The sequence below is a fragment of the Manis pentadactyla genome, chromosome 3 (genome assembly GCF_030020395.1).
Source record: "Manis pentadactyla isolate mManPen7 chromosome 3, mManPen7.hap1, whole genome shotgun sequence".
In the NCBI taxonomy this organism is placed as follows: domain Eukaryota; kingdom Metazoa; phylum Chordata; class Mammalia; order Pholidota; family Manidae; genus Manis; species Manis pentadactyla.
This window is the reverse complement of record NC_080021.1, coordinates 8,596,013-8,668,101: the sequence shown is the minus strand read 5'-3', so window position 1 is coordinate 8,668,101 and position 72,089 is coordinate 8,596,013.

Genomic DNA, 72,089 nt, shown 5'->3' with positions numbered 1-72,089 from the left:
CCTCATAATAAGGTATATCGTTTATGCAGAGTGGACAGGTGCATAAACAGATAGGCAGAACAAGGGGTGGAGTATAAAGTTCAGGATTAAACCAAGACATATGGCAGAAGTTGGTATTCAGTTAAAACAAAATTAAACATGAGGAGATAAAAAGTGATTATTCAATTAATGGTGTTAGGTAAAATTGTAGTGATCTGGAGTAGAAAAAAATACCTTAAACCTTATACCTAAGTAAATTTCAGATAGTTCAAAGATACTTTTTTAAATCATTCAATTACTAGAAAAAATATATATATAAGATATCAACATACAGAAAATATCAGTATGGCAAAAATCTGTCCTCCCTGAAAATTTGACAATACAAAAACAAGTCTGTAGAGGAAAGAAAAAAACAGAAACAATGCAAAAAGAAAAATAAACTGAAAAATTGTAAAATTAAGCACAGAAATGAAAAGTCAGTTCCCTCAATATATAAAGAGCACTGTGAATCAATAAGAAAAAAAAAGTCCCTTCAATGGAACATATGGGCAAAAGATATGAAATTACTAATGTTCAAATAATGAAAATAAAAATAGATCTGAAAACACTGAAAAATGTATCACTAACTCACATATAAAAAGAGAAAAGCTGTTAAAAGTATACTGTTACATTTTTCAGCTATTAGATAGGAAAAGATTCAATACTTCGTTAACATACTCTATTGAGGAGGAAATGGATTATATAAACATATTTATATATTGCTGTTGGAACCCAAATTGATACAACCTCTAATAAAGGCAGGTTGGTCCTTCTCCACTTTTCTATCCACTCTCCCCTTATACTTTCTCTGCCCTTATTTCATGTACTGTTCTGTGTCCTAAGAGCTTTATCTCTGCAGACTGCATCACCTAGATTTACTTGCCATTTCGCTTCTGGTCAGATTCAGCAAATGGAAGGTCAGGATATCTCATTCCCCTTCTTAAAGGGTGCCCTTGATGGGCAGCAATTCATCACTGATACACACTGGCAAAGTTTAACTTTCACTTGGAGGAACAATCTTGGGAGGGTGGATTTGGAGGCTTCCAGAAGCTGTTCCCAGATGCTCCCGACTTGAGCAATTCAGTTGTTACTCCAAATCTGCAAACTCCAGTCAACCAGAAAAAGGTACTCAGTGAAGAAACACACTCAACCCCTTTTGTAGACAACTTACTGGCCATCTATCGCTCTTCCAAAAGATACTTTTAATTCAGTGGCTTTCCAAAATGTTCTCCAAACTCAGCAAGAATTTTCACTGACAGATGTTTTTTGTTTGAGTTTTGCACCAAAGTTTCAATACCCCAGGAATGTTCTATTACTGTGGTAATATTTAATGCCCATCTAGATTGTCACACATGTGTCCATGTTAATCTGTTACTGAAGGTGCTCTCAGCATCCCAGGAAATCATCATAACTCTGCCTGAGGAGGCTCCCTTGGAAAGGTTACCACAAAATGGGTTCTAAAAGATGTCAGAATTTTCCAGGAGCAGAAGTGGGAGAAATGGCTTTCGATGAAAGAAAAGCTGTGTGTTCTTTCATGAGGGGAAGGGGGAGCATGAGGGGGAGAAGCAGAATATAATCAGGGATGATCATAAATTCTGTGCAGCTGTTACTCAGAATGGGACACGGCAGAGGGGAGGTGAGTTTAGATGAGAGAGCAAGGGTCTCTGTGGAAAGTCCTTTCAAACCTCCGTGAAAGTGATGAACCTCTCCCCAGCTATAGCCACGTGATTACTCAGGATGCTCTGTAGAAACTGTTCCTTGTCAAGAGTTTAGAAAGTGATGCATTGTATCACCCTCTTAGAGATTTATGAAGCACAGTTGCAAATTAAAGGCTCTTAGAAGTCCTGCAACAATAAATCTCCCTAGCTCTCTTTCAACCAGAATTTCACATTTTCATTTTCAGGCACTAAGCCACAAAGTCAGAAATTTGCAGAGTATACTGGCAAAGGCAGAACCTCTTCAGAAACAGGGTGCTAGAGGCTTAAATCCTTAAAGATGATGTTCAATGTCAACATGAGCAAAGATTAATAACTTTATCTAAACAGTAACAAGGGTAGCAAGGGCCCCAACATAAAAAAGCAACCTTTTGGTACCTTTCGTGTAGAATTAGAGGCATCTCAAAGATATTCCACAGAACCTGGAAAAAATAAACGAAAATTAGATTATGATAGAATATATTCTTTATCTGTTCCTCAGTGAGGAGGGTTTGATATTTATTACATGTAATTACAGTTTGTTACACAAAATTGAATTTAAGAAAACTACGTAGTAAACTGTGCATTGATTTCCATTTGAGACGTCTATCCCATTTGCTGTTTATTTGCTCCCACTGTGGGTCAGGCTAGGCTGGGAGGTGGAGGGCAGCCCAGAGAGTGTCACTTGAAGACCCAGAGATTGGAGGAGGGGTCTTCTTTCCTGTTTCCTCTTCTGTCTCCCTCCTACAAGTTGCTCTAACACAGGCCATCTGTCACTTCTTTCCTAGAGTTAAAGGCAACCTACATCAGGTTGAAATGGTTGAAAAGATAAATCACCACCCCTCTGCTGAACACAGAAAGGTAAAAGGAACAAAGAAATTGCATTTGCCTTTGCACTCAATATATCAAAGTAATTCATGTCATAACCACTCTGCCTGCTTTCATACATACTCAGTTTTAAGTAAAATCAATCTCTCCAAACCTGTAATAGCTTTCTTTGTAAGGATCTTAAAAAAAAAGTCTCTGGAATCTGGTCCTGTCAGAGGCAAGATGGGTTACTGCCTCACAAAAACTTTCTAATGAGGTGCAAGGTTAAGAGACATTCCTCGAACACATTAAACAGTTAATGACCAGCAAGGAGCTGAGAATGAAGGGGTTCTAGGCTTGCATCCAAGCCAGGCAGGGTAGGGTTAACTGTGTAGCCTTTTAGACTGTGAGAGGGGATGACAGCCAACCCTGAGAGGTGGGACCCGCTGAGGAGACCAGGGGGATTCCAGTGTGCCCCCAGGAGCATCCTGACAACCAACAGCCACACCATCTCTGGAGGTTTCCTAACTGGAGAAAGGGAGGGAGCCACCATGTGTGAGCACATGCTATAATAATAAAGCTTTTATAACAATTAGTCTGTGCCTGGCATTAGTCTGTGCTCAAAATGCCACTGTGAAGTCCCTATAATTTCCCCCAATGGACAGAACAGCTCACAGAGACATAAAGAGGGTAAGGAGTTGCCTAAGGCCATCACGCAGCTAGGAAATGGCAGATCTGGAACTCGGACCTGAGCTGTCCCGTTCTGGTTGCCAGTGCTTGGCCGTTCTACGCTCCTGCCTCCTTTCTGATTTAGTAGAAGCTGCATCTAGGACTCCGTTTTTGAGCCCACAGAGACACTGCGAGAGACATAATTATTCTTTTTAAGGTCAGAAAACCAAGGCACAGAAGGGTTAAGTGTCTTCCTTGGATCCATCCCTCCGATTCCAAAGCCCAGGAGCTTTCTCCAGCAGAGGCTTTCCAGGTGGGAACAACAGAGCGCGATCAGGGAACACCACCTCACCCCCTAACTTACCTACCACGGACTCTGAAACACAGACACTGTTCCGTTTTGTTTGTTTTTCTCTCCAGCTTGAAGCATGTACAAGTTCTACAGAGAGTTGACAATTAGGCAGCATTATACTGAGAATGCAAAGGAAATGGGCTTGGAAGTCAAATAGAGGCGAGCAGGGAGCATTCCCAGCTTCCCCGCTGAGCAGCTGCAGCCGGTGAGCTGGGGACTCGTTACACTTCCTCGGCCTCAGTGTTACCATTGCAAAATGGGGACAATAATCCCCACTCAGGAAGCCTGGGGTTAAGGGGGTGATGAATGGGAACCCCTAGCGCAATGTGGGTATCGCAGAAAGCCCTTGAAAAATGGAAGATGTCGTTGTTGCTGATCACCCTTCTCTCCCCTCCCAACCTCCCCTCGGGCAGGGGCGGTCATGACACGCTTGCCTGGGGTGGGGAGGCAGGATGTGAGGAACGCAGATGGTTCTACGGGGCTGAGGGTTCTGGCCATTTTATAGCTTGGGGTGGAAATGTAAAGATGCCTAGAGGAACTCTAAATTCATTCTTTTTAGACATTTGTTACTACCCTCTTAGTACCTTTTGATAAATAAAGCACCTCTTTATTTTTCACAGACTACATAGTATAGGTGCTAAAGAGAGGTGATCATATTCGAAGACTCATCCGTGGACAAGTTAGGCAGGCAGATGCCAGGCGGACACATCAGGGTCCTGCAGAGCAAACTGAGGTGTAAGAAAAGGCACATCACATGCTGGCTATGTAGACACAGAGGCACCAGGTGTGAGGCCCCAATATTTACATCCAAACGGAACATATCTGTACTGGACTCAACAGTTGAAGATTACCCATAAAGGCTATAAACATCAAGAACGGCTGGGAAGATGATTTCCAATTAAAATCAGCAAAGCCGTATTACAAGTCTTCTATGCATGAGTCTGTGCTAAACCCTTGAATTGAAGGGGAATAAAAACTATGAAGAGGGTGAAGCATACAGTGATTGTTAATGGAAGCATATAATGAAGTGGTTGAGAGCAAACACCGGAGACAGATCTGGCTGCAAATCCACCCCAGTCATTTAGAAGCTACTTAACCCTAGGTCTCATGCTCAACATCTCTGTGCCTGTAAACGAGTGAAAAAACAGGCTTAAATAAGGTAATAAAGGTAAAGTTCTCAGAAGAATTCCTAACATATAGAAAGCAGTACGTGAATGCTAGATATTTTATCACTAAAGCTGGAAACAATCTTAAAGATTAACCCAATGCAGTATTTCCTCAGAGAAAGATGCTGAGGCCCAGAGAAGCAATATGAAAAATAAATTCCAATTGGATCAATGACTAAAATATAAGACTTTTGAAATAATAGAACACAGAAAAATATCTTTGTATATTGAAATAGGAAATGAGTTCTTAAACAAGATCCCAAAGAACATTCACAAAGAAGAAACTGATTCATTTTACTACAATAAAATTTGTGATTAAGAAGATTGGTGCTCTGAACTTTAGGACATCCAGCCCGACATCTGAAGAGGGGGAGGGGTTGGAGCTTGAGTTCAACCTTATGGCCAATGATTAAGTGACAAAGTCCCAATACAGAGCTGGACACTGAAGCATGGACAAGCTTCCCTGATCAGCGTAACTCAGGGCACATTGTTACCCACTGACAAGCCAAGAAACTGCTTATCTGCCACTCTCTCAGACCTCTCTCTTTGCGTCTCTTAGCTGCTCCTCATTTGCATCCTTTTTTGCAATGATAAAACTGTCATCGTTCCTATATCACTTTCCCGAGTTCTGTGAGTCATTCTAGTGAGTTACTGAACCTGAAGGGGTAAGGGAAAGCCCCAGATGCACAGCCACTTGGTCAGAAGTGTGAGTGGCCTGGGAGCCCTGGGCATGCCCTCCACCCGTCAAGTCCAGCCAGACTCCAGGTAATTAGGGCCCGAATTGCATTTCAGGAGTGATCAGGGAAATGGAAATGGAAGCCGAATGAAATGCAGTTTTACACCCAGTAGCTTGTCAAAACTCCAGAAGTTTGGCAATATCAACAATCAGCAAAGACAAAGGCGATAGGAGCCCCAGCACTGGGTGGCGGTGATGAGACCAGGCAGACGGAAGGGGAGGCTGAGTCATGCGGCTGAGGAAGAACAAATGCGGATCCCACCCAGGCCACTGAATTCCGATTCCAGTGCTCTTTCTGCCACTGCTGACAATTCCCACGGTGGAAGCAATAGACATCGTAATAAAACCTTCAATCTACGGTGCTTTTTACATTGCAAAATCTTTCTCATCCATGATCTCTTTGAATTATCATAAAACTCAGGGAAGATTAAATATGATAATATGCAAAGGCCTATGTCAGTAAGGGTGAATCTGAATGAGCTGGTTTTCAAGGATCCAAACAGGAGCAGAAACTGCAGGAAGGCGGACCTCGTCCAGAACACACCTTACAGGATGGTGAGATCAAGTCGTGGACTTGCTACCGGCCTCAGCTTTCTTACCTGCCAAACAGGAATAAGAATGTGGCCACCTCATCCAGAAGGTGTTGACATGACTACCACCTAAATACCGACTTGAAGACTCACCTCAAAAGTAAAAAGTGACCATATCCCATAAGTGCTGTGTTCTTGTTCATGGTGTGTTCATTCCATCACTTCAAACTCCTGCAATAAGGCACTGAACACCCAGGTGCTGGCTATAAAGACTGCCGATTCAGCCTGCGAGGTCCACAGTGGCTCCTGGCCTATCAGGAAGATGGGCTCTAAACCCCCATGCAAGGTGATAACGCTGCAAAAGAGGGCAAGGGGATGCGCAGGAACGAGGACTCTCCTTCAACTGATGGAGAAGTTTCAAAGCGCATGACATGGATAAAGGACAAGGTCACCAGGAAGGGGGAAAGGGAGGGGGCATCTGAAGGCCCAAGGAGTAGAAGAGAAGGCTTTGAAATGACCTAGACTGATCAGGGCTTTGCTTTCTTGAAGGACCAGTGTCAACAAGTCCATTCCCCTTAATGGTTTTTTTCATTAAAAACTTGTGAAGATTCAGTGTCTCTTAATTATAACCAAGGCCTATGTTCATTATTACTTTAAGTGTATAATTTGTATTTCCATGGTATACAAATATATATTTAATTTTCTGTTATATACATTTATATCTGAATAGAAATGGTCCTATGCGTGGACACCATCCAGTAAAACCTCTTTTTCCCAATTGGCCAGTATCAGGGGCCTCTCTCCCCACCAATGCTCATCAACTGTTCTTCCATTCCAGCTGCCATCAAGTGTGCTACTGCTGAATACACAGTCATTTATTTTTCCATAATCCTACTAAATTTTGAAATTACAGCCAAATGAAAATCCTTATAAATAGACATTTTTACACTTATGCAAGTGTTCATACCAACAAAATGTTTCCCCAGCCCATGCTGTTCCTCAAACATGCCAAGTGCATTCCTATCTTAGGACCTTTATAGTTTCTCCTCTCCGCTTGGAAAGTTCTTTTCCCGGAAAATTGCATGACTCACCCTCACTGAGACTTCGAAGATGCTTTTCCTGACTTCACCGTCTACATCATATACATCCACCTCCCTCTCTTCCTTCTCCTGTTTTGTTTTAACTAAAGCAGATATTACTACCTAACATTATATTATAAATGTTTTTGCTCACTGAGTGACTCCTTGACTAGAATTGAAAGCTAAGCAGAGGCAAGAACTTGGTTTTGTTCATATATGTGTCTCCAATGTCTGGTATGATCATGGCACAGAGCTTTTCAAAATAAATTTTAATTTAGTGAGAGAATGAATTCATGAGTTAGGTAAAATTGCAGGGCCAGTGGGAATGGGCATTTCATGTTCGTAGATACAGCCAAGCCGCTCCTTCGGAAGGCTTACAGTCCCACGAACGGTGCCTATTTTGCTTCTCCATGCCAGAACTGGGTTATATCGATATGTTTACTTTTGTGTGGGTCTGATTATTAATGAATTAGGGAGGCCGAACATTTTCTTTTCTAGTTTCCCAGGCATCTGTGTCCATTGTTCAGTGTGTGACTTCCGTATTATCCATGCCCATTTTCCTATTGAACTTTTTCTCATTTTCTTATTGATCTGTAGGAGCTCTTTCTATCACATGATATTAAATTTTAATATAACAAACACTTTTCTTAGTCAACTTTTTGGACTTATCCATAGAAATTTTCCTATTTTTTTTTTTTATGAGGATCTGGCTTTCTCTGGGCATGTTTAGCTTCAGATGGCCCATGGTGGCGGCCATTGTGCAGAACGGGAAAGACTGTGAACAGATTTCACTCTATAAGCACAGAAACGCTAAGATTCTGACTGAGCTGTGGCCCTAAGGATGGCGTGCCATTGTCGTGGTCTCGATTCTACCATTAGCTGATTGTGCATCTTTGCGGCAACTGTTTTAGGCCTGTCTGTGTCCCAGTTTCTTCCTCTGTTAAGTGAAAATCAAATACTTGCCACACTAACCTCACAGAGGCTTTGTGGAGGTCTACTGAAATGGTGAACCTAAAAGTATAGACGGTTCTGCATTCCAGCCTCACCAGATGGAGGAGGGAACACAGGAATAGACACCTGGTATCAGGGAAGGAACTCAGCCCCCAGATTGTCTTACAGGTCACTAAGAAATCTGGAAGAAAGAAATTCTCCTAAAGAAAAAATAGTGTAGTAATTACCTCCAAATAATCACTCAAGATAACCAATAAACTTACTATAATCCTCTTGTATAGAAAAGAACATCAGATTTAGAGTCAGCTGACCTCACTTCTAATCCTAATCTGTCCCTTACACCTTACGTTCATTTCACTGTCTTGGGTAAATTTCTTCACCTCTTTGAACTGCAGTTTAGTATTTAAAGAAGAGTTATACAAGTTCTATCTCACAGAGTTGCAATGAAGATAAAATGAGATTTTTGTGAAAGCATCACATAAGCCATAAAGCTTTATAAGAATGTAAGTTACCTTGTTATAATAGCAATTATTAGAATCATAATACTAGATGATGGTTACTCCAATGATCATATACGTCCTGTATGACAGAGTATGTGTGTTGTATATGTTTATTAGTCCTGGGATTAAATCTCAAAAGTGATTTTGTCCTATGAATTCTTATTTGTTTTGAGACTTTTGTGTTCCTATATTTGCAGAAGAACTGGATCAGCTATTTTAACTGTGGTAAATCACAGTGATTGGCACTTACCCATTCCAACAACCTGCATCCAGCAATGCGAACTCAGGAAGCTCAGTGTGCCCTCCTCCCTAGCTTAGGGCCATGAATAACATTTCTGTAAGAATTGCGGAGGGAAAAAAACATAACATTCTTTAAGGAAATCAATTCTCACATTTAAGTACCCATTTATTTCATGTAATTAAAATACTTAATTATAAGACCTGAATTATGTGTCTGTAAAAGGAATTGATAAGTTGATGACTCGTTAATATTCTCCAAGTAAGGTTCTGAATCATAATGGGCTTTAAAAATGTCATGTATCTTTTTTGAACTTATTTTTCAAAAAGTGCTAGGCCCAAAAGGGATTCAAGTCACTTCTTTCACATACTTTTAGATTTTAGAACTTATTCTCAGGCGGAAATTTTCTTGGGACCCTTAACATGTATGATAGGGACAGGATGTCTAAACCTGTGAGAATTTGGTTTTTCTCCCTCCCTGGACTCACCGAAGAAATGTTTCTTTGGTCCTTTGACTGCCCTCGCTGCCCCCCACTGACTCCGGCAGAGATCCCTGCTTCCCCTTCTTGGCCCCCAGATCTCTTGTGATAACGGTTTAGAGGAACAAATTCAGGAGAAAGGGACTGAGTGGAAGGGTGCCAAGGTCGGGAAACCAAGTCTTCGCCCAGGAAGAGTGAGAGGAAGTGGAGAAGGAGTGATATGGGCGACAAGACCAGGGGCCTGACGCCGAGGCTGGTGAGAGGCCTGCGGGCTCGACGTGTGGGTGGCTGCAGAGGGCAAAGGGCCGAGGGCTGAAGAGAAGGCTTTGGGGAAGTTTTGTCGTGAGTATAAGAGGGTCGCCCTTGGGTGACCGCTGAGAGAGATGAACGGACGTTGGGATTTCCTCTGCAAGGGCAGGCTTCTCGGTCAGGCTCCTTCCAAAGTGACACAGGTTACAGACATAGAATCATAGGGTTTCTCCAAAGTTTCATTTCCTTCCCTCCAAATTAGGTCCTATGTGAATTCCATTGCCAAAAATAGACTCAATCAGGATTGTGGTCCCTGAGATGTCCCCACTAGGGCTCCTTGGAACCCAGTTTCAAAACCACTGCTGTGGAAAAGATGGCAAATGGAGGTGACAGGGCAAAGGAAGGGTCTCAGTGAAGGGTGGGAGAAGGAGTAGGGCCTGGGCCAGGCTGGGATAAAAGGACGGGAAGACGCTTTTTGAAGGCTTCAAGGGACTTAGTGTGTACTTGACATTTAAAGGCAAGAGGGAGAGAAGCAGAGGAAAGTAAACAATGCTGAGTTTGGGGAGAGGAGTGGTGACAGTTTCCAGACTGGCATCGCCACTGTGCTGCCATCATTGTGGCGACGATTACCTGAAAACAGTAGATTTTTACGGACTTTGTTAACATTATCTCAGTTAATTCTCACAGAAATGAGGTAAGCCTTTTTACTTACATTTATTCAGACAAGGAAACTGAGTCCAGGAGCATGACAGGAGAGCTGCCCATGTACACATCGAGTACTTGGACAGTCAGCAGAATGCCTGACACAGACAGGAATTCAGGAAATGCACGCCCCAGAAAAGGTATGATCCACTCCCTGTTCAGATTGCTTCTGATTGTCTGCTTCCTATTTTCTTCCCTTCTCTCTTCTTCTCTTCCAAAAAAAGACTATAGTGGCCATGTTTGGAAAGAAGCACTGAAAGGAAGGACAAGAGCTGTTTGGATCTACCTGGAAGGTAAATGCAAGTTTGGCAACTTCTGTTGGCTGCTGGGATATCCAGAGCAGAGGACACGCTCTGGGAATGGAAGAGTGGAGAGCCATCTACTCCTCCGGGCAGCCCTGGGAATAAAGCACCTACTGCATGGGCTCATGCAGGCTGTGCAGAAACAACACAGTTGCTGGGCCTGAGAGGATTATCCATATGATCATCTCCTTTTTATTTTCCCCTGCACAGAGTGTGAGGTCGCTGGAGAGACCTGCTCAGGGAGCGCCTTTATTCCACTGTCACTTAGATCCCCATCTGCAGGTTTGTGCTCCTCACTGTCTGGCTGTCTGCAAGGATGCCTCCCTGTTGCCTAAGCCAAATCACCCTCATTTCTCCAATGTGATGACACTGCATCTCAAGGGTGGTGTTAATAGCATTTTTAATACATGGGTTTGCATGGCTTCGGGGCAGGCAGGTGGCTGTGCTTGGAGATTACCCCCTGAGACCTCACTGTCCAGGGCTCTGTCCAGGGTGTTAGATTAAGGGGTATATATTATCATTTGGGGCTCACAGATGGGAGAGGGTGTTCTCTACTGGATGACTCTGAGAAGGAAGGAGCCATGGAAAAGCTGGATTTGTGCTGAAGTAAATTAGCTAGTAAATAAGCAAACAGGCAAATGAACAACCAGGTATCACTTGGATGCCAGGAGGAAGGTGCTCCAGGCGCTGAGAACATCGCAGGCACGAGCAGAGGAGGAGCCTGACCTGAAAGGCAGAAGTCTGAAGGCACCACAGTCGCCCTCTGTGTCTTCTCTCACTTTTCCCTGGAAAAGCCCAGATCCGTGGAGTGTGAAAGCACAGCAGCTGGGCCAGTCCCAGCTTCAGGGGCTGTGCTGCCCCGTGGAGCTGTTGCTGACAGAGTTGCTTTTAAAATAACAGCTGAGCAGATCTGTCAGGCCCCTCGCTCTGTGATGTGGAGATCCTCCTGCCTTGGGGACAGACACTGAGCTGTTTGAAGCTTTGGGATGTTTGTGGAGGGGTAAGCCATGCAGTCACTGTGAAGTCTGAGTTCCATAGCTATGTTTTGCCATCATGCAGTTTGAAACAAACAGCCTATTTTCCAGAGGGAAAAAGTAAGATATTTTCAGGGCCTGCCTGATTCCTGGTTCCAGCTTGCTTCTTTCCTCTCGGCCGGTGACCTGATGCCCCATGTCATCTCAGTCCCCATGCTGGTCCCCAGGCCAGCCCCGGTGCTGACACTGAATTCCAGCATCCGTACTCATGCACCATTGTGGCTGCCAAGCATGGTTCTGGAACCAGAACTTCAGTTGTGTCATCTTGGTCTCAGTTCCTTTTTAGGGAACCTTGTAGACCAGCTCCCACCGTTGGGTATCTGGAATCCTCCCCTGGAATCTGGAGTCCCATCCCTGCACTTGATCTCAGCTCATGGATTCCCTACTGGTCGGTAGGTCACCTTGATGCAAGTCTAACTTGCTTCCAGAAGGCAGAGCTATCACAATGGTTCACTGGGCACGTTCTCAAGAGGCACACAGCAGAACATGTCACGAGTCGGCTGGATTTTCATTCTCATTACTGCACCTATGAGCTAGGTCTGATTATCCCCATGTCACAAATCCAGTTCAGAGACAAAGCAAAATATGAAATTAAGAGGAGACTAATTCTGGCCTTTTAGTTTCATTAGACTTTAAGTGGGAGGAAATTTAATTTAGGGATTTTAATCCTCCATTAAAAAAGTGATAATGGGGAGAAATTTGCATAGCTTAAATTGGTTATATTTTATGTTTTAGTGGTTATAATTTATATATATGTTTATATATAATTTATATGTATATTTATATATTGGTTATTTATTATATTTTAATGCTGGCCTTCCATTATTTGGAATATTTTGCCATCACTGGGGCCATTTCCACATCTTCTGATCATCCCTGTTGTTCAATGTGTTTGGCATATTTTGAGATGGAAAGTAGAACCGTGATTGGATTCTCTGTGCAGGATGCATCGTAACCTTGGGACTAACGTGGGCGATGTCCTGTTCTGAGTCATGTTAGCACTTTTTGATGGCAAGAGCTGGTTAGAGCTGATGAGTCCCCGAGGACAGGCCTGCTGCAGTTCTAACCCCCGAGCCTACTGTGAATGGGAGTGTTATTAGTATCTATGCCATAAGTTTTTTGTGAAGATCAAAAGACATATGTGTATAGTACTTGGTACATTTCCAGTATAAGGTAAGCACTCTATCGGAATTTATTACACTGCATTGCAATTAGTTGTGTAAGTGATGGTCTGCTACACTTGATAATGAACTCCTGGGGTGCCAGAATGATGCTATATTATTCATCTTTTCAATCCAGTGTGCAGCAGAGAGCACCATCACATATTACACACTTCATATGTTTGCTGTGGATCATATGATGGACAATTATATGTACCAACCTGAGTAGGCTATATATATATATATATATATATATATGAGACCAAGTATTTGGTCAAACATTATTCTGGGTGTTTCTGTGAGACTGTTTTTTGGATGAGATGAACATTTAAATCAATAGACTGAGTAAAGGACATTGGCCACCCTAACATGGGTGGGCCTCATCCAATCAGTTGAAGGCCTGAACAGAACAAAAGGCTGACCCTCCCCCAAATAAGAGGAAATTCTCTTGCCTAATGGTCTTTAAACTGGGACATCAGCTCTTCCTGGTTCTACAGCAGCTTCTGGCCTTTGGACTGGAACTAGGACATGAGCTCTGCAGATTTTGGACTTCTCAGCCTCAACAATGTGAGCCAATTCCTCCAATAAATCTCTTTCCATATTTGCATGGAAATATATATATATATATATATATAATATTATACACAATAATTACATATATAATTGGCTCTATTTCTATTGAGAATCCTAATACAATGTTGAGTGAAAGCCTTTAATGACGTGCACTTGATCGTCCATTTGCCCCCACGTGTGTGACCTCACTCCTGTCATGCTGCAGGCGTCCTGCCCATGCCGTGGTGAGGTGTGGGAGGAGGGAAGCTTGCCCTAGTTCTGCATTTAGGTCGCAGTCTTTCAGTAACCCTGGGCCCTCGGGCTGTGAGCTTCACCAGTGTTTCCCAGTTTGTTTGGTTTTGTTTTCCCTCTTAGGAGGGACAGAAGCTCAGAGGTGCTGCAGTTGGTATTTCCCTTCCTCCAGGGTCTAGTAAACACCAGCGGGTCAGGCTCTGGTTAACTAGTTTCTCTTGAGGCCAGGCCTTTTTAAGAAGAACAGATGCTCTGGGGTACCTCAAAGTGGTTACCTTTCCCCTTTCCCTGTCTGAAACCCAGGAGATTTTTCTCCCATATTCACCGTGAGAACCTGGTGGGACTCTGGAGAGTAAAACACACAGAAGGCCTCTGAGACTAGGTCCCTGGAGTTTTTAAGTCTCAAACTTGCTCACAGTGAGCCTCAAATATTTCATCAACTACAGATGAGGTTTGCGGAAGCAGGTCCTGGGTTCCATGAAGTTTTCTGCCGCAGGACCTCTGCGCATGTGAGCTGTAATTCTCTGAAGCCACCCTGTCGATCTCTTCAATTTAGGGGACAGTCGTCTGCCTTATGGCCTCAGTTCTCTGATGGATCTGAGTTGTTGATTTTCGATTTATTCAGCTCTTCTTATTGTGTGAACATGAGAGTTGACTTCCAAACGCCTTTCATACAGGACTGGAAATTGGAAGTCTGCACTTTTTTATAATTTACATCTCTCCTTTTGGATGGACGTGCATCTCCTTTTGGACGATCAAGTGCATGTCATTAAAGGAAGGCCACACTATATCCTAGTTATAGATTTGAAAACTGAAAACTGAGGCAAGAGAGAATACCTTGCTGGCCAATAATAATATGTGTAATTGTTGGCCAAGCCAGAATGGGAGTTCAAGTTTTCTAATAAGAAATTCAGGACTTTGTGCTGAAATAAATTGCCTGCTACCTGCTTCCTGACAGACACTGTACAAGTCACCCAAGTTCTCCAGATTCCAGATTTTGCATCTGCAAAGTATTTAAAACTTTTAACAGACTTGGTGATTTTATATCATGTCTAAATAGTATTTATATCCCTTTCAGACCTCATGGTGAAAGGGATGACTTGCCATATGCAGGTCAGTGGTGTTTTCCCCAAATCTGCAGCTTTAATAATGTGATTAGGCTCCTTGCAAATAGCAGTCACTGTGTCATGGGCATGGAGGGGAAGGAGTTTGGGGCAGGGAGGGGGAGATGGTGCAGCGTCCATTAGCCCAGCACAGTCCACATCTTAAAGGACCATGATTTGGGCACTGCCTGGCAGCCCTGGCTTTCTTGCTCTCTTTTTAATCATTGACCTTGTGAGCAGAAGCCTTCTTACTTTAATCTTCAAGGTTGCAGTAAGTCTCCCCATCTGTACCTCCTTGGCTCCCAGATGGAAGCCAACAGAAGCTCTCTCTGCTGTCAGCTCAGCCACATGATGCCTTTGACAGATCTTTTTCTAAAAACAGAACTTGCTGTTTCCAAGGAGCAGGGAAGGGACACTTGAAGCAGAATGCCACTTCCAGAGGGTGGGAAGATCACACTCAGATAATCTCAGTGTGTGGGTGCCAGCTGCAGGGAGGAGGGGACAGGCCGAGTTGGGAGTCCCAGAGGAAACCAGTGCTAGAAAGAAAAAGTCAGGGGGGTTTGTTTGGGTGCAGACCCTGACTCTGCTGTCTGAGAGACGTGGGGACGCTTGGCTACTCGCTTGTCTCTGAGCTTCAATCCCCTCATCTATAAAGTGGGGATGGTAACCCCCAAGTCTCCGGTCTCTGCCAGCTTTTGAAGAAGTGCAGTATTTGTACGTGTCTAGTACATGTTTCCTCCCGTCCTTCTCCCCTGATCTTCTTCCGTCCATATTCCTATCCTTTCCTTCCTTTCTTCCTTCCCTTGCTCCTTCCCTCCATCGCTCCTTCCATCCTGCCTTCCTGTCCTCTTTTCTTCCTATCTTCTTCCTTGTTAGACTATTTCCTTCTTCCCAGTGATCCTATCAGGGAAAAGCAAGATTACCAGAAGCCAGGGAAGGTCTTAGTGGACTGTCCCCCTGGGTGAGATGCAGATTGGGAATCCCAGGTGAGAAGGGAGGTAAAGCAGGAGATGGTGGTGGTTCGCTGTGAGCGTCGGGACAGCGGGCTGGCTGGACAGAGGGCCAGGAGGGCCCTGGTTGTGTGGTGTGGAGCAAGGCGGAACAGTGTACTCCACATCCGTGGGAAGGGACTGGTTGCCCTGCCTTCCTACATGTAATTCTTGAAACTCACAAAAATGAGTGAACATAATGGTTTGTTCTGTTTTAAAAAGTAGAACACACTATGCAAAAATGATGTTTTATCACTAACATCCGTCAGGTGACAAGTCTTGGCCTAGAGTCAGGGAATGTCAACATGGGAAACCAGGTAGAGCTAATGAGATGAACCCCCTCATTTACAAAAGCAGAAATTGAGGCTCAAAAATTCAGATTCAAATTGCTTTTACTGGATTGTCTCTCATCACTCACATTCCATTTCTTTTCTGCAAGGCGGGGGGTGGGGAAGCCCCAATATCAAATGCTATCATCTGCCAGAACTTCTTTTACAAATCCAAGGACTAACTTACCTGAAAATCTTAGAATCTTGATTTTTTTTCCCCAAGACTATTCTGGTTTCATGTGTTTTTATTATTGTCAAAAATGATGGCTTAAGTATATGACTAAATGCTTTTTCCCCATTTCATCCCTCAGTATTGTAGAATGCATTTTGATAATGACTGAATTTTTAAAAACATGAAAACAATACTTTTACCATACCTAAAACCTAGCAGCATTCCTTTATGTCATCAAATCTAGTCACTTCCAAGTGTGTATACATACATCTATACACAAATGTGCAAATGTATGTTTGTGTAGATATGTTTTTTGGAATACAAGCAATTTACTTGTTGAAATCAGGACACAATTAATGTTCACATCTTTCAACTGACTGATAGAGCCCCGAAGTCTCACACATTTATCTTCATCTCACACCCCCATCCTGGCAAGTTACTGTGGAGGGAACCAGATCATTTATCGTACGGAGGATCTCGCAGTCTTGGTTTCAGTGGTTACATCACTATAATGTCCTTTAACTTTTTCATCTGTCCTCTGTGTTTTCTGTAAATGATAGTTGGATCTGATTCATACTTGATGGTTTTGGCAAGACTGCTTCCCAGGTGGTGCTGTGTTCTGCGACCAGTGGACACATAATGTCTAATGGCCTCTTTTATGATGCTAGCATCACCGATGTCAGTGCCTAGATCGACAGCAGTTTGAAAAATGGTGATATACTATTTTTTCATTTGTTCTTCACATTCTAACTGAAATAGTTTTATATGGAGAATCTTCCCCTCATTAGCTACTTAGAAACTCACTGATAGAGTCATAAAGAAAAGGCAGAATAAATGCTTAATTCTTTTGATTTTTCAACTTTCAAATAATGAGTTAATTCGCTAGCATCTATTAACAGTCATTTAGAAAGGTTTTTGCTTTGTGTCACCGTAAACTCAAGGATTTAAAGATTTTGGAAGTCTCATTCTACTGAGGTTCCCTACTGTTGCTCAAATGCCTGTCTTTAGCCAGAGCGAGCCACTTCAAGCTGAGGCCTACCTCCTTCAGACATCACCCTAGGAACTGGATGACTTCCTGTCCTCTCATCTGGAATGTGCAAAAGGCTCATTTTGAACATTTCCAAGAAGCTCTGTTCCCTTTTAACAAGAAATAGTATTTGGAAACCACAGTCTGGGAACTGGAATACTTATTGTGGCCAGATAAGTAACCATTTTGATGCCTCTTCAGGGGACTGGGCTAGGAAATAATTCTTTGAATAAAATGCATTGTAAATACATACTGATGGTTTTGATTCTAGTTTCAGGCTTCAGGGTTTTTAATCTAAAATTTTTAACTTACATTAGTACCTCTTCTTATATGCTTAGAATCTAGATTTTTCAATGAAATAAAAAGAATACTGTTGGAATATCAAATAATTGCTCTTTTGCTTTATCACAGAATATGCAAACAACTGTCTTTATAATAGCAGCATCAACATTTGTGATCCCTTATCCTGGACATCAAGCCACAGCAATTCATTATATAGGCATTGTATTTCTGATATATCTCTCATATATTCTGTTACTTAGCAAAAATTTATTTTTGTCTAATGGTTGCCTTTATAGAATTATCTTTATAATAAACTTTGTTATACAGTCAGTGCCCCCAGAGGAGAGATGTTCTGAAGATAGATAGATAGATAGATAGATAGATAGATAGATAGATAGATAGATAGATAGATAGATAGATAATAGATATAGATAAATGATAGATAGATAGATAGATAGATAGATAGATAGATAGATAGATAGATAGATAGATAGATAGATAGATAGATGATAGATAGATAGATAAGGGTGACTTGTCTCTAGCAAAGGGAACTTAAGCAGGACACTGTTACTTATTGGTGGAGTTGGATCTAAACCCAACTTTACCTGACTTGAGAGCTTCCATTCTTTTTAAAATAACACACAGTCACCTAAAGAGGTGATGTTTCTTATTTTCTAGTCTCTAAAATATCCCCAAGGACAAATATTTTTAGGATTCATATAATTTATCATCCAAGCCACAATACTTTTGGAAAAGAACATTCTAAAAGTATATATAAAAGTATATATATGTACACATATATATACTTATAATACACAATACATGCATATATATACTCATACATATATGCGCATATCACATATGTATGCGGACATACACATATGTATACATAAATAAATGTGTGTGATATGTCTGTGTATGTGTGTGTATATATATATATATATAGAGAGAGAGAGAGAGACTATATTAGTAGACCTATGAAAGTTCTATGCCAAAACTATTTTCAAAAATAAAAATCTTTCTAAAGCATTTAAACATCAAGTGTCCACATATTTTAAGGGAAATACTAAAAATCTCTTTATGCTTATTACCTAAATATTATTAATAAGAATAGAATAATTCCTCTTAGTACATATTCACATTCTTTAATCAGATGCATATCTGACATTAATACAGCATCACTGATATTTTCTGAATAATGCATTCTTAAGTCTTATTAGTTTGTTCAGGAGAGTGCCCGATATCTTTTTCAAAGATGTGTTGTATGGATAATAAATTTGTGGTTATGAGTACTTAAAACCTGGCTCCTTTCTGGAGACCATTTTAATTTGAATCGTGAAAACTCTCTTGGTATAGGTAGCAAGATAATCTAGGAAGCTCAGAGTAATTTCTGTTAAATGAAGACTATTCTCTATTCCATTTTTATACTGAAATATGTAAAAAATGTGGGCATAAATATTTTTTTACCAGCATAGCCAGTTTGCCTGGAAGCAGAGTGCTTGCCTACAATGTATATATTTTTATAAGACAAACTATATCAAATAAGTTGTTTGTATTTTGATTCTTTTTGAACATTTTGCTAAATGTAGAACTGCAGAATCATAGGCTTCTTTCAGTCTTACTCCATTTTAGTACAGGATATCAATTCATCCAATTAAAAATAGGAGTTACATCAAAAGATTTTTTTTTCTCTCAAATTGAACAATTCTAACATATCAAAGTTGAATATGGTATACCCTTTGATCTCTAATTTTTTTCAGTTCTTCCCTTGCTTTTATAAGAATACATTTTAACATCTTCCTGTTTGCAAGCTTTGTTTTCAGTAATTGCAATTTGCTTTGAAGCTTCAAAGGCTTAAAGCTTTCCAAGTAATTTTTTAACAAAATGATGCCATGATTTAGATGACTTGTATGTAATAAAAGTTCTAAAGACAGTAAGTTTTATTGAGAAAATAGTTCTTCAAAGTTTTAAAGGTTTTTAAACTGGAGCAATTTGGAACAGCAATGATGGAAAGAATATACATTAAATGGAGGTATTCTGCCTCATGTAGTTGAATAACATCTTTAATTATGTAGCACTGCAGCCAATCCCAAGTCACATCTCAATTGGTTGTTTTAGTTAAATCGCATTCAGAAAGCATCAAGAGGGCAGATTACAGCTGGTCGCCTTTCAGATTTAACCACGTGATAAGACAGAACTTTATTCACTGTTAAGGTGAGACTGGTAGAGACTGAAAGTATAAAATGGAACCCTACAGCACCCACCCCAGATTATTTTATTAATAATATTTCCTATTATTAATAATAATTCCTAAAAACCCCAAATCCAGGGCAAATGATGAACTAGATGGAATGTTAGGACAACAGGCATAATCTGAGAAAGAACCAATGAAGTGAAGTGGTTAGGATTCCTATTTAAGCTCTATTATCCCAAGTCAAACAAGTATGCATGCCTGTACAGGTTTTTACACTGTATATTTCAGTCTCTGAGTATCAATAGTCTATTCTGTTCCAGTTTTGAGGCAGTATGTATGACAGAAAGAGCACTGGACTAGGAAAATAACAGCCTGATGGCTACTTTCAGCCAATTAGAAGCTGTGTGGCTTAGGATAATTCTCTTAACCTTTCTGAGCCTCCGCGTTCTTATTTGTAAAAAGGGATTCATGGCATGTGTGAAATATGAATGAAAAAAAGATAATAGGTTTCCAAGAGCCCTGGAACTGCAGAGAGCCTCTGATGAGCAGGGAAGATCTTGCTCTGTAGCCAAGTGGGCTTTCCCCGCTCACCCCACAGCAGCCCGGTGCACTGCCTGACCTAACAGGACACTCGCAGGGCTCTAAGCACCATCCGCTCTACCGTGCATCCAGGATGAGGCAGGTGCTCCTGCCTGGGCTGGGATACTTTCTCATGTCCTGTCCACTGGGAGGGAGCATTCCCTTCCTGCTCTCATAGGTAGGAAGCGACCATCTCAGCTCCACCTTTCCCAGCTGTTGCAGAACATGTCCATCAAACTGGTGAATGTTCAAGACGTTTGCTAGGCTATGTTCACCAGACAGCGTAATCACTAAAGTCAGGCAGCCTCGGTTACCACTCCTACCCGGATGTGGCAAGCAGCCTGGCAGGCTCTGGTCTCTCTGGATAGGCTGGCTGTACTCTCTTTTCCCTCTTCCAGATTCCCTGTGGTTGCGTGAGTCACCAGACCTGAGTCCACCTGAATAGCACCAGTCTGTCTCCTGAACACCCTTAGTATGCAGGCACCTAGTATCAGCCATAGGGGGGCAGGAAGGATGCTGAGGGGAGGCAGAATGAAAAAGCCCCTCAAAGCCATAAGCCTTAGCTACGTGCTCCAATTCAGCCTTTGAGACAAAGCTCTGTGCACAATGCATAGCTTCTAATAAAATGGTTTTAACTCCTATTCTTGTTCCTTGCACACATACCTCTCTTGGAAATGCAAAGGATGATTGACAGGGCAGGATTCAGACACTCCTGGGCCCTGTGGTGTCTATGACATCCTCACTGCCACCTCCTCCTCAGGCACAGCTCTCCCACCTCCTCTCAGAGGCCAGTGCCAAGGACCTTCCCTCAGCACCCCTGCTCATAGCTCCTGCCCCAACGACGTTCTCGTGGTGCTTTGCTCACACCTCCACTGCACGCTTCATGCTGTCCCCCGAAACGGTGCTGATTCGTGTGCAAAGCTGAGTCCCCTCCATACTACAAGTTCCCCAGGGGATTTCTATTCTATACGCATCCTTCTGAGCTCCCAGAACTATGTCTAGGAAATAACAGGTCCTCACTAAACGTGTTAAAGGGACATTAATTTAACATTACTCAAATGCTACCTGCCTTTCTCCCCCAAAGAGGGATACATATCTGCTATTTATATAGTTCATATCTTGAGACGAAGCTGAAAAAAGAAGCCCAATGAAAGCCTATCAGAATTCTTGATCCAACTTGAAAAACCCTGCAGCCATTGTAACATTTCTTCTCCACCTTCCGTGAGAATATTTCATAACTTCTGTGGGCATCATTCAGGTTTTTAAAGGTTATATGCTTCTCCTGACACCACTTATCTTTCAAGAAGTTCCACAATATCACTGCAGATTTGCGGGAGAAAGCTCCCCCCATCTGACTCCCCTGCCTAGTAAACAGCCTTCAGAGGCTTTGCACTTGGAGGTCCCGCTGAGCAGATGAGCAGCTGGACGGTTCGGTACTAACCCTGGATTGCTGAGGACCTGTGGCTAGCAGAGGGCATTGGTGTGGCGAGGCAGGGGTGCCATGTGGAGCTCTGCCGACTCCCTGGTGTTTGAGATTTTTCAGTTTATTGTCAAGGAATAGCTAACTACCCTGGCTAATATCAGCACCGTCCTCAGAACTTCACAGGTAGTAAAACATGTCCTTACAGCCGCCCTCTAAAAAGAGGCTGCCACCACAGGGGAAACCGAGGCATCGGTCCCTTACAAGGCTTCCCAAGGTCATACTGCTGTTAAGTGGTAAGATGCACTCCAACCACCATGCCCCTGTTTCTCAAGCAGGAAAGCATGGGTGCTGAGGTCAGACAAAAGGGGTTCCATGTGCATGACCTTAGTGAATCATCTGAGTCTCAGAATGTCACAGATTCAGGCATGCAAGAAACATGACCTTAATTTTTTTCTTTTATTTCTTGAATTTTTTAATGGGAGCATAATTTACAGTAAATGAAATACTCAGATCTTAAGTATACAGCTGGGTAAGCTTTGATCGATACAGACACCCTAGTAATGCACACCCCCTCAAGATGTAGGGCACATCACTGCCAGAAAGCTCTTTAAACCCCTTCCCAGTCAGTCCCACCCCTGCGGGAAATCATTACTTCGTTTTCTTTTACCATAGATGAATTCTTAAATTTGTTATCTTTAACTTAACCTAATTATTTCAAACTTTTGTTCTATGTAATATCAGAAACTTAGCTCAGGGATTTTCCCACTATTTCCCTGGGGTTTTATAGAACACTGAGAGGTGAAGGTTGTGCTACATTAGCCCAGGTTCTGTGAGATGCTGGGAGGTGTTCTCACTACCCCGGGTCCTCGCTGCTCTCGGCCCAGGGGTCTCCGGCCCCACCTGGCCCCCAGTCTGCCCATGAGGAGTGCTGCGCCCTCTCCTTATTTCTAGCACCAAGGCCTTTCCAGCCTGGACCCTCTCTCTCAGCTGCACGTGGGCCCCTCCGAGGATGAAGGAGTTTCTATCCATAGACCTGCAGCTATCGCCTGGCCTCTTCAAGGCGCTGGAGGCCCTCTCTGTCTAGACAAGCCCTGAAGCCAGCACGTCTCCTCAGGCATATTGTCTAGGAGATATGCACACCTAGGAAAATCCACCTCAACATCGAACTTTCAATAGCAAACAGCATTTATTCCCACAATCACTCTTCAAGCTCGAGTTGTGGAAATAGAGGCGCAGAGGTCAGAGTGAGTCGTGCTTCAGGAGCCCCACACTGACTCTGTCCTGCTCCTTCAATATCCTTCCTAACTTCTGAGTGTTATTGAGTCTCAGAGTCACACACATCAGATAATCCCGCACCTTTTGCTATTTCTTCTGAACCATCCCTTCCCTGAGGCAGCAAATGGACAAGATCTTACAGCAAAGCCGAAGCATGTCAGCCCATCAGGAAATCTGAGGAAAGGTATCCTATCAGTTAGTATTTGAAATTCTATCCCAGTGCAGAGAAAAATAACAGTATTATAGCACCACGGAGCTCCTGCATTAATGAGTTGATCCTCAAAACTATCACATAGTTGGCACTTAATAAACTGCCATCATTATATAATGTCTAGATATAGAGGGTATTATCAGTTTAAACTTAAGCCAGAATTGTACTTTGGGCCATCTGGATGTTGTCCATAGGTGGGACTAACGTGGGCTGTCAGAGACAACTAGAAGGACAGTATGAACCACTGGACCGACAGAGGGTGCGTGATGACATTAGCAGTGACGTGTGGCGATGGCTTGGATCATCGCTGGCAGCTGGAGTCAGAGTCAGTGAAAGAACATGCATCTAGGCAGGCGAGGAACGGCTGTATCTAGTTCCCAGGACACAGCTGCACCAGGATTCCTTAGAAGGCCGAGCAGTCAATGTATCTGTGGTCTTAGCTCCCAACCTGGATGACATGCTACAGTGGGGCCCAGGGGCCACACAGCCAGGGCGGGAGCTCCACAGAGGCACCCTGGGCTCCATAAGAGGCTGGCCCTGGAGTCAGACTCCCAGGCTTTGCCAGAGAAGAGCTGGGACCTTGGGCAATTTGCTCACCTCCTTTTTCTCCATTTCCTAATCAATAAAATTGGAAAAAAATATTGGGGGGATGGGGAAAATCCTTTCTCTTCAACTTTGGTTTTCCGGAAAAAAGAATGACCCTAAACACTCCTGACCTCTTGTCCCGACCGCCTCCCCCCATCAGAGGTGGAGTGAGTCTGTGGTTCAGGAGTGATAACATTGGAACACATATTTTGTTGAACGGAGCTGACTTATCAAAAGTCCTAAGCACAACAGTCTCCACCCCCTTCGGTCCTTACCCTACCTGGGTGATGAGAGGACACCACCACCCAAGAGTCTGCTCCGCAGACCCCGAATACCCGGAGTGGGCGCTTCCAGGGACTAGTTTGGGGACAAGAGCATTCAGAAGCCCAGCGTCGCCCTTCCAGCCTGTTGTCTGATTCTGTTACCACCAATATTTTAGCAGCTCCATCTGCTTCCGCCTGCCTCGCGGCTTTGTATTGCTTCCTGGCCCCCTCGAACCCCAGCAACAGTGGTGCCCTCCTGCACAATCCTGGTGACAGTTACTGAGATCATAAAGACACAAAATGTCTGGAACATAGTACATGTGCAATATGCTTACTATTGCAATTATTAAGGGGGTATTTCACTTGTAAAATCACATAAGCTCTCAAAGTTTCCTTGTCTATAGAATGCCCTTAGTGATTGTACAGATTAAGAAAATCTGTATAAATTACTTGACACATAGTTGGCCCTCAATAATCATTACCTCCTTCATTCCAGTTGAAATATGTTATTCTTATAAATGCATTTTGACTCTCTTCGCTGCTGTGCCCACAGACAACACAAGAATCTTTTACAAACACTCAGCTATAGGATGAGCCACCCAGACTGCGTGTAATTATGTGTCCCCACCTGAGCTGAGTGCTGGATACCCCTCTCCCAAAGGCCTTACCTATGCTCTCTCTTCCACAGACCTTAGTAGATCACCTAATGCCCCATAAGCCATATCATCTCCTGCTTTGCCCTGTGCATAAAAGATATTTGTTTGCATATTTTATCTCAGAAGTGGAGTGGGATTTGAAGACAGGAAATCCAAGCTCCCAAGCTGGACCTGCCAATTACAGACCACGTGGTCTATGTCTCAGCTGTTTTATATGTAAAATGGGCATTGCTATTGCATCTCACAGCATTGCACAGAGAAGTATGCAAGAGAATACACGTGAAGATGCTTCAAAAACAAGAATGTGCTATAAAAGGAATGTGAAGAGTGAACTTAGATTAACGAGAAGTGGGTAGCCCCCGTGTCTGTGGGCACGCTAGTCCAAAAGAACTCAAACTGTGAGAAAATTGATGCCATCTGTACCTGTTTCAAAATATGCAGCCAACTGTCTTCGCCTGGTAAAGTCAATTGGCAAGACATCAGGAGCCTTGAGTGACTCCATTTATAGAATTCATGGCTGTGGAGATATTGCTGCTATTCTTATTATCCCTCTTTAGGCCCATCCAATATGCCAGCACAGCGGGAAGGGAAATGCTACTACAGACTGAAACCACACCTGCCCCTCCATTCCGGGGGAGCGACCTCATTCCTCTTGAGAATAGACTCTGCAGGTGTTTGTGCAAATGCCTTGCTGTGTCCTTTGCTGGAGAAAGTGAAGCATCTGAGGCTGAGCCTGGATGAGGAGAAAGGACTTGCCCTGCACCCAAACGGGAAGGAGTCTGGAGCCTGGGGAAGTAAGAGATGGAGAGAGAGGAAAGAGGTTTTGGGGAAAGAAGAGAGAAAGGAAGGAAGACAGAGAAGTGAGTGTAATGGTTAGGGACACGGCAGCAGGAAGGGGTCCAAGACACATATGGCATTGTGACTGCCCTGTGCACCTCAGTGAGAAGCTGTACCCAAAGCCTTCCCTCTCAGTCTGCCATAACTGGGGGCCTCATGAAGTGGGCCACTGGGGAAATTGAAAGAGAGCAAATGAGAAGGGGAGCCTGGCATGGACAGAAGGATGCTGAAAGAGGGCCTTCCCTGAAGGAGGCGTGTCTGTGCACAGGGCCACCCACAGAGCAGGACAGGGCGGTGAGCAGGTGCACGCACCCCTGTACTTCACCCCCAACAGAATCTCCAAAATCGTGGGGATGAACTGAGTCGTGCAGGCCTAATCTGTTCTGTTGGGTCTCCCTCATCATCCCCTCACAGCATCTCAGGCAGAAACTAAAGCTTTTCAGTTATTTCCAGCCATTAAGGTCAGTTCTATTTTCAGGAATCAGAAAATCTAAAAGTGCCGGGTCACCTCCAGACCTCAGCCTCCCCTCCCACCCCCTCGCTTTGCGGCCAGTGTGAGGGGCCTGGTGGTCCCGCCTCCCTCTCTGCCCCAGGCTCCCTCCACTTCGTCTGCTCCTCTGGGCAACCCCAGTGTCCAGACACATGAAAGGTAACAGGAAAGAGGCAGGAAGCGTTCTTATTTAGCTTGAGTATTTGAGGCCCCTTGGTTGCTAGATGTCTTGTCGTGGTAGATTTTCAAATGCCAGCTCTTTCTCGGGGGAAGACTGGGGTTTTGAGGCCCAGCCCCGCACCACAGACTGACCCTACACATTCAGCAAGCATCAAGCCAACCCCTGCCATTGAAGACCACTACAAATCTCCCATCATTGGCTTAGTTGGGGGAAGGGAACAATTGCCAAGTCCTCCACTTCTCAGAAGAGCCTTCAAAGACGTCTCCTCAACAGCCCTCCAGCCTTTTCTCACATGAAGGACAAAGCTCACTGGGTCTGTGTTTGCACTTCAGGGGAAATGTGCCCTCCGACTACATGGGGCACTTGCCATCCATGCAACCTTGGCCAATTCACTGTACCTCTCAATTCCCCGGTTTCTTTATTCATAAGATGAAGACGGTCGTAATAGTATCAAGGTGGTGGGGGGGGTGTACAATAAGGGTTGAATGAGTAAATAAATGTAAAGCTCTAAGAGCAGTGTCTGGCCCATAACTGCAAATGTTAGCTATTGTTTCTGTTACTGTCCTCAGCTGTGGGTCCTTAGCCAAAACTCTGAGCACTAGAAAGAAGCCCACCTGACACCTTGTATCACCCAGTTGTCTCCTAGTTCCATCACTGCATCTTCTGATGAGGAAATAGGAACTCAGAGGCGCTGGGGACCCCCAGCCTTCCCCGGTGTTCCCCTTCTCAGTGTCCACAACACTCATTAACTGAATTATATATTTTGGAGAATGATTACATTTAGTTTAGTACTTGATTACATAGTGTCTAATCCTTTTCTCTCTAATTGGATGCTGAATAAGACTTTCCTTATTTCCTAAGAATTAAGGCTTAGAAGCGAGAACAAGGAGGCCCTAATTACCCCACAGCCTAAAGAGGACCGTAAACAATTAGGCGTGGACTTCTCTCCCCGGGTTTGCTAAGGGGCTTAAGGACCCGCAGTTTCCAGCGTCACACTCCCTTGTCCCTGATGCGGAAGGGAGGAACGCAGAAAGGAAGAGAGAAGGCAGGAGCAACTGTCCTTTAGGGCATGGTTGCCAGAGAAAATACAGAACATGCAGCTGTGAATTTCAGATAAACAAGAGTAATTTTTTCTCTAAGCATATCCCAAATAGTGCATGGGACACACTTATACCACAAAATGATCAGATGTTTGTCTGCAATTCCAACTTGCCTGGTGTCCCACATTTTTATTTGCTATATCTGGCAACCCTAGAGTGAGGAGAATAGTGTCTTTGGTAATGAGTGGGTTCTGTCCCCTCTGAGATGGCCAGGGTGAAGCTGAACACCCCAAGGAAACCATGCACGTCCCTCCTCGAGGCTGCTAGCTTTGGGGGAATTGCTAAGAGCAGGTCCAGAAGCAGAGGAGGAATGTCCTTCCGCCACCAACATACAGTCAGTTGCAAAACAGAATCCCTGCCTTCCCCAGGCCCGGAGAAGCTGGAGATCAGGAGGAGAGGACATGCATTCTCCTCTTAGGACAAGGCAGAGAGCCATCTCCCGTCCCATGCACACGCACACGCTCTCTGTCCGCGGCCCTGGAGTGACAGGAGAAGTGCAGGTGCAGGGCAATGACCACACAGCCGCCTCCCCCCATTTCAGGTCACTCAGCACAAAGGCTGAAAAAGAATTTGAGGTTGAAGTTTTGATCTGGAGCCTACTTTTAATGAATGGAAAAGGCCAGAATTCTGCTTCGAGGAAGGAGTAGATGTATTTTATCCTACCCCACCCACTAAGTACAGCTAAGAACTGTAGACTGTATACACAAGACAAACAAAAGAAGACTCTGAGAGGCGGGAGAAGACAGGAAAAGATAAGCCAGGGGTCTGGGACCTGAGGAGTGTGGTGACGACTTCCTGAGTTTATTGTTTATTGTTTGGTTCTTGGCATTTTTTTGTCTTTTTTGGCCTAGTAAGTCCCAGATTGGATACTGATAAGATGGCAACCCAGGAATGCCCATGAAAACAGGCAAAAAAGAAACAAATCAAAACAGAACATGAAAACCTGCTCTGTCTAGCCAAAGGATCTAAAAAGGGGCAGCCTCGCAAAATAGAAAACTTTCAGACAATAATTTCTCTATTCTAGCCAAACACTGAAGAAAGAAAAAAACTGTGTCCCTACCTTCAACTTCACCAACAAAAGCCAAGTGGCGCATAGACTCCAGCCTTGCAAGGCTGGGAAAGAGGCACCAGCTGCCTTGCTGGGATAGAGTCAGGCAGCTGAATGGGAGCCAGGACTTCTATGGCTGCTCCGCAGTGAGGAGGCCTCTCTCCAAGCCCCCTTCCCTCCTCTGAGGCGTCAGTAGGGACCACATGGCTCCACTCTGGTGGCATCAGAGATGATCTAGTGATGAGCCAGGATTTTCACACCACTGCTAACTGGTACTGAGGCATTCTACCCACACGGTCAGAGGAGGCCATGGGGGACAGTAAGGCAGAATCCTTCCCCTTCCCAGATGGAGTGGTATCAGCACAGGACCCCCACACCTACCCAGCAGCAGTAAGGACCACCTCCCTCACCCACCATGCCAGTGGGGGCTGAATGGAGAAGCTGAAGTTCTACCCCACCTGGTAATAATGAGGTGGTACCACACTTCACCCATCAGACTAGTTTCAGAGGGTCCTTGCTAAAACAGAAGAAATGAATAACTTCCTTTTTAGACACTTCTAACATAACCAAAATACCCTGGTTTCAACTGAGAAGAATTCATCATACCAAGAACCGGAAGATCTCAAACTGTATGAAAAAAAAACCAATCAATAGAGGCCACCACTGAGATAACAATGATGTCAGAATTATCTGACAATTTTAGGGCAATCATAAAAATGTTTTAATGAGCAATTGCGAACACACTTGAAATAAATGTTAAAAAGCAATGCTTCAGCCAAGAAATAGAAGTTATAAAAAGGAAGCAAACCAATTTTAGTACTGAAAAATAAATAATGGCTAAAGGAAGTTCTAAACAGAATTGGAAATGATAAAAGAAGGGATCTTAGAACATCTGGAAGAAGGAAGGGACACAGAGAGAAAAATATGAGCAAATACAATAGACTTTCTTTTTCCTCTTGAGTTTTCTTCTTTACATTTGATGAGTCAAGCCAGCATTGTAACACAGCCTGATGCAGTTCTCAATGTGTATGGAGGAAATACCTAAGGTAATTATGTTATAAATTAGGAGGGCAGATGGACATAAGGGGAGGTAAGAATTCTACATTTCAACCTGGTGAATTGTTGTTCCCTGTAGATTATGATACATTATGTATATGCAGTATAATACCTAGACAACCACTAAAATATTGATACAAAGATATAGACTCAAAAGCACTGTATCTACAGGAGGAAGGGGGTCCCCCACCCACAGCAACTTCCCTAGGAATCTGCTGAGATGAAGGCAGACAAGGAAAAGGGTAGGTTGGGGATTCAAGGTTTATTTCTCACGGCTCAGTCTCCCTCCCAACCTGGGCTGTTCTCTGAACCCTGGCTGCTTGGCTCTGTCTCTCCCAGCCGCCCGGTGCTCCCTCTCACTGAGCTCTGCTCCCCACATCCCTCTCTAGCTGCAGTGCACTCCCCGCCCCTTCCTCCAGGAGGCAGTCTGTGGGTGGGTCCTGGTGACTGGCGGGCACCTGACCAATTAAATACCAGGAATGGAAGGGAGGAGAGAAAGGCTGCTGCCCTCCACCCCTTACCCCAGACCAGCAATCCCATGATGGACCTGTGGCTCTGCTGCTGGAAACATCACATTGATGTGCAAACAGGCCCCTGTATGCATATGACTAGTAAGAAGACCAGGTGGGAATTCTGGTTGAAAACTTCCATTTACCCCACAAGCACTGTAGATGAATTGACCCAGAATCCCAAAAAATGTTCAAGTAACCTACACATAGGCAGAAAAAAGAAAGCAGAGGAGCAAAAACAGAACAAACAGAAAATAAAAAGTAAAAAGTAAAATGGCAAACTTGAGCATTAGCATGTTAATAATTACATTACATATAAAATGTATAAATATACCAATTAAGACACAGAGATTAGAAGAGTGGATTAAAAAAGAAATATGACTCAACTAATTGCTATCTAGCTGAAATCACTTGAAATAAAATGACTTAACATAGATCGAAAGTAAAAGAATGGAGAAAGATATACCATGGAAACATTAATCAAACAAAAAAGCAGAAGTTGCTGTATTAATATTACATAAAGCCAAGAAAATTACCAGAGAGAGAGAAGGATATTACACAATGATAAACAGGTTCATCCACCAAGAGGAGTTAGCAATCCTGAATGTGTGTGCACCAAACAATAAGGGTGAAAAATAAGTGAAAATAAAACAAAATAAAGGTGACAGAATTGAAAGGAGAAATAGACAAATCCAGAATTGTCATTGGAGATTTTAACACCCCTCTCTCAACAATTGAAAGAACAATGAGACAAAAATTAAGAACAAAGACACAGAAGTCAACAATACCATCCACCAGTGGGATATAACCGAAGAGCACAGAACATCCCACCTAACGCCAGCAGAATACACATTCTTTTCATGAGCCTGCATAATAGGTACCAAGATAGAACATATCATGGGCCATGAAACAAACCACAGCAAAGGGGAAGTATTGAAATACTGCAAAGTATGTTTTCTGATAAAAATAGAATCAAACTATCAATCAATAACAGGAAAATATTCAAACAACCCACTTCTAAATAATCTCTGCATAAAAGAAGTCTCAAAGGCATAAGACAATACACTGAACTGAAAAGAACTGAATGAGAATGAAGATACTACATATAAAAATATAAGGGACTCAGAGCAGTAATGAAAGGGAAATTTATATGCTAGATGTTTATACTAGAAAAGACAAAAAGCCTCAAATCAATAATCTAAGTTCTCACCCCAAGGAACTAGAAAAGAAAAAACAACATAAACTCAAATTAAGCAGAGAGTAGGGAATAACAAAGATAAGGACAGAAATCAATGAAATTTAAAGCAGAAAAACAATGAGAAAAATCAATGAAACAAAAACTGGTTTCTTTTAAAGGTCAGTATGATTGACAAACCTAGCCAGAGTGACTAAGTAAAAGAGAGAGAGAACAATTCATTACCAGGAGTAAAACAAAGATATCACTATAGACCTTGCAGACAACAAAAGGATAATAAAGGAAGGCTAGGAACTCCATACAAATCAATTTGACAACATAGATGAAATGGGACAACTCCTCAAAAAGTACAAACTAACGATCTTACCTAATATGAAACAGACTATTTGAATAGATCTTTAACTACTAAGGAGATTGAATTCAAAGTTTAAAACTACTGAAAAGAAATTTCTAGGCCCAGATGGTTTCACTAAAAATTTTTACCAAATGTTTCAAGAATTAATGCCAATTCTACCCAAAACATTCTGGAAGAATAGAAAAGAAGGGAACATATCCCAACTCATTCAATGAAACCATATTACATTCATACCAAAAGCCCACAAAGACATCATTAGAACAGAAAACTGCGGGCCAAGATCCCTATCTAGAAACAAAAATCCTTAACAAAATGTTAGTAAGTTGAACCCAACAAATTTGACATAGTTCAATACCCATCATGTTAAAAAAATAAAACTCTCAAAAAACAATACAGAAAGGAAGTTCCTCAACTTGACAGAGAAAGCCTACCAAAAATCTACAGCCCTTAATATGGAAAACTAAATGCTTCAAGATAGCTTATGTAATAGCCCTCCTATGTGCGGATCACTACATGACTTTCATTCACCTTATGTCTACCACCAAGACCCCAACCATGTCTTCATTTTTCTTCAGCATTTGCAAAATACTTATTCATTCAATAAATACATGGTGCAAACCTGTGCTAGGTTTGAGGGACCCAGACTTGCACAAATTAGACACTGCCATTCTCAGTTGGGCATTTTCAGCCTCATCCAAGAAGCTCTGATTCAAACTACCTCCCAGTCTTCATCCCACAGGCCCCAGTCGCAGATTTTCACATACGTTCCCTTAGCAAAGTGTCCATCACCATAACCATCACCAGGTACAGATGGAGGTTCATCCTATTCCACAGATCTGCTTTGGCAGAGAGGCAAAGCCAGAGGACTTCTCAGGGACATAAGTGTTACGAGAGGATAAAGGATGGCTCAGTTTGACACCGACTGAGAGCCTACTGGATCCCAAATGTTGCAGGCTAGCATCCAGGGTTCAAAGACTCCAGGATCGACTCGGTCCTCGCCGAGGTCACAGTTGACTAAGGTAGACAAACCTGTAAATGAAAAGGACCAAAAGATGATGGAGCAAAACATGAAAAAGTAGGTGTGAGGGGACCATCTGTATGAGTGTTCTGGCTTGTATTGGGACTGGTGGGGTGTAGTCGAAAGATTGCCTGGCTTAAATGCATCTCAAATATTGGAAACCCTTTCCCAGCCCTCCCACCTTTCTGAGCTTGCTGTCATGGCACTTGTTGAATTTTTAATTTCTGGAACTTGCATATAACACAGGCACTGATCATTATATGTTGCCATGAATAACTAAAAGGAAAAAGCTAATTATTTCCCTGCATATATATATATATATATATATATATATATATATATATATGCAACTTACACATGATATAAGCTCACCCTGAAAAAATGTGTCATAATAATAAAAGATATAATTTGTTCAGTCCTTACCATGTGCCAGGTGTTGTACAAAGCATTTTACAACCGTTATCATAATCTAATTCTCAGAACACTACTGTAAAGAGGTAATTATTACCACTACTTTATGGGCAGGAAACCAAAGCTCAGAGAGACCGTATGAATTTCTCAGTATTACAAAGATCCAGGACAGCCAGGATTCCAACCTTGTCTATAGTCATGGGGTCAAAAAACAACATCCCACAAGTTCAAATCAATGGACATGGGGCCATATGGAGTCAGACAAAGGAAATCACAATGTCAGCTTTATTACCAGTGAAAATTGGGAAAAAGGACATGGCTAAGCTGTGCAACTGATAAGCTTCATGACACTCCTCTGAATTGAACCTGTCCTCCCTCCAAAATGCAGGCCCATACGGCCCAATGCACTTCACCAAAGGGCCCACATTGGAATGCTTTCCTTTGCAGGTATACCCCAAATTGAGGAGAGGAATGGCCAGGACCTCTCAACTCCAGAGTTCAGTGAGTAAGGGGCCGGTGGGACAAGTAGTACTGCCTAATAGAAGTATTTATTCCAAAAATAAAAGGAAGAAGAGAAAAACAGATGATCCTCGCAGGCATCCCCTGAGGCTGGGCTCTCTTAATCCATTCGGGTTTGATTTATAATCTAACCCTACCAGGAGTGAAACTGTCCTCCAGAGGACCTCATCTCCAGTACCGGCCCCTGTTCACTTAGGGTATCTCTAGAAGTCCAGATGGGCAATTTAGATTTTTGCCCCCAAAAGTTTCTGTAACAATGCAAACAATCAATTGGTTGCCTGAACTCCACAAAGTTTTGTATGTAACCTGAAAATATACTCTTAATTCTTTTTCTCACTTCCAGTTATGTTCAGGCAAATTGTCTAATATAGCTCATTGGAGATTCTGTGATAAGATTTAAGAATGGCAGGAAGATACTCTGATCACTTGAAACAAATAACAGAGAAGTATCCTAAAGTTGAATCAAAACCATCTCCATTATCATAATTGCAGGAAAAAATTAAACTCCCAAGATCAAATCCTTTCACAGTATAAGAATTTAAGATCTAACGAGTTAAAGGCCAACATCAAATTGTCTTGCCTTTGTAGCTAAAAGTCTGTAGACTAGGCAAAGTTGCCCATTAGAGAGTCAAACTCCCGTTTTATAATATATAGGTGTTATTTTGAAGTAGCTTCCAACTACCTTGCCCAGGTTTCCTGTCATCTAAGTGTGGCCAAATAATTGAGCCCTGGCCAAAAAAAGAGAGACAGAAGTGATACGCGCCCCACTTGAGCTTGGACATGATCTTCCATTGTCTCTCTCATTTCTCCCCTCTGCCTCCTGGGATCAATACTAAGGATGCCCCCAAAGGCCATCCATCCATGTCCCAGTCTCCATCAACCTGGGCTCCCTGTGACTGTGTGGAGCACTCTACATCACCACTGCAAATGACATACCATGCAAAAAAGTCTAGGGTCTGCTTGTTACAGCAACTGACATTAAATTAATCAAAAGAAAGTAAAAGCAATGAAAGTCTAATACTTAGCACCCCTTACTGTTTTACTATGCTCAATTTTAGCCTAGGTATTCATTCAGAGGTATAGGTACAATTGAGTCTCCTTTATGAGTTCAGTCCGGGCTGTTAATTCATGGGTCTGCTCATTCAAGACCAATGCAAAAAAACATCTTTTCAGCTTCATTAATCAAAAGTCCAAACTATTAATATGAGGCATCTGATGATCACAGTCTTGGAACCACAACAATGAATTCAGAAAACTAGTATATCCCCAGGTCTAGGGAAGTTTTACCAAGCAAAATGATATTTCCAGACCTAAGAGTCATAGCCACCAAAGAGGAAACTGAGAGAAGGTGAGTGGGGAAGAGAGGGGATGCTTTTTAGATTTACACTGGCCAAGTTACTGGTTGTTAACCAAGTGGTGGTTGCTTAGGGCTCATGACCTGTGAAACCAAACACAATTGGGAGTGACCTCCCAGAGGGGAGGCTTAGAGAACAATGTCATTGCGCCATTCGCCAAATTAGGAAGGGATCCACTTTTTCACCTTCCAGGGAGTAGATTTGAGAGCCTGGTACCTATTCAGCAAAGTCTCTGATTTTATAATGGCTGCATCCCTGGTCATCAGGTTGCAGTTGAGGTACCTTTTCTTCCCATCCTGCATCTTCAAAAATCTCATTTTTTTCCTCCTCTGAGCCTTCAGTGTCTGGTACCCCTAGTTCAGAATCAAATAAGCATTCCAACGTATTGTTCTCAAATCCCCTCCACTATCTCCTGTGAGCAGCCCTGGGTCCCAGTGGTCTCTGTCTCTGCTACCTGATCAGAGCTCCCTAGATCTGAGATACCAACGCCCTTGGGTATTTTTTCCCTCTAGCTCCCATGTGTGTTTCCACAGAGGAATCATCTTCAATGAATTTTCTAAACAAAAACTACTCCTATGTTCCCAAAGCCCATGTCTCCACAGATAGAGGTGCGATAAATACCCCTGATATGTCTAATGCCTGCAAGATGTTGCTTCCTCAGCTTTTCAAAGTTCCTAGACTTACATAAACTCCCTTCTCTTTTTTATATCCACTATATTTAGACATAGTGATACTAATTAATTTTCATCTGCCGTTTACCTGCTGCCCTACAGGAAGGCAGCTGAGTCTCTAGGGGCCTTGCCCGCCTCACATGTTGGTCTTTGTCCCTAACAAAAGTAGGCCAACCATTGTGCAAGTAAGGAAACAACACATTAAGTGCCTTAAGCTTCCCCTTAGCTTTCAGATGCAATGATACACAGACATCCAGACTATTTCACCTCAAACGTAACCCTGGCCTTCATTCCCACCCCCTCTTGCTTTGAACCTATCTTTCCAGAAGGCACAGGTGGCAACAGGGGTCATCATCTCATCTCTTACTGCTTTGGTCTCTCGCATTGGCAACCTTTACACACTTCAGCACATTGGATAGCTGCCGTGAACAGCTGGGCATCGGCGCGCATCTCAGCAGCCTCCTGGAGCTGCTGCCAGCCAGCCTGGTGCTCTCACTTCCCCTGTGTTCCTTGCCAACTCAGAGAAAGTACCAAGCGTTGCCAGGAGCTCCTTTGATGACTTGTAGAAATGGAGGCTAGATTTGTTAGCTTATCAGCTTTCCAAGGACTTTGACAAATTTTCTTCTTTGATTTTCATTTTCCTTTTGAAGGAATGGCTGGATTCCTATTGCACGGTCTTGTTTATATACCAATTAAAGGAGGAAGCAATTATCATCCATTATCATGAAAGAGTAGCTACTGTCTTGTAATTACTGTGTTAATTGACATTAAGTTTAAATAGAAATTATTGTTTCCTCCTTCCAACTAAAAACTAAAGAATGACATGTCAGGAGTGAAAAAAGCACATCTACAAACTCAACCTTCCCCTCTAAGAAATCTATCTAGAAGAGCACTTCTCTTAAATGTCTGTGTATTTCTTGTTTCTTGGGTCATTCCTTGATTCAAAAATAGTTATGATGATGATGATGTGACTGACAGCCTCCCGAATGGTCCTAAATAATCCCTGCTTCCTGGCTTTCCAGCCCTTGGTTAGACTTTCCCACATTAAATAGGCTGACCCACTCAACCGTAAGGGTGTTCTTGAAATGGTCCTGGGTGACTGCCACGGTTGGGACATGAAAGACACTGCAGCCTCCGCCTTGCTCTCTGGGGTTGCTCACTATGAGAAAGAAGCCCCATGTCCTGAGGACAAACAGCTCTGGACAGGGATCATACGGTAAGGAACTGAGGCCTCCTACCAACAGCCAGTCCCACCAGGCCAGTTGTGTGAATGAGCTGCTGCAGGAAGCCCCAACCCACGTCTATTGCAACCTCCTGAGAGACCCAAAGCCAGGACTATCCAGCTAGTGGCTTCCAAGTTACTGACTCACAGAAATTGTAAGATACAATTAATATTTACTATGTGTAAGCTACTAAATTTTGAGGCAGCTTATGGTAGATAATGGATACAGATGGTGATATTATTGATAATGATGGCTAGGATGGTGATGCTAACTGCCATTCCCTGGGAGGAGAAAATACAAAATCAGACATAGGATTCTCCCTTTAAGAACAGGGGAACTTCAGTTAAAGATAAATCACAAGGCGAGTGACTTAGAGATAAATTACAGGCTTACTCAGATTCTGCTTTGTAGATGCATTCACAATGACAAAGATAGAATATATACCCAATTCTTTCACCCCAAGACCTAAAGAAATAAAGTATTTCTTAAGTAAGGAGGGGGATGCAAAGTTCTTGGAAAGAAGAACGGTGACAGGACTCTTCCATTCAGAGATTTTCTGTGGCCTGTTTCCTATCATTCAGTGTAAATGTGATAAAGTCTCCCTTACTGTCAAGTTGTTTTATTACAGAACTGCCTTTACGCATCTGAAATGTAAGCCTCAATGCTTATACAGGTGCTAAAGCTTGTGAAATACATTTTAGGTAGTTACATAAACAAAAAAATGTAACAGAGAAGATATCATTTTTATAAGTCTCTCCCCTTATTAATTACTTCAGATATAATTGGATCTAAACTTATTTTTGTTCAGCTTCCTATTCTATACTAACGCTGGTGGTTAACACACACTGTCAAAAAAAAAACCTCAGTATAAACCTAACTTTTTGAATTGACTCTTATACTCTGTATTCTCTTTTCAGCAGTTCACAAAAAAGGTCTGATTTAAGTAATAATACCTCTAATTGTTTCTAAAGCGAAAATACAATATGAAGTCTTATTCTTCTACACATGAGTATAGTACATTGGGGGTTATAGAGCATTTTCTTACACATCATCGCAGCTGTAGACTCATAGCAACAATGATATCAACTGATGAGGTATTTTGATGCTCATATAGATAAGAAGATGGAAAACCTGGGCAACACAGCAACTTACCCAAAGCCACAGAACTGGAAAAGGCAGGGCCGGAATGGAGAGGCCGGCTTAGAAAGGGCCAGAATCTGGGGCTGAGCCTACGGGTATCTGACTTTAAGCTGTAGTTACAAGTGGAGGTAAACAGGAGTGCTTTTAAATGATACATTGTCCAGAGTACCCAGGCATCTGTCTCTCTTCCTCAGACAGATGGCCATACCCTGTAAGGCTCCCAAGGAGGATTCATGCACAGCACCCACCTGGCAAAGCAAAGTACATTTTATTCCCAAAACACCATGCAAAACACTAATAACCCAGGCTGCTTGTGTGATCTGATTTCCCTAAAGCCAAAACCGATTTCTTATCTTACCACTGCATTTCAAAGCAAGGTCAGAGTGCACAGCCAGCTACCTTAGAAAGCAAACACTAAGCTCCTGAGAGAGTGCATACGCATCTTGAAAGGAAAGACCTAGACCCTGGGTGCTGGCCTTCCCAGCCAGAGCTGCAGGACTGGGCCTGCACACCATATGCGGAGAGGAGCCAGCTTCCTGAGAGCAGAACAGACACTCCAGCCGAGAACTGTTTGTTTTGTGGACTTTTTTGCCTTAAGATCTTGGCATGACTTATTCCTTCTTTTCATTCCAGTCTCACCTATCAAATTCAAATGCCCAGAGAAGCACCCCGGTCAACCCACTCAGAAGTAGCCAGCTAGGCCTGCTCCCCAGTTAGTCTCTATCATAGTCCCCTGCTTTCATTATAACACTTTTTGTTCCCTGAAGTTATCTTACTCATTTGTTGGCTTGTTAACTAGCTACCCGTGCCCCTCACCTTCCACTGTAGACCGAAAGCCCTCCGAGAGCAGGAAATGCATTTGCTCTGCTTTCTGGTTTGTCCCCACTACCTGAAAGTTCCTGGCCCATAGTAGGCACTTTATGAACAAATCAGATGAAACCCTTTGAATCTGGTATGATTCCAAGTTACGTTTTTCACTTTGTAAATCTTTTTCACTCTCCTTACTTTATAGACCTAACCTTACCAGCCACGACCTTTCATGTTTCCACACTTAAGTAGTCCCATCTTTTTTATCTGGCCTCTCTAAGAGCAGCTCCCCACATTCCTAAGAACCTGTTGGTTATTTTGGGTGGTTCAGGAAGACCTGAATTTCTCCAGTGCTGTGATGAAGGGATTGAGTGTGGATTTAGGAGGCAGACAAATGTGGGTTTAGCCTCAGTCTTGAGTTGCTGTTCACCAGCTGACAGATACTACATAGATGTCTAAGCTTCTAATTTATCCTCTAGAACAATGGTCCTTAATGCCTACTTTTCAAGATGTCATACAGTGCAATGTATGCAGAACACATGACATATAGTAACACTCAATAAATGCTAACTCAATCCCCGACCTCCTCCCACGGGTTAGTGGGTTAGCCTCACACCGTCTGGATATTCATACACCTGTCCAAGGGGAGATGTATTTGTTTTTATAGCCCTTAATGGTAACACTCTCTGTAAAGTAGCCACTCAGTAGGTTAATTAGGGACTCGTGTACTGTAGGCCATGTATGAGAGAGCCAAAGGACAGAACAGCCTCACCCCATTAGCCTTTTAGGACCTGCATGCCAAAAGCTAAAAGCTGCCCCCACAATGGCCATCAACACTGCAACATATAGATGCACTTGAGGGCCAGTCAAGATTGGCTTGTAATTTCTCCTTCCTAAATGTATTTGGCTCTGTTCTGTGAAAGCTACACATTTGTAGCTTTTCTTCCTCCTCATTTACTGTCTGAAGGTCAGATTCTTATTGCTGCTTTAATTCTGCTCATTCACTAACAGTTTTATGCAGCAAGCACCCTTAATTTTTAAAAAAGGTATACAAATAGAAGGACATCATGATGTATTCAATTTCGGCCAAGGGACCTGAATTTTGGGAAGATCTTTGTAATAAACTATAAGATATTGGTCAAGTCTGAAATGTTTCTGAGCTTCCGTTGGTTCGCTTGTCAAATGGAAGTTGTAGCACCCAGCTAGCTCTTGAGATTGTTGGGAGGAAAAAATGAGAAATATCAGTGAAAGTGCTGTGTGAACTATGAAATGTAGTAAATAATCAATATGTGTTTTTGAAATAGATGAATAAAAGAAACCAAGAGAAGTACGTTACCATGTAAGCCATGTGCCTTCCCTGCTAAACTTTTTTAAGGGCTCAGCCTGGCATTCGGGAGATGTCTTAACCCAGGAGACCCATGCTGGGTTGATGCCCATCTACCCTCCTCACCCCCGAGGCTGGCTGACCAGTCCCCGTAGCCCACTCTGCCTACTCGCTCTGGTCCCTCGTGTTTCATGCCTCAGTACGTGTTTTTCCTTCACAAAGCTTTACTCTGGGGCTCCCTGGATCGACCCACCTGAACCCTTCCTCAGATGAGGGCCTCTTCATCCATGCCCTCATCCTACCTCAGAGATGCCACCTCACTGCATTTTTTTTTTAACTCAGCATCGGTCTTCTTGACATTATTTCTGCCTCTGAACTGCCAGAGGGATATTATGGGTTGGTCAGCTTTAAGGGCTTTGTATTGAATGCTGGCGAACAGTGATACAGTTTTCATTCATTTGGGATAAATGAGATAAGTTATCAGTGTATATATGAGGCTAATATCTTTGTCTTTGATTTTATGCAAAACAGTAGATGTAAATATGGCCCAGACATTGCTATCCTGTAGGAGGCCTAGGAGTAGGAACTAAGCGACAGGAAAACTCTTAGAAAAGTGCAATGGTCTCCAAACATCTCTGTTCCTGCTTCCTATCAGTGAGAACTTGTGAGAAGGCACCTCAATGCTTGTTTGTATATAAAAATTAATACTTCTATCTAAATGATACACTAATGTATATACATGCATATACTAAGCTATATGGGTACATAAATTGCTAATGTTATAAATTTTATGAAACATAGATAAAAATAGAAGTAATGATAGTGTCAATTCATCCTTTAAATATCAAAAAAAACTTACTTTTTTCTTTCAGATAAAATATACATAACACCAATCTGAAAAGACTACATTCTGTATGATCTCAACTATATGATATTCTGGAAAAGGCAAATCTATGGAGATAATAAAAGAAGAAGTAATTGCCAGGGGTGTGGGTTGGGGGATAAATAGGCAGAACACAGAGGATTTTTAGGGCAGTAAAATACCTTATAATACTACAATAATGGATACATGCCATTATTCATTTGTCCAAACCCACAGAATATACATCAAGAGTGAACCCAAAAGTAAACATGACTTTGTATAATTAGGATATGTCAATATAGGCTCAGCAATTGTAACAAGTATACACTCGGGTGGGGGATGTTGATATTGGGGGAGGCTGTGCATGTGTGGGGGAAGAGGACATATGGGAGATCTTGGTACCTTTCTCTCAGTTTTGCTGTGAATCTAAAATTATCCTAAAAAAATAAAGTATAAAAAAATTTTTTAACTAAAAATTTAAATGGACATTCTGATAAAAAATGCAAGTGAACAAGTACTTTTGTTTTACTTCCTCATGTGAAGCCCCTACTAAATTGATTCAATGATCAATGAGTGAAGAAATTAAAAAATATAAAGCCACCCAAAGAAAATGGGAAAAGAAATAGAACATGTTAAAAAGGTGAACACAATTTTAAAGGGATAAATCAAATTGTGGGTTACGACTAAACTAGTAGACTATAGAACGAAGAAATCTAAGTCTCTGTAGCTTGGGATACCAATAAGAATCAAGTAATTTTAATCTATAGAACTTTGGAGAGGCTCAGAAATTAGAAATGCCAAATAGTTCTGAAGGTAGGATATTGGACTGAGGAAGACTGTTTGAAAATTAAATGAGGAGCGATCATTTACCCACACCTGTGATTCTATTCTTCAAACAGACAACTTCCTTCTCTGATTCTTTAACATATATATTATCACTGAGTATTACTATCTGTAGTTTAGAGAGAATTACAACAAATCAGTAAGAAACTCAATAGAACAAAGAAAAGTCAAGAAGCAAAAACAGGCATTTCACATGAGAGGAAATATTATGTGGACAATGAACGTATTTCACTAGTGCTCTGGCAAGTACAAATCAAGATGAGATTGAGATGACATTTTACACCCATTTGAGCAAAAATTAAAGCCTACAATATCAAGTGTTACTGAGGTTATAATTCAGTAAAATTTAAAAAACAATTTGGCACTATCGTATGCATTAGATAGACTAAGCTGATAACTGTAACAACCAAGCCCTAAATCTCAGTGGCTTAACACAATAAAGGTATATAACATTATGAAAGGTCTCTAGACTTCTGTGCGAGCAGCTCTTCTCCAAGAAGTGACCCAGGGATTTAAGTTCTGTCCATCCAACATTCTGCCATATCAGCAAATTGTGCTTCCAGTTTGAAAGACTGAATGGGGTGATAAATGGCTAGACCTGCAATGAGTTAAATTACTTCCCCCCACATTACACTAGCCAAAACACAGTCAGATTATCCCAATCTATCTGTAAATGACGCTGGGAAATGTAGTTTTCTTGTATTCCCAAAGAAATGAGATTAATGAGCTTCTAGAAGGTCTTTGGCATGTTTTATTAAATTGAGCATAAATACACTATACAGACTAGAAATTCTTCTAAATACCGTGGGGTGACTACTTAGAGACCCCAGAGGAATTCTTGCATCTATGCACCAGAAAGCACATACAAATATGTTAATGGAAGCATTGTTCATAATAGCAAAACCCTGGAAACAAATATTCACCAGTAAAAACCTGGAAATAACCCAAAAATCCATTAACAGATGAAGAAATAATGTTTTTTTCACCAGATAGACCATTTACAGTGTTGAAATGAGTGAAATGTAAGCATAGATGATAAGTGAATCTTTTTTTGAAATGGCCTTATTGAGGCATAACTGATTTATAAAAGAAAACCCTGCATATGTTTATTGTATACAATTGATGAGTTTGGACATATGCATACACCCATGATACTATCATCACAATCAACATAGTAAACATCTTACATATCTCTTACCTTCAAAGGTTTGTGTATGTGTGGCAAGAATGTTGATTATGAAATTTACCTTAGTTCTAACAACATTCCAAGTGCATAAGACCGTGTTGTTAACTATTAGGACCGTGTGATATAGCAAGTGCTACAACTCACTCATCTTGCATAAGTGCAGCTTTATACCTTGAACAACAATTCTCCATTTCTGCCTTCATCCAGCCCCTAGCAACCACCATTCCATTTTCTGCTTCTACAAATTTGACTAGTTAAAATAGCTCATGTAAGTGGAATCATGCAATATTTCTCCTTCTGAGACTGGCTTATTTCACTTAATTTAATGTCCACCAGGATCATCCAGATTGTCAACAAATAGTAGGATTTCTATCTTTTAAAGACAGAATGATTTTACATTGTATGTACGTAGTGCATTCTCTTTCTCCATTCATTTGCCAATGGACATTCAGGTTGTTTCCAAATCTTGGCTATTGTGAATAATGCTACAATGAACAGGGGGTGCAGACATCTCTTTGAGATGCTACTTCAATTATTTTAGATATACACCCAAAAGTGAGATTGCTAGGTCATCTGATACTTCTATTTTTAATTTTTTTGAAGAAACTCCATATTGTTTTCCACAATGGCTGTACCAGTATAGATTCCCACCAACAGTGTGCAGGGTTCCCTTTTCTCTACATCCTTGCCAACACTTGTTATCTTTTGTTCTTTTGGTACTAGCCCTCCTAACTGGTATGAGGTGATGTGTCACTGTGACTCTAATTTGCGTTTCCCTGATGGGGATGTTGGGCACCCTTTTCACGTACCTGGTGGTCATTTGTATGTCTTCTTTGCAGAAATGTCTATTCAAGTCCTTTGCCCAATTTTTATCGAGTTACTTGTTTTGGCTTTTTGGTTGTTGTTATTGAGCTGCAAGAGTTTCTTGTATATTTTAAAGATTAACTTCTTATTAGATAAAGTGTTTGCGGATGTTCTCTCCTATTCCTTAGGTTGCCTTTTCATGGTTTTGATTATTTCCTTTGCTGTGCAGAAGCTTTTTAGTTTGATGTAGTCCCACTTGTCTATTTTTGCTTTTGTTGCCTGTGCTTTTGGTGTAATAGCCAAGAAATCATTGTTAAGACCAATGTCAAGAAGCTGTTCCCTGTTTTCTTCTAAAAGTTTTAAAGTTCTAGGTCTTACCTTTAGGTCTTTAATCCACTTTGAGAAAGGTGAATCTTATGTTAAGACGTTAAATGAAGAGAAAAACATATCACTAGAGTACATTTGAGTATATATTGTTTACAAAATTTTAAAACTAAACAATGCTAAATAAATAAACTGTTTAAGAGGTGTATTTGTGTTTTATGAAATTATTTTAAAATAGGTAAGAGAATGATAGATACATGAGGAAAGAAACATGCAGGTAACTTCAATGGTAACAGGAATATTCTAGCTTATATATTGTTAGGTAGCTTTCTGGATATTCCTTATTATTATACTCATCAAATCCTATATCCTCTAAACATAAAAAAAAGTCCATGTCTGTTAGAAGTCATGCTCAATGCTAACTTTCTATGTTTCTATGTAAGAACAGGAGAATCATGAGAAGGGAGGGAATAGAGATAGGATAAGAGGTTACCGAGAGTCTCTTATTTCTGCCCTTAGGCAGAACTACAAAGCAAAAATATCTCCTAGACCCCACCCCCTTTGTAGATATTTGTAGACCCTGCAGAGATTTAACTATAGAAGACCCTTTGGTCATCTACCCCTAATCACCAACGGAGGGATGGCAGGGTCTATGACACTGAAGTTTTAGACTTTGAAGAATCTTACCTTTGGGATGAAGGCTGGAAACAGCACACATACTATCTCAATATTGCCTCACAATGTGTTTATTAGCAAATAAGAGATATGGAGAACGCTTTTGTTCTCTATCTCTTTGATATAGTAAAATTTCTGCTGCCCTGACATTTTTTAAATAAGTGTCAGAATATGGCCTGGGCTAGAGAGGGAATTACCTCACTATGGCAGATCCTAAGAGAAATATGCTTGAAGTAGTACCTGGAAAAATAGAAGCATTTATTACATGTTCATTACTCGTATTATTATAAGTAATATGAGTAAGTATGTATAGGTGACCTATTTATGTATGTCATATATACATGTCATAATATACAAATATATACATGCATTCATTCATATCATTCACTCTGGACATGTGACAGGCACTGTCCTTATACACGGTAAGTATGCAGCCTCCCCATCAAAGCTCTTACAATCCTAATTCTCTTACTGCTGATTCATGCTGTCTTCATCTTTTTAGTTTTATTTTGAAAATGTAGGAGTGTCTACTGTGAGAACACACATTTGTTATTTCTGCCATCTATCTGGGTGTAAGTTCTTTCCTATCCCTGTATCTTTTTGCCTTTGTACCTGCACAGAACTCAAGGGCAAAAGTGGAAACTTGGGAGTCACCGAGGTGCAACTTGTAAATGCAGTCTTGTTCTGATAAGGTTGCTCAAGGACACATGTTAAGAGAGGAAAATAGTAAGACAGAATGTCATCTGGGCCCCCCCATGGCCTATGGTGCTGCCAGCTCCTTGAGAGTAATGACCGCATCATTCATCTTTGTATTTCAAGTCTCCAGTGCACAGAGTTCCTGAACTTTCCACACAGCAGATGTTTGTTAAATAAATTTGTGATTTAATAAATGAGTGGATGTTTACAAGACATTTGTCACTGAAGTTTGGTGGAAGGTTCAAATGGTCTGCCTGAAGTAGGAGAGAGGAAAGAAAGGGTTCCTTACCTCACCTCACAGGGTCTCCCCAAAGCTACAAAATTATCTGAAAGCACACAGTCAGGTGTATGATGAGGACACCTGCCATTTATTTACATTGCCTAGGGCCCCTCTCCTTACAAGTAATTCATTGAATCCCCAAACATCCCAAGGTAAAGGGATAGTAGAGGTCATCTGTACCAGGCAAGATAGGCTAACATCCATTATCAACTCCAAATCACAGTGATTTAACATGAGAAGGGTTCATCTCTTACCCATGGCACATGCAGGTTCAGGCGTGTGCAGAGAATCAAGGCTCTTCTCATTCAGACTCTGCCACACTTCATGCCCCAAGGGTCCCAGGGAGTCATGCAGGAAAAAGAAAGGTGAGGAGCTCTCGGCAGATTTTATGGCCCAGGCCTAGAGCTGGAATTCCACCCACATTCACCAGAACCCAGTCACAGGCTTCACCTAACTGGAAGGGAAGAATGTGGTCTGAGTGGCTGGGACGAAGAGAACGCTTGCTTATCCAATATCTTGCCAGGATCTGCTGCCGCATGAATCCTGCCAGCACACTTGACCATGGAGCCCAGACATCCGACTGAATGCACCTAAGGGCACCGAGCAGGCTATTCTGTGACATACTGCAATGCATTCTGCATTGCTTGGAATTGAGAAAGTTCCACGTATCCAGTATTCATCTGAATTTAACAGAATTCTGTGGTGGTGAGAACAATCACTGTGGAGTCCCTCTGCCTTGGGTTCTAACCTCACTTTTCATTTACCAGGTGTCTGCCTCGAGATAAGTGACTTAAACTTTCAGAGCCGGCGAGTACTCATCTATGCAATGGGGGAAATCATGCTTACCTCAATGAAAATAATAAGAGAATTAGAGAGTTCTTACTATGAAGATGCTCAGTCCATGCCAATCCCTTCCCCCAGTAATTTCCTCCATTTGCTTTGGTTCAAGCTTATCATCCAATAATATTTTCTCCGCCTTGAGGTGACAGCTAGTCAGACTATTAAACAAGAGCATAGTGTCATCATTTATGGTCTACTCCCAACAAAGTGGGCGTGGCTCCCTCAACAGCCAAGAGTCTGGCACAGTTTGAGATCCTCAGTGACAGCACCATAGAGGCGATATGATGTCCACAGCAAGCAAGGCAAGTGGGCATGACAGACGTCAGCCAATGTCTTGAGGTGGAAACAGGACCCGAGCGGTGAAGTGGTTTGCCTGAGCTCCCTCAGCCAGTCACCAGGAGAACCAGAACTGGAAGCCACACCCCACTCCCCACTCTGCCTCCTCCCACCTGCTGCCCCCTATCCTCCCACCTGCCCGTGGCTTTTTCGGTCTTTTTAAGCGCTTTTTTACCCTCTGCTTTCAAACAGTCACTTTTAAGCCTCAAAATGAGATACTGTTTTTGCACAGTCTTGCTATAATTAAGTCATCAGCACAACTCATGAAAACAAAGATGCGCCTTTTTAATTAGTGTCTTCAATGGGAATGAATGGCTCATTATTCTTTCCCATCTCAAGCTGAGATCATTATTAAAGTCTGAAGAAATAATGAATAGCCAGACAGGGAAATTCAGAACAGCATGGAGAGGGTCACTTTTGCTCCCTGGGCCCCAGACGGCAGGAGTGACCTGGGAGGCGCTGTCCTCTGAGCCAGCAGCAGGTGGAGAGTGGGCAGACAAAGGGCGCTCCCAACACGGGCCTGAGCACCTCAAAGCAAAGACCTGCACTCAAAGAACAGACGCTCATCTGGCCTCCCAGGACTCGCCTGGTTCCCCTTTCAAAGTTCTTAGAAAGGGAGTGTTTTAGACAGAATTGTGTCCCCCAAAACTGATACATTGAAGCTTGAATTCACAAAGCAACTACATTTGAATATAGGGTCTTTAAAGAGACAGACAAGGTTAAATGAGATCATAGGGTGGATCGGTCATCCAGTATGACTGATGTCCTTATGAGAAGAGACACCAGGGAGGTACATGCACAGAGAAAAGACTGTGTGGGGACACACGAGAACACAGTCACCTGGGCCAAGAAGAGTGACCTCATGAATAAGCAACCCTTAGATCTTAGACCCTTAGGTTCCAGAACTGTGAGAAATTAATTTCTGTTGTCCAACCACCCAGTCTGTGATATTTTATTATGGCTGCCCTAGCAGATGAATACAGGTGGTTACTGGATTTAGATAAATAACTAATCTTATGTGAGTCCAATTATCTTGACTCTGGATCATGGAAGTCAGAGTCACCTTTCATTCATCATTTGTTGAGGACCTACTCTGTACCGATTTCTGTGCTCAATGCTGAGATCCAAGATAAATAAGACATGATTAGTCCTTGATTTCAAATATGAGATGCAGATGAAATGAAAAATGATCGCAGTTCACAATGACGAGTTCATTCAGTGAGGCTGACTGGCAGCTTTCCCAACATACAGGACAGTCTTGGCAGAGGCGTCAATGTTTAAAACACCAGGTCTTGAAAATGGAGGGGGAGCTTGAAAATGGTGAGGAAGAGAAACTTCCAGGCAGAGAGGTTATCAGGTTTAAAGGTGCGGAGCAACAAATAGCAGAGAGATTTGGAGGCTGTGTCCAGAGACAGGGTGTGGGTCTTGGGTCTCAGAGGCAGCCCTCATCCGTCCTCTTCTGCTGCGACTCACAGGCAGGCTGGCCCTGCAGGCTCCTGCACCAGCCGGTTTCTAGCTAATTCAGACAATGCAAGAGGAGGGGCAGGAGCAGTAAGGAGTTGGGGAAATCCAGGGGGATTTCTTCTCATCGCGCTCTGCTTCAGGCGGTATCTTGGTGTGGCTGTGTCTCCACCGTGGATCCCTCCGTCACTGGACTAACCTTCCCCTGATGATTCCAGCTTTCACTTTACCTTGGTCCCTGACTGCCAGAAACATCACCTCCTCCCTTTGTCCCTCTGGCCAGGGCTGGTGCTAGTGTCCCAACGTCACTAACTTCTGGATCGCTTCTGTCCCTTGTCTGCCTTCTCAGCAATACAACCAGCTCCGTAACAAATCCCCTGCATTAAAGATTCTCTGTATTAAATACTCAAGAGGTCACTGTTTTCCAGTTAGACTCAGTCTAAGGCCTGACAAAAACCTAGGACTTTACTCTTAGTTAGCAGGGAGCCATGGAGTGACCTGTCACATTCATCTTAGGAGGACTCTGGACACGGAATGGGGTGTGGATTACAATGGAAGATACCAGACATAAGGAGACTCAGCTAGGAGAACAACGCAAGAGTGCAGGTGGGCAATGCTCAGGGCTTGATCCAGAGCGGATACAACAGCAGGCTGAGCTGAGAACATGAGCAAAGGCTTCCTCAGCAAATTCCTAAGGCTCTTGTTTTTGTCGCCTCTGACCTCCTCAATATCGTCTAAAGGCAGTTAAGTATAATGTGAAGCCAATGGACTGGAAGTAAGAGAAGCTGAGTTCACGTGCTTGCTCCGCTTCTTTGACTGTGACTTTGGACAAGCCACTTAGTGAGTACGCCGTCCATACCTCCTTAGGAAAGTGACCTTCTGTTACTGAGTTTTACAATCACCTTGCAAGATGGGTATTTTTAAGACTCTCCCTCCATGTTAAGAAAAAACAAAATAGGGAGACTCATGATTCAGGGAGGTTAAGCAATTTACCCAAGACCACTCAACGATCAGTGGAAGCGGGGATCAAGTCCTGTGCGACCCAGATACCGATAATGAAAACCCATGTGACCGTGCTACCACTTACCTAAGTCAGTGACTTTCAATCACAGAACGTTCCAGTTGGAAGCAACTGCAAAACTTGTCTGATATGATTGTCTTACTTAAGAGATGAGGAAATGAGAACGAAGAGCCCCTGCTCCTTCCACGCACCAAGTTACCTTCCTTAATTTAAAGATTCCAACGTTTTTGCCCCTGTCTACGGCATGCTGGACTCTGTGTTTCAATGCTTATGACTTCCCCACAGTTATAAGGAAGGGTTGTTTTCAATTAGCAGGAAGAATCACATGTTGCTGACTCCCCAAAGACAAGCATCCTTGGCTCTCTCCAAGGAAAGAAGGAAGAAGTTCCCTGCTTTGGCTTACTAGTGAAGATGCCGAATCTTGAGTTGAGTGCAGTGTTACAGGCAGGCAGAGAACTTGGTCCCCAAAGCCCTGATCTTCAAAGCCAAAATCCAGATTTCAAAAGGATTTTCTCAGTTATTCTTAGTCTGTGTGATGAGCCCACCTTATTATTTATTTCATTTCATAATGCCACTTGACCTCTCTGAATAATCTCTAAACTTATCGCTTCTTTATAGAGTTAAATGAGAACATGCCTGTAAGTTACCTGGTAAAATCAGGGAATAGGTGTACCTCTCCTCTGCTCAATATTATATAGCATACATTTCTTTTGTTATGTCGCCTAAACATTTCATGGTACCTACTTGAGAGGGGCCAGCTTTCTAACAAGTAAAGGTAGTGATTTTAATTTCAGCCACATGTAGGAGCACTTTTTTAGCTAGGCACAATGGAAATTATCAGAGGTAAAGCCACTGAAAGTCAGCCCATCAGCAGTGATCCTTGTTTTTCATAGAAAGATGGAATTTTACTGGTTATTGCCCTCTGTGGTTAACCAAGAGTTGTTCTAGTCCCATTATAAGACTAATTTAGGCAGGTAATTTTCCCTTTTGGGGCCTCATCTATAAAATGAAGAAGCCAAATGCCGAGAGGCTAAGCTTCCAGCACTGTGAGTCTATGACTCTACAATTTCTATGAAGTGTCTTTCTGCCTTTGAAGCACAGTCCCTGCATGATTCCACCCACAAGGACAGCACCACAATTCAGCTAAATGCCAGGGTGTCTGATGGTCAAGAACAAGATCCATTACCCCAGAGCATTCAAGGAGAATGAGAACGTAGTCAGCAACCTTGCTTGTAATTGCAAGAAGGAGAAAGGGACAGAGATCGTGCACCAGCTCTGGGAGCTGGGCTGTAAACGAGGGTGCGTTAGCCGAACAGAATGCTTGCCAGAAGCAGGGACCAATAAATATTCCATGACACTCAATTGATTTCTCAAAATGAGTTCCATTCCTCATTTGCAAATCAAGCCCATGAGTCTTTAGCCTCTGCCATCCACTATGCTGTGTCTCTGGCTAAAATTCTTCTCCTCCCATCAAACCGTCAACCTCAATCTACTTTCGCTTGACACTACCAAGCATACTCAAGTTTTCTAACATTTGGCTTATAAAATGATCACATTATGCGGAGCAGGACACTTGAGAAAACTGAGACAAAGGAAGGTAAAGAGGACAGAGAGAGGCGACTTAATGAAACAACAGTGCTCAGAATGGAAAGGCAGGTTCTCCTAATACTTGAGTTCAGACTCTTCACTTTGACTGTTTCTCAACTTTTTCAAGCTAAGGCATGCAGAAAAATGTTAATATTTGTCTGACACAATGGAGTTAATAGATGGGACTACTTGAAACTGGAGGAGGTAAGTCCAGAAATCCTGGCTGGCCAGGAAGCCCACTCTAGGGGCCTAGGGAATCGGTCACTTAGCACACTTGTATTAGTCAGGGAATTTATACCAGGGTTGTAACAGGCAACCAAACCCTCAGTGAACTAACACAATGACGGTTTATTTCTTACATCTTATTCATTGCCGTCTAGGCATTCCAGGTGACAAGAGACATCTAAGTATTGGTTCAGGATCACAGCTCCTGCTGTCCTTTGGCTCTGCCATCCTCCAGACCCTCCTGGGGATCCTTCACTGGGTCCTTTAGCAGGACACAGCCCACTGGTAAGCAGAGAGAGAGAATGAGGAGAATCACACGATCTATAATCAGGAATCCACTGCTTCCTCCCTCTTTCACTGGCCAGAAAGCAGCCAGGAAGCCCATATGGTAAGGGATTCTAGCACCCCGTGGCCACCCAGGCGGCGTGAATAGAGTGGGTGAGCGTCTGGCTAGTCTCTGCCACTTGGAACCTATCCAGGCTCCTCCTTAGCTCTCTTTGAGGAAAGTGTTTATGATTAGCAACGCAGGCATCCTCTGGTGCCTTTTTACAAATACAGAAGCTCAGGCTTCTGGGTATAACTCAACATTTTCATAAGATCCCCAGGTAACAAGTGGCATGCTCCCCCTAGTCACCATCAAGCTTCTGAGCCCATTGAAACAGCAAAGAATTAATCAGTAAACGTTTTCTGTGACTATGATCCCCCTACTCAGAAGTGATGCAGATGGGATGCATAAAGAAATGCAGCTATCATGCAAGGAAATTGGTATTTATCAATCACCTATTTTATGTCAGGTACAAAACCAGACACATCACACACATTGTCTCACTTAAAAGTTAATAATCCTGAGGGAGGAGTTATGAGCTCTATTAAAGAAAATGAAAAAAAAAATCTGATCTGTAAAGAAACTTAGTCAAGATCACCCAGCCAGTTAGTGAGACGTGAGCCCAGAGCCCAGAACTACAGGCTTCTGGTCTGGGACTTCCCACGCTCTGTTGTGCAGTGGCTTAGCTGCACTTCAAGCTAGCTCTTTAAAAAAATGGCCCAGTAGAGAACCTGAAAAGAGTTCTAGAATTATGTGATTTGGAAGAGAAAATGGAATGCTCAATAAAGGTCTGAAACATGCAAATTTAAGATTTTTTGAATTATTCAGTGGGAAAAAAAGAGATTTTCTGAAAGTTAGATTAGAAAGGAAAAAAAAGGGATCTTATAGGCTGTTCCAGTTAATTTTAACCTCAGTGAGAATATGACATTTCTCATGTGCATACAATCAGGCATCCATAGGACACTCTGTCCCATGGCTGAGTTCGATGAGAATTGCATGGCTTGTGGACAGAATTATAAAAGCAAATCTCACCCCAGTGTGAACAAGAAGAAGAAAAGGCACCATTGTTACTCTGATATTTCAAGGACATGGCAGACCGACATGCACGGGCCTCTGGTCCCTCCCAGAATGCAACCTTGCTCTAGACTCTGAGCTCTGAAATGTCCTGATATTCATTTACTGCTCTTGTAAGTATTTGTACCTCATTATGGCAGGGTTGGGATTTATAACTGATCTCAACAAGCAGAGTAGTTTTCAAAAGTAAGCATGAGAAAGTTGGGAAGGACTATTACAATATAGCTTCCTGAGCTCCATCCCCAGAAACTTTGATACAGTACATCTGTACTGATGCTCGGGAGTCCGAAGCCTTAAAAACATAGCCTAGTATATTCCATGCAACAGGTTACTACTCAATCCTTTAAAAAGAAGAAAATTCTGAAATATGTGACAACATGGGTAAACCTTGAGGACATCATGCTAGGTAAAATAAACCAGTCACAAAAAGACAACCCTTGCATGATTCCACTTATATGAGGTATCAAAAATAGTCAAATTCATAGAGTCAAAGAGCAGAGTGGTAGTTCCCAGGGGCTGGGGGAAGGGATAAATGGGCATAAAGTTTCAGTTAAGCAAAATGAGTAAGCTATAGAGATCGGCTGAACAACACTGTACCTACAGTTGACAGTGCTGTATTGTGCACTTAAATATTTGTTAAGAGGGAAGAGCTCATGATAAAGGTTCTTACCACAACGGAATATTGTTTTTTTCTCCGAAAGCAGACTAAGTGATATCCATGAGGTGGTCCATGGGCCACACTTTGAGAAACACTAATGTCTTCTGCACACGGCAATTGTTCTGCTCCGGTCCAGTCACTCTCTTAATGTCACTGGGGCAGAGTCCTGTTTTTTATTCTCTTACCCCTGAGTGCCTAGCTCCATGCCTGGCATAAAACTAAAAATAAAAAATTATTTTTAATCTGTCATTCTCAATAAATATTTGTTTTAAAAATGAAATAAAGAATGAAAAGATAAAATAAGGAAGAATATAAAAAATGAATGACTATCAGGTGCAATCAGCTTCATTGCCACACATTGTAAGGTGCTGCTCCACTGGACTTGAACCTGCTGAGAAATAAACCCCTACACTTCCTGTCCCTGTGCAAAACAATTCTAGGACAAAGGACACATTCCTGTTTTTGTGTGTGTGCTAAATAATACTGAGATTAGACAAAAATAACTTATCTACCTGTCCGAAGAAATATTTTCTCCTAGAAAATAAGGCCGTGACCTAACCAGCTTACTTATTCATTCATACATTTATTCATGCATTGATCTGACACATACTTATAAAAAATGAGCAAGGCATGAGGAATATAACAACTCAACTTTCACTGCCTACCAGAGGAGAAGATGACTATGGAAACCAATCAGTGCAAAAATGTGTAACAAGGGCTGCGATAAGTTTCTACTGGGATTAGTGGGAACACAGAAAACAGAGTGGACTGCTCTACCTGTAGACTGAGAAACAATCACCCGTGCCTAGTGGACTTGACGCACGAGTGACATGTCAGATGCTTAGATATGCTAACGTGAAGCAGGAAAAACATTTCTCACAGAGGAAACGATAAATGATTATCATAGACACATAAAGGCTGGTGCCACTGCAGTTGTATTCTGTCTTCTCTGCAGCACAGGATTTGAGAAATAAGTCTTGAAAGGCTAATAAGGGCTAGATAATCAAATGTCTTCTGTTGATAGGGTACTGGGACTTGATAAAGCACCAAAGAGTTTTAAGCAAGACAATGACAGGACAAGATTTGTATTTTAGGAAGTTTCTTATGGTCGCAGAGTAGAGAGTAAATTGGGAGGCAAGCTGTTACTGCAGATAAGGAGAGTAGTTGGCAAGCCATTGCATTTGGCCATTCAAGAGAGCATAGAAACAGTGTGGTGGGTTGCATTGTGTCCCCCAAAAAGATAAGTTGAAGTTCTAATCCTTCATCTGGTCAACCATGACCTTATTTGAAAACAGGGTTCTTGTAGACATAATCAAGTTAAGATGAGGTCACACTGGATCAAGGTGGGCCCTAATTCAGTAATTGGTATCCTTAGAAGAAGAGGGAAATTTGGACACAGAGACACACACAAGGTTCATCCATTTTAGACAAAAATAATTTATCTATCTGTCCCAAAAAATGTCTTCTCCTAGACAGGCATGTGACAATGGAGGTAGATTGTAGTGGTGTGTCTACAAGCTAAAGTATGCCAAGGGTGCCTGGCCACACCAGAAGCTGTGAATGGACAAGGAAAGGCCTTCAGAGAGGGCATGGCCCTGCCCATACATGAATTTCAGACTTCTAGCCTCCAGAACTGTAAGAACATCTATTTCTGTTGTGTTAAGTCACTGGTTTCTGGTATTTTGTTCCTGTAGCTCTAAAACATACCAAAGGAAATGGTACTAGAGAATGGGGTGCAGGAGAAGGACACAGTGTGGTTAGGAAATAAAAACTTCAGGACTCAGAAGACTTAAATATGGGGTTTAGGAAGCAAGGGTGGTCAAGGTGGACCCAAAGCTTTAAGTCTTCTTCAGTGTTGGACACAGTGTATCTAAGAGACTTGTGGCTGAAGGCAACCAGCAGGAAGGTGCTCACCCCAGTGTGCAGTCCAGGCAGGAGGGACAGGTTGGTGGGTCCCTGATGCCCCAGGAGAGGGAGCCCAGTGCAGGAGAAGCCAACAACCTGATACACCTACTGAGTGACTTCAGATAGAGTGAAATGTCCTCTCAGGACAGTTTTCTGTGTAATGCAGGAAACACATTCCTCCTGCCTCTGCTTTAATCTGAGAGCTAATGTATATTTTTTTTTACTGAAGTATAGTTGACATATTATATTAGTTTCAGGTATACAACATAGTGATTCAACAATTACATGCATTACAAAAAGCTCACCACAATAAGTGTAGTTACCATCTGTCACAGTGCAGTTATTACACTATTATCAACAGTATTCCAAGAGAGCTAATGCACTTCCTGAAGGGTTGACACCTGTCATTTTATTTGATTGAGCAACATTTCTTTTATCTGTCTTCTCCACTGTAGTTCTACAGCTATTGCCCATTTCCAGTTCTCAGCACCTACTTAGCCTCTTAGTCTCACTCCCTACCTCCAGTTTTTGGGTTTGGGGTTTGGGGTTTTTTTTTTTTAAGTCCAAATCCATTCTCTACATGCAATCCAGAGATTTTTTATTTAAGTGAACCTGATCATGCGGTGGCTCTCCAGACATGTAGGATAGAGTTCAATTTGCTTTGCCTGACAAGTCCTTCCACACCCAGACTCTGGATACTCCTCATCTCAGCCCTCAGAGGCCTGCATCCTTAAGTTCCATTATTATCCTACTACTCATAGTTCTCTGAACTTCAGTCTATTGATCTTGCTGTTCCCTCTGCCTGAATAGGCTTGTTCATCTGTGTTGAACTCTTATTAACGCTCTTAAGTATCACCTCCTCTATGAAGCCTACATGATTCCCAACCCAGCGCAAGAACTGATGACCTCTCTGCACTCCCCCTGTGGACACTTCCAGCACTGTGTCCACAATCCTGTGCCAGGGGCATTACAACCACCCCTAGATGAGCTACAGTCTAAGAAGTATGTTTTTAATCTCAGCACTCAGCAAAGCGACACACAGTAGACTCTCAAAAATGTGATGGAGGACAACAAAACTACTTAAATCATACTGAAAGCCTGTCCTCCATAGGAAAAGCAGCTGATGTGAGCACAGGGGGTGTTCATGTCAGGGTAGGTGATTCACGAGTTGTATGATTTATCAGGCTTCATGTACCAGGCATCACCTTTGCATTCAGCTTCACTGATTAAGAAAGAAAATGAATTCAATCCTGGATCTCTGTCCTCCCGAGAGCACCTAGCCAGGAGATGTCATTAATGTGGTAAATTATCTTCCCAGCTGTTAATATCATGTCCCTGTCTTGTTTCCCTTCTTCTAGTTCAGCTGAGCATCAGTTTGCTCAGTGATATTTACATGCACATCTTTGTTTCCACTGTCCATCTGTTTGGCGGAGGGCTGAGTTACCAGGTTAGGGCCAGGAATAGGGGCAGTGGCCAGACTGAGTAACTTCTCCCCAGAGAGAAAGGCAGCCGCATTTCCAGTTTTCCTGTCCCTATTTATACAGAGCAGGGGATCACCCTTTAGGAGAATGCTAGAAAATTAGGGGCTTCTGTCTTCTCTAAAACAGAAGTTGCCCATGAAAGCCGACCAAAGAACACAAAGGAAGTGTTGACTTCTTGACCCGCATGCCCAGTCTGCAGCCCACCTCTAACAAACACATTTTCTCACTCTTTTAAAAAATAGTTACCATGGGCCTACTATGTGCCAGGCACTGAGCACTAAAGATGCAAAAGACTTCCTGAACTCCCATCTCTTCTATTCCAGGTCAACAATCTCTCTCTCGAGTACCTACTGTATACCTACTACTCGTCTAAGTCCTGGGATGAAGCCTTGATTAAGGCCAAGGTCATACTCTCAAAGTCTGAAGAAATGCCTGAATTGAAACCTGGATGGTGACCAGATGGGAAGAAAGAACTTCCGAAGCAGAAAGACTAGCTCTTGCAAAGTCTCTGAGACAGATACGACTGTGACAGAGAAAAGGGGAGAGCCAGCAGTGGAGGCTGGGGGTTTGGGGGGCAGGCCCAGGAGCAGGCGGCAGCCGCGGAATGGCTTTTTGATAGTATTCCAAGTGTGATGGGCGGACTTGGAAGAGTTTCAGAGAAATGCTGACATTGTCCGAATTATCTTTAACAAGATCACTGGGTCTACCCTGTGTGGAGATTGGGCTGCAGAGGAAGTAGGTTGGAGGCAGGGAGAGCGACTAGAGCCGCTGCTTTTCTCAAAGTGAGAATCAAGGTGGCTCAAATGCAGGGGGTTACGGTGAACACGCTAAGATGCACTTTGCAGTAAAATGGACAGGACTTGCTACTGGAAGAGAAAGGGTTTAGGGGGGAAAGAGGAAGCAGCCCAACCCTGAGGTGCGTGGCCTGAGCCACTCTGTGGAGGGCAGTGCCATTCATTCAGGAAAGGAAAGCTTGTGAGCAGGAGGGGGGTTTGGAGAGGAAAATCAGTAGGTCGGTTTGAGATGCCTATCAGACATCCCAGGGGAGACGCCAAGGCACAATTAGAGCCTAAGGAAGACGGAGAGGTGGAGGTAGTCAGGTGAGGGCGCTGGAATGGGGCAGCGCAGGGTAGCTTAGAAACTTCACACAGATTGACATGCAACTCACGTGGCGGAGCATCTGCCATATGTCAGTCAGGAGACTAAATCTCATGTGCATTATCTCATTTCGCCCATGCAGCAAGGGAGATGTTATTTCTGGAAAGATACCGAGCTTATGACACGTGCACTGCAGTCTGCTGTGTTGGTTCCCCGGCTCCAGTATTTTTTGCACAGCCTTGAGTAAGTTACTGAACTCTCTAGGTCCCTGTTTCCTCATCTGTAAACCAGAAAGAAAACAATGTTTATGTGAAGTAAAAGAGGCAATGCATGTAAATAGCAAATCACAACACATACTCAGTAATTACTAAGTAACAGGCATCTCAGTCACCATTGCTTATTATAATTCTGCTGTGGGTTGAATTGTGCCCCATAAGATTCCATTCCTAACCCTGAGTACTTGTAACTCTGAACTTCTCTGGAAACAGGATCTTTGTGGATACAATCAAGTTAAGATGAGATCATACTGAATAATCAAATGACTGGCATCCTTATAAGAAGACATTCGGACACAGAGGCGCACAGGGGAGGACAACGCATGAAGACGGATCTGGGGGCTGGAGGTAAGCTGCCACAAGCCAAAGGCTGCCGGCAACCGATGGCAACCACCACCAGCAGCTGAGAGGGTTTCCCTGGGAACTCTCAGAAGGACCCCGCTCTGCCAGCACCTTCATTCCAGGCATTTAGCCTCCAGCACTATGACAGAATAAGTTTTTGTTGCTCGTACCACCCACTTTGGCATTTTCTTCAGCAGCCCCATGAAACTAAGACAAGTTCTATTTTACAAAATGAGGACATGGAAGTTGCAAAGAAGTGGCATTGCTCTTCTAAGGTCACCCAGCAAAAAGCTGGTACCCCTGAACGCAGGTCAGAGCAACATGCTTCCTTCACTGAGACCCTGTAAAGTAACAAGCATACTGCAAGCAGCAGCTTGCAAATGACGTCAACAGTCAGTGCCCAGTCCGTGGGGAGACAGACAGAACACTGAGCAAAGTGAGTCAGGCTTTGGCATCAAGGTACTGGAAAAGGTCACTGGGAACGGACAGGGTAAGCTGTTCTGACCTGGGCAGGGGTCAAGAATTTGACAAGGCATGTGAAGGAACGGCTGGTTGTGCACTTGCATGGGGAATAGCACACGCGAGGTGTGGCCAGCGCGGTGAGGTGTGGGAAAGCACGATGCTTCTGAGTCAGGCAGGGTAGGTTCTTTTTAGACAAGCTGCCCGCCATTGTGCCAAACACACACATCATCTCATGGAATCCTCACATGGGCACTTCGAGGAGGGTGCCATGGGACATGAACTCAACAAATGAGAATACCAAAGCTGTGAGAGACTAAGCCACTGGCCACAGGTCACATGGCCGGTGCCTACAGGCAGGAACCACAGGTCGTGCCTGGTCCACTGAGCCCCCATTCAGCCACTATGGCAGGCTGGCTCTCACCCGTTACCCTGCCCCATCCTGGTTTTGCCCCTTACTGGCTGCCCAGCCTCAGAAAGGCACTTCCCTTGCTGAGACTCAGTCTCCCCATCTGTACCCAGGAATAGGAATAATCATACTTGACATTCAGCATGAAACACTTAACCCTCCCTGGAGAGCAGCCTGGTGGCCTCTGGTGGGCCTCCCCAGTGCCAGCGAGGGCAACACAACATTATCGGACCCCCCCCCCCCAGCCCCACTCCCTCTGCACCTTGACAGTAGAGAGGACCAAGAAGCTCGCCTGCCTTTCTACATCTTCAGGTGGACCAGAGGCAGAGAAGGCTGATTAAGGAGGTGGCGATACTCGCAGAGTTGGACTCCAAATAGAGCCAGAAAAAAAGAGACAGAAAAATTGAGGGCTAGGTGTTAGGTAGGCAAAGAAGAACGGCTACAACAGTAGCAAACTGGGTTCAAGGGAACATGGCAATTTTATCTCAATTTGATGCTAGACAGCTCCAGTCTGTTTAACAAACGCACCTGGCTGCCTAAAGAGATCGTCAATTCCACTTTAAAACAGAGTCCCAAATTGGTGTAGCAGATTCCTTCAGGCCTGGGACAATTTTAAAGAAACAAAAGGCAGATGGCTGAACGGTGGGGAAGAGAATAGGAGCATAGCGTGGATGGCTGTGCAGAAAGGAAGGGTGCATCAGAGCAGTACCAGCTCTCAAACACTCTCCCGAGACAGAGAAATCAAAACAGCAATGTAGTAAAAGCGGTCAATACTTGCTGATTGCTTGCTTTGTGACTGGCACTGTTCTAAGCAGGCTTGCACCCCTGCAAAGAATGCCTTATTTTTATTTCCATTCTGTACATGAGGAAACTGAGACAGATATTTGAATCCAAGGAGTCTTTGTCAAAATGGCAGGCTCTTAACCACTCTTCTACACAACTCCTTAGGTGGAAGGAACAAAGACGGTACGGGATTTAGTGGCCCACAGAGATGCCAAGCTAAGCTTCCTCCTCGGTATAAAACCCCAGCTGAGCGATGCTTAGGGGAGAAGGGAGCAGGGAGGGACACCTGAAAATGAATGGCAGATTAATAGGCGAGACAGACCTTAACCAAGAGCACAGAGAAATAAATAACTGACCACAAATACACGATGCCAGCTTATATGACCATAAACCAAGATGTGGTGATGGAGGAAAAGTAGGGAGGAACATCTATTTAGACGGAATGAAGAAGACCTCCCTGAGAGGGGACATCTTAGATCACTGAAAGGAGCCAGTCATGCACAGAGCAGGAGGAAGGGAATTCCAGAAGGTCTGAGGAAGGGGAAGAGTTGAGGATGCACAGATGGCCCCTGAGGCTGGAGGGAGAGAGTGACCTGGAGAAGAAAGAGATGTGATGAAATGCTGATACTGATATGCCTGTACCAATAACTTCCACCTAGATAGTCCTGTACACCTACCTCTCAGTCACTTCCTACCCACTCTCATTAATGTCCCAATCCAGTCCTGAGCCTACACAAGAGCACTGATTGCTAAGGCGCTGGGACCCACCTGAAACAGTGCTAGTGGGGCAGAAGGCCAACACTGGACTTAGGACCCTAAACTCTCAGGACAGGCTCTTGCCCAGTGAGTTGGCTTGACTCACTGGAGTCATTCTCTAATGACAGGAGGTCCCCTCATTTACTCCTCCTCGGTGCACAGGTGAACACTGATGCAGGACCACAACCCCCCAGTAGAGGCTCTGGCCTCAGGACCAAGGGGGCCTGGGCAAAGTTCCCACCTCCTCCCTTGGACACTTCCTGTAAACAGAGCTCACTCTCAGTGTGACTCTAATAATCAAGAAAATAAATTAGATCCCAGAATCTATTTTACTCTGGATAATAGCTCGTTCCAGGAAGTCATTAATGCAGTAAATCAAACTCACAACTGTTGACACCCTGAAAGCATGTTGTTTACCTTCCTTTGATTCAGCTGAGTATCAATTAGCTCAGTGATATTTACATAAATATCTTGATTTGGAGAGCAAAATTGTCCATCTGCTTCTGGAAAGATTTAATTAGGTCCATGTTGCTAGGGAAGAAGAAATTAATCCTTTTCAATGTTAACCTTTCCAATTAATATATGTTTTGAGATGAATTGTGTAACATGCCTTGGCTTGTACATTGGACAAACTGGAACATTTCAGGCTGGGGAAATGATGTATTTTAAGCTGAAAATTTCTCTTTCAAAATCTTGAAAATAAATGGATATTTATATGCTCACACACATACATTTCTTCTTGGAGAGGATTTCTTTCAACTCCACTTCTTGATGGCTTCTCTTTGATGTTGCTTATGCCCTTTAATCTGTAAAGGGTGCTCATGCTCACTCTACCCAGCTGGGTGGCTCCTGCTGGGCCTCTCATCTTACCTTGACATTTTCTTCCTCAAGGTGTGAGGCCCTCCTTGCATCCCCAAAGAAGATAAGGGCTCCAAGTCATAAACCGTCAGCCCCAGTACACATTTCCTTCTGGCATCCCACGCTTGTGATGTCTCCCTCCTGTGTGTCTCACTTAAGCAATGTCCACTCCAAGAATACAGAGATATGGAAACACCATGCACTGCTGTTGCTGGGGTGTCCAGCACAGTGCCTGTCACACAGAAGGCACTCAACAAATATACATGGAATGGATGAATGAACACAACCTGAATCCTTAGCAATCAGTCTCATTGGGATCTCACAGCTCAACAGTACAGCTCACAGAAGCAAAAACAAATTGCTAAAGCTGTGTGATTTATAAAAGTAGAGATGGGCTTAAATGCAAAAGTATCTCCCCTTCCTCTTACCTACATTTCAACAGAAATGGGATCCCCCACTCCCAGGCCATCCTCCATCATGAGCCTGTGCCGCCAGGTGAGTTCACTGAAGACGCCCGTATTGCTCAGTTCAACCTTTCTAAGGCCTCACTGTTCAAGAAAAAGGACTCTTCAATGTCATTCTTTGGGATGTTTCTCATCTCTTCGCCCTTGTCTATGATCAGGCATTTCTCAATCTCCTGCTGAAGGGCTAAATGTCTTCATTTTACTTCCCAGAATCTTCACTCAATTCAATACGGGGAGATAATCATAATTACAGCACCACCTGTCATGCCTACTGTGCTCCAGGCCCTGTTCTAAATTCTTACATAAATCCCTAAACTGGCTAAAACCCTCCAGGCACCATTACCTATGCTTCCAGGTAACAAAATAAAGACTCAGAGAGGCAAGGGATCTGCCAGAGATTAATAGCAAATGGGAGAGAGCCTTGGTTTTTAAGCTCAGATCTACCTCAAAGGCCCTCCAGCTTTACAACTAGACCACACGGCCTCCGGGTCCCTGCTGAACTGGAGGCCAGTGCTAAGGAAAGGATTAGGTCTTCAACAACAACTCTGGTAAACTAATAGACCAGGGTTGAAATGAATCAGAACAGCTTACCTCACAAGATGTTACTCTATTTGTGTTATTGCTGCTATAAGAAATCAGTCCTCTGTAAATCAGTTGGCAGAACTTGAACATATAAAGCAGAGACTGGCAAAGTTTTTCTCTAAAAAGCCAGATGGCAAATATTTTTTGGCTTCGTGGCCATAGAGTCTCGGTTGTAACAACTGAACTCTGCCATTGCAGAGATAGCAGCCACAGACAATACGCAATGTATTGCTGCAGCTGTGTTCCAATAAAACTTTATTTACAAGAATGGGCAGGATGAAGTAGAGGGAAGGTAGACTTGATGTTTTTACCACTCAACATTAAATATGAAAGTTAGGCTTCACACTAATACTTTAAAGTGAGTATGAGCATTACCTCCATTTGAAAGACAAGGAAGTTGAGGCCTCCGAGGAACAGAAAGAGATGGAGGTTGCACAACTACCCCAAGTGACTGCAGCTCTGAGCCCAAGTGGGTCTCCAGTTCCCCAAGCCACGTTATTATTGTTGTTGGTTTCTTTTTTCCCCCAATAAACCAAGAATGTCTTTGAATTGTTTCAGGGCCTCTAGTCCTTTAGGGACCCTCAACTCTCCAATAATCAAGAGTGTCTCCCTTTGCCTCTTAAAAGACCTTCCACCCTTGATGAGGGCAGGGGAGGGTAATTCACAAGGAAAAGGAGCTGTTATACAAAGTTCCAGGTGGCCAATTATCTGAACAGAGTGACAAGTGACAGCTCCAGATGGATGAGTCCTCAAGGACCTCCTGGCACAGAGCAGGTGACCAATCGCTCAAACCTGAATGATTTAAGTGGGCGGGGGAGCTTGCCATGAGAATGCCAGTTGTGTTGCCTTAGGTTGAGGCAAACTATTAGACAAGAACTAGGCTTGTGAGTCAGACCAACCTCCAAGTCCTGATCTTGTCACTTATTAAGCAAATGACCTTGGGAAAGTTACTTAACATTGGAGAACTTCAGTTTCCTCGTGTGTAAAAATATAACAAATAATACATGTGGAATATATATAATAAGTAATAAATACAATGTTAGTTCCACTTCAATAAGCTATTGTGAGGATTGAACAAAATAATTCACATAGAGGACACCACCAATAGAACAAAAAGGCATCCTACAGTATGGGAGAATATATTCATAAATGACAGATCTGATAAAGGGTTGACATCCAAAATATATAAAGAGCTCACGTACCTCAACAAATAAAAAGCAAATAATCCAATTAAAAAATGGGCAGAGGAGCTGAACAGACAGTTCTCCAAAGAAGAAATTCAGATGGCCAACAGACACATGAAAAGATGCTCCACATCGCTAGTCATCAGAGAAATGCAAATCAAAACCACAATGAGATATCACCTCACACCAGTAAGGATCGCCACCATCCAAAAGACAAACAACAAAAGTTGGCGAGGTTGTGGAGAAAGGGGAACCCTCCTACACTGCTGGTGGGAATGCAAATTAGTTCAACCATTGTGGAAAGCAGTATGGAGGTTCCTCAAAAAGTTCAAAATAGAAATACCATTTGACCCAGGAATTCCACTCCTAGGAATTTACCGTAAGAATACAGAAGCCCAGTTTGAAAAAGACAGATGCACCCCTGTGTTTATCACAGCACTGTTTACCATAGAAGAATTGGAGGCAACCCAGGTGTCCATCAGTAGATGAATGGATAAAGATGTGGTACATATACACAATGGAATATTATTCAGCCATAAGAAGAAAACAAATCCTACCATTTGCAACAACATGGATGGAGCTAGAGGGTATTATGCTCAGTGAAATAAGCCAGGTGGAGAGAGACAAGTACCAAATGATTTCACCCATCTGTGGAGTATAAGAACAAAGAAAAAACTGAAGGAACAAAACAGCAGCGGACTCACAGAACCCAAGAATGGACTAACAGTTACCAAAGGGAAAGGGAGTGGGGAGGATGGGTGGGAAGGGAGGGAGAAGGGTGGAGATGAAAGGGGGCATTATGATTAGCATGTATAATGTGGGGGGGGGCACAGGGAGGGCTGTGCAACACAGAGAAGACAAGTAGTGACTCTATAGCATCTTACTACGCTGATGGACAGAGACTGTAATGGGGTATGTGGAGGGGAACTTGGTGATGGGGGGAGTCTAGTAAACATAATGTTCCTCATGTAATTGTAGATAAATGATACCAAAAATTAAAAAATTAAAAAATAATGCACATAGGATATGTAGCTCATTTTAAGATGCACCAAAGGGTAGCACTGTGAAGACGGCGATCACCAGGATTGCTGACTGCATTTGCATTTTGAGCCCTTGCTGGCTTCCCCATCCGTCATGTTCCATCCTGGACAGCAGAGCCATGCCCCCAAGCTAAGGGGACCCAGTCCTGCAGTACAGTGTATGGAGACACTGAATGTGTCACTGTGACCACCATCATTTCTACCACTAAACCTCTCCTCAAAGGACTAAATTCTAAAAGAGTTTTAATGTAAAATTATACCAATATTGGAGCTGCAAGAATGTAAAGATGGATGTACACCAACATGGAGACTGAAGGGAGCAGGGAGACAAATGACAGTCTGACTTACTGGGCATTATGAGATACGGTGTTTTTTGTATGATGTTCCATTAAGGTAGCCACAGTTACTCATGAAATAAGAAAGAACAAAGACAATTTCAATGAACTGACATTTAAAAATAAATGATATTTAGCAGGAAATAAAAACCCTCACCAAGCTCTAAAACATATAAAATCACTTTTATTAATTTCAGCATTCATGAGATAACTACTCTGTTAACAGGATTGAAGAGTTTAATGAATTACATTTTTAAAAACCTCTCATGAATTTTTGGCTTTGGTGCTTGTGGGCGATACCAACAGGTGGCTCAGCTGACTGGCTTTTCCTTCACTGTTTATTATTGATCTCTAGTCACAGAGGATAATTGAAATAATAGGGCCGTTCAGAGGAAATACTGATGATCATTATCATGTTATTTCTGTCCCATCAGACAGACTTTGTGAGAACTTCCCAGCACAGTACAGATGGAAGCTACACAGGGCACAGGTTGTTATTCTGACTGGCCAGGCAACCCATTGGCCACTTAGGCAGCAGGACTTGAGTCTTCTGAGTTCTCTTGTTTTGCAAAAAGCCTTATTCCCACAAAAGAAATTAAGGGAGGTGTTATATGTCATTCCCCATGGCCCCTGGTACTTAACTTGTTCCCCAAAAGCACACCTGTATGGAATCAGGAGACTGGGTCTGCCTCCGGCTCTGCTGCTCATTCACCATGTGACTTTGGGAAAACCCCTTAACTTCTCTGCATTTCAATCATGCCAAGTGTCCCATTGAGTTCACCAATATCATGTATATAAAATGTTTTCTACCATGATTTTATTCATTCCTGGAACACAAACTGAGCATGTACAGGGTTCCAGACACTCTGCTAAGTGTTTAAAACTCAAAAAGGAAAGACACAAGCACCGCTCTCAAGAATCCAGGAGAGAAAACAGACACACAGACAGACAAGCAAAATAGAGATTGGTATGGGGGTGGATAGAGATCATAGAAGGCTTTACAGGACATATTTCCGTTGACTTCTGGAAAAGAGGGGAGACAGGGAGGACCATCCGATCAGTAAGAGGAGCATAGGCAAAGCTGCCATATCAAGGTGCCCAGTGTGGGGGGCAATGTCCCACAGGCCGTCAGGGCTGGGGCTCAGGGAGAAAGGGCAATGAATATAAGACTGGAAGGGAATAATAACAGAGATTATTTGCATACTTAGTGTGCAAAATTAATAAAAAATAATCCTTAACAGCATTTGGCTCTTATTCTTGACTAAGTCCTCTATGAGTTTTAATATTCCCCTTTTATCATTCCTACAGGTAGGTGGTACTACACCCCATTTTACAGATGAACAAACAGGCCTAGAGAGTTGAAACCTTTCCCAACGTCACACACCAAGTGGTCAGTCGAGGACCCTAACTTAACTGTCTGACACCATAGTCACTGCCACTTTTCTGCTGCAGCTGAGGGTCTAGGCTTCATGCATAGTCAGTGAGGATCCTGTTTTGACAGACTCTGTGACTCCCACCTCTTGATATTCATAACCCTATGTAATCTCTCTTGAGTGTAGGCGGCCTAATAACTTTTTTCTGACCTACAGAACACAGCAAAGGTGATGGGATGTCACTTTCATGATTCAAATGTATTTAAAATCCTGACTTCCCTCTTGCTAGCAGATTCTCTTCCTTGCTGACTTTGTTGAAATAAGGGCCATGTAGGTAAGGCCCATCTGCCAAAGAACAGAGCGCAGCTTCTAGCCAGCAGTCAGCGAGGAACAGAGGCCCTCAAACAGCCCTCCAAGAACTGAACGCTGCCAATCATCTCAGTGAACTTGGACGCGGCTCCTCCTCCAGTCCAGCTTTCCCTTGAGACCCCAGCCCTGGCCAACAGGTGGGTTGCAGCCTGTGAAAGACCCTGAAGCAGAGGGGTCTCCAGCCACCCTGTGCACAGATTCTTGACCCAAATGTACTGTGAGATAATAGATGTGTGTGGATTTAAGCCACTAAGTTTGTGGTATTTTGTCACATAGCCATAGATAACGAACATAGAGCTGCTGAAGGCTGAGATATCACGGTGACCCAAATTATGGTAGTGGCACAAGACATGTCAAATTCCCTTCAGGTAAGACATCTAGAATTTGGTACCAAGGAGCCTAAGGAAACATAGAGGAAGTTGCAAAAGAGATACCAGAGGCAGATGCCGCAGGATGTCAAGTTGGGCTTGATTTGTGTAAGGAGCAGGGGAAGGGAGCACTGTCTTTGGGCTCACAGGAGCCATTCCGCTGGCCTCCCCCTGAACTTAGACCTGGTGGCTCCCACCAATCTGGCCCAGTGTCACACAGGCCTCAGAGGCTCCATCACAGCCAATACCAGAGAGAGTACTGAGCATCTAGGCAGCGCAAGGGAATTTGTTAGGCCCTTTGGGTACCTAATTCTAGATATCTTATCTGATGGGAATTTGACACTTTTGGAGAACCATAATAAGAGATTCATCCCCTTAGAAATTCAGCCCCGAGAGGGGCCTTGGACATCAGGATACCATATCAAAATGCCCTCTGAATGAAACAGTTCTCTCTGGAGAGAGCCAAAGGTGAGTAAAAAACAGGCTTCCAAGATGAGGATGGGCCAGTTTCCCCACTTCCAGGAAAGCCCGCCGCTGAGAGGATGGGCTTATGATCTTAACCACTCACTGGGGGTGCTGCCTCCTTACCTTGTGCTCCCCACTCAGAACCACCCGACGCTGTCCAGAATTAACAGGAGGTAAGAGTTAACACAAGGGAAGAACTTTGAAAAGGAAAACATACGTTTCACATACCAGCTGATGGTAATATGGTATCGGAACTGAACTCAGAAAGGTCAAAACGGCATCGCCTGTGGTCTTGCTGCAGCTGCCCTAGCAAACCAATACAGTTACACAGCAACTGGGCCCTGAAATCAAGCAAAACACATCTCTGCCCATCAATACCGCCCCAGTCCTAGCGGGATCCAACATCAGCACTGGGGCGCAGAAGAGCCTTGGCATGGCTGGTGAGGACAGGCGGCTAGTCCCAAGCCCCTGAATCATTCTGAGCAACGAATATGTCACCCTGATAACAACCCAGCCTTTAACATGTGATTGACAGCTGAGGCCAGGACAGGAAACCAGAGCAACTGCCCTTAGAGTGTGTCCCCAGCATCCCAGAGGAGCTTATTAGGAATGCAAATTCTCAGGCCCCACACCAGGACCAGAATCTCTTGACCTGGGGCCCAGAAATTTACGTTGTAATAAGCTCTCTAGCTGAATCTTAAAATACTGTTAAGTTTTGAGAAGCCCTGAGCAGAGGAAGTGGTTAAATGGCTTACTGCACCACTGCTCAGCATATATGTTAGAGGCGGCTAAGGAGGGATATAAGAGATGTCTTCTGTGGGAGGCTCGATGCTCCAGGTATGAGGAAGGGATGAACCCCTAAGTGAGCAACAAATATTTACTGAGCACTTACTTTGTGCCAGGTATTGTGCAATGCTCTGAGGACACCCTGGTGAGCAAAAGCAGAGCTGACCCTCAGAGCTTACAGTCTTAAAGGCCATGTCAGATGAGACGGGGAGGGAGAGCAGAGAGTGGTATGGTAGAAAACTTCAAGGGTCAGGAGGACTGGCCTGCAGAGTACTCCCAGGCGGCCCAGTGGGAGGTTGCTGGTGGGGACACTGAGGCTCTATCAGACAAGTTTACACCACGGGCCCGCCATGCTGCTTCCTTGTACTCAGGTGTGAAGTTTGCTATCATGTGGCCACCAGCGGCTTTGGAACCTTCAAAAGCCACCTCCTCCAACAGCCTTCCCAGATCTCCTCTGCCATAGGCATTTCTCTACATCTCAGTTTGTCAAGGTCCTGTCTTAAATTTGCACTGCCCCAGAAGCTGACCCTGGGATAGGAATTTGGTACAGGAACCGTATTTAGAAGATGTTTCCAGGAAGTATGGTGCAAGAGTGAGGGGGCGAAATAGCAAAGGCAGGAAAGCCAGTGAAGCTAGTGCTAACGATCAGGTCCCCACTGCGGGTTCCTGGGGCTCAGTTCCACAGTGCCCCCTCTGGGAGGCCGTGAAGCACAGCTCAGAAGTGGGTTCCTCACTGGTGAGGAAGTTGTGCCCCGTACCTACCAGATGTCCTCCCTCGCTGCCTGAGGATGGCACTGGGCTCTCAGCCCTGGCTCTTCTGGCCTGCCTGGCATGTGGACCCAGCACCCCCCTATAGCCAGAGGAACTATGGTGTGGAAGTGGGAGGGCGTCTGTCTGCAAACGGCACAGGGAGTAGTGATCCTACAGGACTTTTTACTACAATCTCTCTTACAGAGCAATTACACAGCATCTTGTATCTGATCTCTACAACATTGCTACCACCAAGAAAATCTACCATTCTCCTCATGAACCTCAATGTGGCCAAGATATACTTCTCTCTGTCAGTTTCTGCAACCATCCTCATGTCTTATGGGATAGTGAAATGCTTTCCAATGAGATACGCAGTGGTAAGCCACAGAGATCATTTTATTCCAGGCAACAGCGAAGAGATGGTGTTTCTGTTCTCCTGAACATGACCAATTAAACATAAGAATTAGGGCTTTAAAACACTAAAAATGGCTACAAAGACATGCTAATGGTCTGTGGTTGCCATTGCACATTCCTGGAGCTCAGGGACCTTTTGTCTCATTACTGCCTCCTGGGCCCTCTCGGCAGCACCCGGCCAGGGCGGGAATGCACAGCCATGTGTGGTGTGCTGACTGGGACAGCCTTTTAGAGCTCTCAAGGGCTTGGAGTGTGCCTCATTTCACAAAAGTCTAATTGCTTGAAAATTCGTAGAGTTTCAAATGGACATGTTGAAAATTCATGCTTTCATTCACTTCTAATGAGAACTTTCTGTTTTTTCAAGAATAATCTGCAGGCTGCCTTACAAGTCATTCCACAACCATCTGGAAGACTTGTGTTGTTACTTAGAAGTGCTAAAGGAGATATATGTGGAGGCTGATTCCTGACAAAATGGGAAATGAAGGGAAACACGTGTTAGCAGCACCCACCTCCCTTCCCGGCTCCCCGTCCTTTCTCCTTGCGTCCCCAGAACTCTGGGCATAGACTCCATGCGAGCCTCTAGGTTGCACAAATGTTTGGAGATTTAAGACACTACTCTTCCCAGAAATATGTTTTGTTTCACCAAATATACCTGGAGGAAGAAATCCTTATTTCACAAGGATGCCTCAAATAGTGACAGTATTTCAGGCATGGTGATTCCAGGCAGGAAAGAAAATCAAGGACAAAATCTGTTCAGTCCTCCAGAAATCATAGACATGAGCCAACTTACATCTGTTCATAAGAACAACCCTGGTTATTAACAGCTCCATTCAGTATGCATCCTCGGAGCATTTTAATAGGTGTCAGGTACTGTCCTTGTCACTGAGGAAACAAACGTGAGAAATTTGTGACCTGAACACAAGGAGCACACACCTGGAGGGCATATGATGTCTGTCATTCAGACATCTAGTTCCTAGGAAATGAAATCATTATCTCAATACGGACCCCTACTAAAATGTACATTATAAGCACGGTGCTGAGGGATGCCAGGCCAGGACGCCTCTGGGATGCCCAGGGAGCCTGATGGGGCAGTTTAGTTAAGCAGAGCAGAAAGCGGAGCAATAGGACTGGAGAAAACAGCTTGGTTCCTGTAAATCAGACAAACAATCAAAAGAACTAAAAAGAGAACTCGCAGGACAAGTTTGAAGGATGGCAAAGCCTGTGGCATGGTTGGTCTGTGGGGTTGAAAAGTTCCCTCTGATGGCTATGCCAGGAGGAGGGTCAGTGCAGAGGTTAAGGGCTGAGATTCCAGAAGCAGGCTGCCATGCTCGCAGTCCCAGCTCTGCCCTTTGCCACTCCTCGCGTGTGCGACCTTGAGGGGCCAACTTTGCCCTTCTTTGTTTTGTGTTTCTCTTCTTTAAAATGGGGACTAACAGAGACCTTCCCACCTCCTAAGTTTGTTATGATGATTTAATGAGCTAATGGATTTAAAGCACTTACATGGTCCCTGACACAAAGTAAGAGCTATGGCATTGTTAGCTGTGGTTCCTGTCATAATGATTGTGGACTACAGAGGCAGTGCTTCTGTTGGTTTGTTTCTGGGACCTGGCAAATTTGCATTTTTATATCCAGCTATGAATTCAATAGATAGTCATCAAGGGCTGGCCATGTGTCAAACACAGGTAAGTGCAGCCCTTGCCCTGCAGAAGCTGATGGTGGGAGAGCAGGGCTGTTAACCACGTCTGAAAAGGCCAGGGGGTGGAGTGGATGCTAGGCTAGAAGGAAACACTGTGACCTGAGTCTCAATTTGGGGCTAATCTTTCACACCTCCACATCCAACTGTCTGTTGCAGTCTGGGAACCCCAGGACAGCAGAGCAGGGCAGGGACCTGTGAGCCTGGAATGAGCATGGAGATGACAGGAAGGGATATGGGCGTTTGTCATCTGATGTATTTAGCAAACACTCCCGGACAGTAGAACCTGTCAGCGACAGCTGAGACCTTTCTGCTAGGCTGGTGCTGATGCCAACAGAGCAGAGAGATACTCTGACTGAAAGGTCCAGCATCTGAAACTCGTTGATGAAGAGGAACAGGAAGAGAACTCACAAGGCGGGCAGCTCAGGGGAGGAGGAGAAGTGGAAGAGAATCCACACCATTCAGGAGAGTCTGATAAGTCTCCATCTGACAAGGTCCTACAAATGGAATAGAAAACCTCTGAGGGTTGATTCCACTGGAGGTGGAGGGGCTCAGACACAGTCACGAGCAGATGGTACGGATTTATGTGCTATGTTCAGGTGAAGAGACTAAATTTAGGAAAGCCTGTCCTGCTCAGTGCAGCACATGCTTCCACAATACTAGACAAGGCATCTCAGGAAGGACCCCAGAATTCCCATCAGGTAAAAGACTCCACACTTTCCTTTAAGAATATTACAATTCATTCATGTTAGACCCATGTCAAAATGCTTTCTTCCATTCCTGACACTTTTACTTTATTCATTTCTCCATTCTCTCAATGACTATGAGCAACCAGATCTGTACCATGTGCCAGGAATACGATAGGCACAGGGTCTGCTCTCATGGAGGTTAAATTCTAGTAGAGAGA